At 49.9% G+C, this 71,082-nt stretch overlaps 1 protein-coding gene and 1 pseudogene across 3 annotated transcripts; both read right to left on the reverse strand.

Moving 5' to 3' along the window:
• Positions 1 to 8,770: 8,770 nt before the first annotated feature.
• Positions 8,771 to 42,934, reverse strand: TINAGL1 (tubulointerstitial nephritis antigen like 1). 3 transcript variants are annotated; one of them, XM_070046714.1, is made up of 13 exons: positions 42,913 to 42,934; positions 18,718 to 18,886; positions 17,634 to 17,945; positions 16,637 to 16,700; positions 12,858 to 12,950; positions 12,526 to 12,640; positions 11,118 to 11,241; positions 10,879 to 11,029; positions 10,561 to 10,750; positions 10,405 to 10,450; positions 10,008 to 10,131; positions 9,217 to 9,262; positions 8,771 to 9,110 (listed from the first exon to the last, which is right to left on the reverse strand). In XM_070046714.1, exons 3-13 carry the CDS (start codon positions 17,935 to 17,937, stop codon positions 8,970 to 8,972), a joined length of 1,398 nt encoding a protein of 465 aa, XP_069902815.1. In that variant the 5' UTR covers positions 17,938 to 17,945; positions 18,718 to 18,886; positions 42,913 to 42,934; the 3' UTR covers positions 8,771 to 8,969. The 3 variants fall into 3 exon arrangements, with proteins under 3 accessions (XP_069902815.1, XP_060144689.1, XP_060144690.1); XM_060288706.1 differs by lacking the exons at positions 18,718 to 18,886; positions 42,913 to 42,934 and adding an exon at positions 18,472 to 18,534; XM_060288707.2 differs by lacking the exons at positions 17,634 to 17,945; positions 18,718 to 18,886; positions 42,913 to 42,934 and adding an exon at positions 18,472 to 18,532.
• Positions 42,935 to 46,424: 3,490 nt separating this feature from the next.
• On the reverse strand, positions 46,425 to 54,815 carry LOC115857941 (antizyme inhibitor 2-like; annotated as a pseudogene).
• Between the last annotated feature and the right edge of the window lie 16,267 nt (positions 54,816 to 71,082).

Genomic DNA, 71,082 nt, shown 5'->3' on the forward strand with positions numbered 1-71,082 from the left:
AGAAATAAACTGGCCTGGGGTAAAGGCACTCCTCCTGGACCAACAGATCTCTGCGTACTGCCTTAAAAAAAAAAAAATCAGGATTGTACAGCAAAGAGCAAAAGATTTGGGGCATGTTGTTGGTCAGAAAATAGACTGTGTCTGTTATACCTGGGGTATATTTTTTCATATCTTTGCTTTCAATATTTCCATATTTTTGTTTTAAGTGTATCTCTCATGAACAGCATGTAGCTGAATTGTGTGTTTTCATTCACACTGATAATCTACTCAATGATGAAATCAGTTCATTTACATTTAGTGTGATCGCCAGCACTTAAGATTTTATTTCTATATCTTATTTTGTGTTTCCCATTTACCATGAGTATTATCAATTGTTATTGATTGCTCTGTAACAAATTACCCCAAAACTGAGCAGCTCAAAACAACAAACATTTACTATCTTACACAGTTTCTTGGGGTCAGGAGTCTGGGAACCATGTGGCTAGATGATTCTGGCTCAGGCTGTCTGGGAGGTTGCAGTCAAGCTGTCAGCCAGGGATGCAGCCATCAGAAGGGTCTGTTGAGGATCAGCTTCCAAGTTCACTCACATGGCTGGAGGCTGGAGTCTTCAGTTCCTCACCACATGGGCTTCTCCGTAGGGTAACTTATACATGTCTTCCCCAGGGTGAATGATGTGAGAAAGGTGAGAGAGATAGAGAGCTCAGAGAAAGAGCAACCAAACTGGAAGCCACCGTTCCTTTCTAATAGGGTTGCCAGATTTAGCCAATAAAAACACAGGATACCCAGTCAAATTTAAATTTCAGATCATATTTCGACATTTGTATGAGACATACTTATACTAAAAAATCATTCATGCTTATTCAAAATTGACTGGGCTTCCTGAATAACATCTGGTAACCCTTTTTATAATCTGATCTTGGAAGCAAAACTGGCTACAAAATTTGGGAGGCCCCTTATTTAAAAATTGTTAGGAATTTCAAGTCAGTGAGAGCAGAACATTAAACAGAGCATGGAGCCCTTCTGAGGAAGTTACACTGTGTGAGAGCACAGGCTGTACTCCCAGAAAGCCAGCCCTGCTTGGAAGTGACATACCATCACTTCTACCACATTCTGTTGAACAGAAACTAGTCACTAAGTCCAGCCTACACATTATGGGAGGGGATAACATGAGGGTATGGGTCCCAGGAGGCAGTGATCACTGGGGTCATCTTGGAAACTGACTACCTTTGCTTCTTCCATTTGTCATTTCCTGCCTGGGGGTGAACTGATTGGACTGTCTGCATTCCCTTTGTTTCCTCTCTGCTGGTTTAGAATACATTCTATTTCTGTTCTTTCATTAGTCATCCTTAAAATTTTAACGTGCATACTTCAGTTAATAAAGTCTAAAGTTAATCAGTTCTTCTAGAACAATCAAGGACCTTAGAATGCTTTTGAACTCTGATCATAGCTTCCTGCCTATAATTTGATTGTTTTCCAGTTTTTAGTCTACCTTGTTTATTTTATCCCCCAAGTCAGCCTTTAAAATTATTTTTTATAAAGTCCATGCTTGTTTGAATTTCCCACATTTAATCTTTTTTGGTTCTTTGCTCCCACTTCTTGTAATCTATTCCATCCTCTGGGTTTACTTCCTGAGTTTTTCATATTCTCTTAATCTGATATCTTGCCAGAACACTAGGTCCTCATGCGTTTTTTAGTGATTTTTTTAAAACCTTGGTTGCATCTCTGGTCATAGCCTTCTTTTTGTTCCCAATATTGTGTATTTTGTGCTAATAATTTATTTTATTGACTTTTAAAGAATTAGTTCAACTTTTTGTTATTTTCCGTATCATTATTTTCTGCTTTACTATTTCCTTTCTTCTACTCTCTTTGGGTTTTCTGACAGTCTCTTCCTAAAATCTTGAGTTGGATGCTGAATTCATTTGTTGCCAATCTTTCCTGTTTTTTCAAAAAATATATTTATTTATTTATTTGGTTGCACCGGGTCTTAGTTGTGTCAGGTAGGCTCCTTAGTTGTGGAGTGCCGGCTCCTTAGTTGCAGCATGTGGTTTCCTTAGTTGCGGCTCCAAGCCTCCTTAGTTGCAGCTCCCGGCCTCCTTAGTTGCGGTTCACGTGCTCCTTAGTTGTGGCATACAAACTCTTAGTTGCAGCATGCATGTGGGATCTAATTCCCTGACCAGGGATCGAACCCAGGCCCCCTGCATTGGGAGCACGGAGTCTTATCCACTGCACCACCAGGGAAGTCCCAATCTTTCCTGTTTTTTTTTTTTTTTTTTTTTTCGGTACGCGGGCCTCTCACTGTTGTGGCCTCTCCCGTTGCGGAGCACAGGAGCACAGGTTCCGGACGCGCAGGCTCAGCGGCCATGGCCCACAGGCCCAGCCGCTCTGCGGCATGTGGGATCTTCCCAGACCGGGGCACGAACCCGTGTCCCCTGCATCGGCAGGCGGACTCTCAACCACTGCGCCACCAGGGAAGCCCAAGAAACGAGTTTTTAACTTAACATATTGGATTTCCTTGGTCAACATTTTATTGTTGGTTTCTAATTTTATCATATTGGGGCTAGAGAACATGACTGAATGATATTGATTCTTTTTTTTTAAAATTAATTTATTTTATTTATTATTTATTTTTGGCTGCGTTGGGTCTTCATTGCTGCGTGAGGGCTTTCTCTAGTCGCGGTGAGCGGGGACTACTCTTCGTTGTGGTGCATGGGCTTTATTAGTTGTGGCTTGCAGGCTCCAGAGCGCAGGCTCAGTAGCTGTGGCACGTGGGCTTAGTTGCTCCACGGCATGTGGGATCTTCCTGGACCAGGGCTCGAACCCGTGTCCCCTGCATTGGCAGGCGGATTCTTAACCACTGCGCCACCAGGGAAGTCCCAATGAAACTGATCCTTTAAAAAAATTTTAGACTTCCTTTATGGCCATATATGTGGTATTTTTAAAAGTGTTCCATGTGAACTTGAAAACAATGGTTATTCTGTGTGTAAGGAGGTGTAAAGTTTATGTTTATCTAGCAGATGATGTTCTTCATTACATTGTCCTAACTTCTGTATCTTTACTAATGTTTTGCTCTTTGATCCACTGGTTTTAAGAAAGCTTAATTAGAATTTCCTACTTTGAAAAAAAAGTTCCCACTTTGTTTATAGATTCCTGCCTTTCTCCTTGTGGTTCTGACAGATTTGCTTTATATGTTTCACCAAAATACTTATAAGTTCATGACATTATATCTTCTTGGCAGATGTTTCCTTTTATGTGTGTTGGTTAGGGCTAGATTGCTGTTTCAAAGGACCCTAAAAAACAGTGGTTTAAATAAGATAGAACTTTATTTTTTGTCCATGTGAAAGTCCACAGCCACGGTTCCTGTGGGATTTGGTAAGTGAGGAGCCAGCAGGAGAGGAGAGGGAGGGGAAAGAGTGAGGTTGAGGTATTTATTCCCCTGCCCCTTCACCATGAGGTCACCTTTGCTCTACATAACTCTCCATCAGAGACTGGTCACCGCTCCCTCCCTTTGACCCTGCGGCCTAGGGGAATGAAAGCTATGCTATTGCTAGCCTCAGAGCTCTTGCGACTCCCCTATGCCCTACTTTGTCATTATTCCTTTTGACAATAAACTCTGCCCAAGTTCTCTTCATTAGAACACGCCATTTCCTGTTGGGACCCTGAGTGATGCAGGCTGGCATCATGTGTTTAAAAGTCGTTGATTCTGAGTGCCTTTAGGCAAGCGTGCACGCTCCAATACATGCTGGACGCAGGCCCCGCTATTCCCTATTCCGACACTCCTGGCTCACCTTGTATGTGCCTAGTCCCAAAGACATTTGAGGCTGAGACCCTGGGTTAATGGCCCCAGTCTAAGACCCCGCATCCAGGTCTCCAGAACACTACCCTGTCTCAGGGGAAGGAACTACTCAAAGCCCATCAATAACACCCACCTTGTCCATCGTAACACAGACTCAGCTTGGTCACTGGTCTGATGGCCAGAGCAGCCTCTCCCTGGACAAACTCAGTATCTCAGGATCACGGGGACTCACTTTTGTCTGAGGGTGCTTTATTACTTTAGATGGGTCAGTACTTTCACCTAGGACTGTCAGTTTCTGCAAGACCCAGAGTCAGCCTGGCCCTTTAAGGTGACTGCACATCTCTGCTCTGATTCATTAGGTACCAGTTTCTTCAGTCTGACTCTCCGTGGGCCCAGCTTGTTTCCCTCATTTCCTCATTCTTAGGGAAATGTTCAATCTTGGTCAGCTCCCACACAGAGACGGCAGAGATAACTGTTCCCATTTTACAGACTAGGAAACTGAGGTTCAGAGTGGAAAGTGAGCTTCGGGGAGTCCAGTGGGGCCTGGCTTTGAGCCTGGGTCTGTCTGGCTCTGAATTAGAGGCTTTCCTAGGGAGGCTGTGTGTGCTGGGGGGAGACAGGGGAGCCTGAGTGGAGGACAGAGCCACAGGTGACAGAGCCACAGGAACCTCAAAGCCCTCTCCTGGCCAGGCTGGGACACAACATCTGGGTGAGAGGTGCAGAGTGGGGGGGCCCTGGAGTCCAACAGAATGAGATGCATTCCCAGTTCTGCCCCTTTCTGTTTGTCTCCTTGGGCCGGTCTCCAGGCTTCATGGAGCAGTTATGAGGACTCACCCAGGGAGTCTGTGAAATGTACATGCGGGTAGCTGCTCAGTTCCAGGTGTCTCCCAGGTCCCTGCTCTTCGCTTCTCTGGGCTGTGGTGGGTGCGGTGCAGATTCAGCCAGCAGGGGGCGCTGCTGCCAACGTTGACCGTGCTTCTGGGCCCTGCCTGTGTGCACCCATTCATTCACTCATACCTCTGCCCTCAAAACAAACAGCTCCTGTTAAAGCATCTCATCACATCCCACGGTGGGGACCGTGCTATTCCCCTTGGAGCAGGAAGCAGGATGCTCTCCTGGAAGACCTGCTCAGACTCAGCTTTGCTTTACTTTGGGAAGACTGCCTCGGGTGTTAGTGTCAGAGCCACAGAATTTTCACAAAATGGGTGGGATTCTAGAAAAGTTATCTCCCAGCCTTCAGGAATGAGTCATCAGGGAGAAGCTGGGGGAGGAACATCTCATTCTCTGACCCACAAAGTCATCTTTCTGGGTTGATCTACAAATTCAGTGGTAGGCAGTGTGGGCTGTATCCAGCTGCACCACTTATCAGCTAAGTGACCTGACCAATCCCATGCTTCCCTGAGCCTCTATCTCCTTATCTGTCCAATGGTGGTAACAGTAGTCCCTAGCTATTATGGACCGTTTCCATCATCTGGTCAGCATCCCTCCTTTCCCCTGGAACAGCAGTCTTCCCCTTTAGGATCTTCTCCTCCAAACACTGGTTCAGCCAGGGCAGTCATGGCATCTATGATCCTGTCCCTTGGCTATAGATGGTTGGCCCACAGGTGGACACCTGATTAGAGCTGGGCCAATTGGAAGCCTTCCCTGTTCTGTTCTGTTTTGAGTCAAAACTGAGAAGATGGCTGTGAAAATGTGAGAGGCTCAGGAGTTGTCATTGGTCAAATGTCCTACCTCATGGCAGAGTTAGTCTACAGAGGGAGAGGCAGGGGAGAGAGAGACAGAGTATGTGAGTGAGTCCTGGCAGGGTTTGGATCCTTAGTTCTGGCTGTGCCTGGGTCCACTAGCCCTGCTCACAATCTGGAAGTTCACCCCTCCCTTAGATACCCAGGGTCACCTCACTTGTTGGCACTGGTTTCTAAAGATACACTTTTTCACAGGGCTGTTTGTAGGATCAAATGAGCTAAAGTGTGTGAAGTGCTCAGCCCAAGGCCTGGCCCACTGCAGACTCAGTAAGCATGGATTCCTTTCCCTTAATGGGCACCTGGCAAGGATGGGGTTTGGCAAGATCCCGGGAAGATGTGAAGCATCAGCACTAGCGAAGTGATGTAACTCAGCAGTTCTCGGGAAACGAAAGTCAGGTGCCTCGGGACCCTGCAGAGCTCCATGGGAGACCAGAATGAATGCCCAAGCAGAACATTTGGTGCATAAGAAAGGACAAGACTAAGAAAAAAACTCCTGTCCCAACCTTTTGTGGGAGGAAAAATTTTCTGTGCCAGGGATGTATGCTGGAGTCCCTGGAGGTCTAGAAGGTGGACACCAGGAAAGGCTTTCCAGAGGAGAGACATTTGAGCTGGGTTTTGAAGGATGAATAAGAGTTTGTCAAACAGGGAAAGGACTTGGAAAAAGACATTGGATGAAACAACCACTATTAGTACAAAGCTGATTGGTATGAGAAGTCAGACAGCCTGGGTTTAATCCTGCCTCAACCAACGTTCAGATTCTTCTATGCTTCTGTTCCTTATCTGCAAAATAAGGAAATAGGGGCTTATTTTTAGTATTAAATGAGATAATATATGTAAAACACTCAGAACAACGTGTTGTCAGAAGGCTGTGGTTAAGCACTAAATAAATGTTTAGCTCATTATGAAAAACATTTACATTATCAAGTCCACCCCCACCTTTAGAAGACTGGAGCTGTTACCATTTATTGAGCCCTTAATAAGCTCCAAGCATGGTGCTAAATGCTTAGCATGCTTTGTCTCTTTTAATCCTCCCAATAACTCCAGGAGGTGAGTATTATTATCCCCATTAAAGATAGAAAAACAGAGGCTCTGAGAGGTCAAGATTTCATAGCCAGTGCGGAACAAGCAGAGTAGGCGTTCAAACTCAGGTTTGTCTAAGGATGCCCTTGGCTCAGAGAGAGCAAGGGACTGGCCTCAGGACACACAGCAGGGTGCTGGGGTGTCAGGATTTCTTTCTGGACCCACTCAAGGGCAGTAATGTGGTTGGAGGTCCTTGGTTTGCCTCTCCCTTTACAACAACATGTTTATTGAGTGTTGGTTCTCATTGAGAGAACCAGGGGTGGCTGACGAGGCACCCGCTAAGCCCTCCCCAGCCCCATTCACACGCTCTCCCACTCCACGGCGGACCTTGCGGGCCTGGGGCCCCTGGCACAGGGACAGAGCTGGGCCGACCCCACTTGGGTCCACAGGGTCAGGCCTCCCAGCAGGGCTGGCAGAGCTAAGAGCCTGGAGACCCAGCCGCGCCCCTGTTCCCCTCCCTTTCCCAACCCCCATTGCTTCCGCCAAAGGTCCTTGTAGAAAATTCCAGCCGCGCCCCTGGACCGGGGTTTTTCCAGTGGGATGGGAACAGTGGGCGCGTCTGGCAGCCAAAGCCGCAGAAGGGGTAGTAATTGGGCAGCCCCCGTCACCCCTGCTCAGGACTCCCCTCCCTTCGTTGTCCCCAGGGCCCCGGGCCAGCCTTGGCTCCTTGGGGACAGGCGGGCCAGCCAGGGGAGCCAGCTCGGGACGTCCTAGCAAACAGGAAATGAAACAAAGGCAGCGGCTTATCGGTCACCCCGCATTCCTTTCAGGTGATGCCCAAGCAGCCCGGGCGACAAGGCTGGCCCTGAGGGGCTGCCTGCCAGGGGACAGACCTCCCTGCTGCCTCTGCTCAGCGACTCTGGCTCCCCTGCCTTCCTGTTCAGCTGGGGGTGGGGGCAAGGAGGATTCCTGCCATGGGAGGCCCCATCACCAGGCACAGCCTCGGTGCCTAGAGGGGTGGGCTGAGGAGGGAGTCTTGAGAAGGGAATGGGGGGGAAGAACGGGTTATATTCATTCAACCATTCCACAAACAGTAACACCACCTTATCCAGTGTACAGGTGTGGGTACCAGGACTCATCAATGAACCAGACCCAGTCGCTGCCCTCAAGGGACTTCCAGCATAAGAAGGATACGTGAAATACTGGTGAAAGGGCAAGACGCAGATGAGCTCCGGGAGGGGGTGTCTAAGCCATGCTAAGTTGGGTTGCGGTGGTTTGGGGACTCATGGGTCCCTTGCACGGCACCTGGCACATCAGTTACTCTCCACCAGTACTGTCTGATTGAAGAAACCCTGGAGTTGGCTTTGAAACAGCAGTGGGACAGGGGAGGGGGTGGAACGGAAGGGCATCTGGACTGAGAGCAGCATGTGCAAATGCCCAGTGGTCTGCGTGTGTACTGGACATTAGCGAGCAGTGAGGACTCTGGAGTCGCCTGGGCACTGGGTGAAGAAGCTGGTGAGGAGGCTGGTGGGGTGGGTCCTGATGGCCTTGAATGCCGGGCCGAGGCCTGGACTTAATTCTCCAGGCACTGGGAGCATGGGGAGGTGGGGGAGGGAGAGGGCTCAGAGAGGCAGGCCCAGCCTGGCCTAGGGGTAGGGGAAGCAGGGGGGGTCCCCTTTGCCTGGGTGGCTTGGAGAGGCTGATCTGCAGAGACAGAGGCTCCAGCTTCTGTGGGGCTGTGCCCCCCTTGCCTGCTGGGCACTGGCACCAGTTCTGCTGATTGGTGGGTTGGATTCCCCCGCCTCAGGCGGCGCTGACTCAGCGTCTGAGAAGTGGTTCCCACGGGCCCACGACTCTCTAGGGGCCAAAAGCCATGCCATCCATGCCCCACCTCCAAGTGGGTCAGTGTCCAGGGCCACTGACAATTAGGGCTGAACTGAGGCTAAGATTTCTGGTCCACCCCACCCCCCACCCCTGCCAACCAGCATGGCCTTAGGCAGTCCTTTCTGCTGTCTAACCATATGCCACCCAAACTCTGGCCTGGCTCTCCACGTCCAGAAGTTCCAAGATACATAGTTATCAATACTTTGTTTTTATTTTAAAACAGTGAGAAGAAAAATAAATATCTTTGAGAAATAGGAGTACAAGGGTGGGGTGGAGTGGTGGGGCCGGAGAAGGGGGTGTCCTAGCTTCGGTGGTCTTGCTCCTTCTCGGCCAGGCCCTACCCGGCCCCCGCTGGGAGGTCTGGGGGCTCCGCCAGCCTCGCCTGTCCGAGGCTCCCAAGTCGGGCGCTGCGTCAGCGGAACCCTCGCGCGCGAGGATTAGGCCCCTGGGGCCCGGAGCTCCGTCGGGCGGGCGGGCAGGCGGGGGCTGCTGCCCCACAGAGGGCTCTTGCCGGCGTGGTGCCCGCGGCCTCAGTGGTGACCCATGTCCTCCATTCCCACGCGGCCCCAGACGCCCAGCACGAAGCTCTCGATGTCGCACTCGTTGGCGCCGCGCACGATGCGGAAGTGGCCCCTCTCTCCCCAGGCTGGGCCCCACGAGTTGGCCGCCGTCTGGGAATGAGAAGGAGCCGTGAGGAGGGGAATTGGAGTGGGGGAAGAGGACAGGAGGCCGGGGGAAGGTGACAGCGGCCGCAGGGCACGCGGCGCAGGGACTCACCCAGTACTTGAGCGTCCTTCCGTCGGGCAGCGTCTCCTCCCCCCACCTGCGGGCAGAGCCGGAGGGGGAAGGGCGCTGATTCACCTGCTTTCAGGAGCTCCCGCCCCGCGGCCTTCCCTGCCCAGGCCCCTGTTGCCATTGGTGACTTGGGTGCACCCTCAGGACTCTCTGTCCCTCTCTGCACCTCCCTCAATCTCCACATCTCTAATTCCATGCACCTGTGCCCGGTGTGGGGACGGTCCCAAAAGGACAGCTGGAGGGGGAAGCAGAAAAGGAGGGAAACTGGGCCTCCACCCTCCAGGGATCCACATCCCAGCGACCAGTTCTCTGGGACCTCATACATCTGCCCGCCCTCCCTCCTCACCTGGTGGGGGATGGGGGGCAGGGGGCGGTGTGTATGTGCAAAGTACATTTCATTGGTTGGACTATTGAAATCAGTGACCCTAGCATTGCCTCTTATATCAGCTGGGGAAACTGAGGGCTGGGGGAGTGAGTCAGGCAGAGCTGGGACAGGTGCTGAGCTGGGGAGAGGTTGAGCAACTCTTGAATCCTTGTCTGTATTTCATTTGGAGTTAGTCTTCCCAGTGTGTAAGGAAGGAAGAGTTCTAGAACACCTTAAAAGGCCCCTAACTCTCGGTGTGACCCAGGGCAAGCACCTCCTCTTTTTGAGTCTCGGTTTCCTCCCCTATGAAATGGAGCTTTGCAGAGAGGTGGTAAGGACTCAAGGCAGACTCAGAGGCCCCAGTGCAAGCCCTGCTGCCCCCAATCCCCCTGCCCACCAAGCCCCTCACCCTGTGATCTTGACCGAATGGGTCCCATGATGGCGGTATTGCTCCGGCCTCCCAAGGCTCACTGGTGTATGGCTGTAGATGCCGCTCTGGTACAGGAAGAAGTCCTCATGCACCTCCATGAGGGCTGTGGGCAGAGGTCAAAATGGGGCTGGCTCAGCCCATCAGCACAGGCACTGATACCCAAGCCTGGAGATGCATGCCCAGGCCCCGGGGCCTCTGGTACCAAGACTCTAAGTGCCCCCTCCAGGTGCTGCTCCTGGGGAAGGGACATGGTTTTTCCCGCTCCTGGCCCCAATGGACTTGCTGCTCAATGCTGCACGGACCACCTGTGCCTCTGTGCCCAGTGTCAAGCAGGCACAAGCTTCTGGAATCAGGGGGCAGGATGAGGGGCATTTACCTTGGACAGGGCCATTCTCCATCAGCTCCTTCATGATCTCCTTCTCCTGGAGGGTGAGGGGGTGGGGAGGAGAGTATCCATCAGGCGCGAGGCTCAAGCCTTTGGCCAACCTTCCAGCTCTCCTGCCTTTGCCCCCTCACCCAAGTGCAGACTTACGTTGGCGCCGAGGCGGTAGGCAGGAGTGACCTGGTAGATGTCATTGGCATGGACATAGCTATTGGGGCAGCGGGCGGTGGCCTGCCGTTTGCCCCGACCCATGGCCCGACTGTGCATCATGCAGCGGGGTGCGGAGCCAGCCTCGTCCCACCCATGGCCCGAGAACGGGTAGCAGTGGTCAGACACAACCCTGCAGGGGCAGCAGGAGGGAGCGGGGACAGAGTGGGCATGGGGCAGCCTGGCCCAGGCCCTTCCTGCAGGCTTTCCCTTCCTAAGACCCCCACCTCATGCCCTCTTCCCTACCCCCTTGCTGCTCACCCTCGACGGCGCAGGAACCACCAGGCACCGTCAAGTCGCCCACCGCGGCAACCCTGCTGGTTGTGCGTGTCACAAGACAGCAGGTTCTGGGGTGACAGGACAGGTGTCATGTGCCCCAGAGAATGGATTGAGACTCGATCAGAGGCCACGGCTGGTGGGAGGGGAGGTAGAGGGGCTGTCAGGGGGCTCAGGCCTTTGCCCTCCTTTCCCACCTGGCCAGCCCCTGCTCTTGAACATACCTGCCGTGGAGAAGGCCCAGGAGCCTGCACAGTTGCCCTGGTCAAGAGGGTCGTGGATCAGGTTGGGCCACTTCTCAGAGGCCTCGAAGGCTCTGGGCAGCACCTCCCCTGGGCCCAGCACTGTCTGCAAGGAAAAGGTCACTCTGTCTGCCTCCTGCCTCTGCCCCAGACTTCCCCTCAGGGGCCCTAGGCATTGGAGGTCTCCCAAGAGTCCAGGGCCTCGGTGCTTTGTGACCACCTAAAGGGGTGGGATAGGGAGGGTGGGAGGGAGACGCCAGGGGGAAGAGATATGGGGATGTATGTATATGCATAGCTGACTCACTTTGTTATACAGCAGAAACTAACACACCGCTGTAAAACAATTATACTCCAATAAAGATGTTAAAAAAAAAAGTCCAGGGCCTTCTGCAGTTTAATCTTGAGCCCTCTGTTGCTGAGAGAGTCCAGCAACCTCCACGGTGACCCAGAGGAAGACCCAGGCACCATTTAGTGCCTCTCTAGTGTCAGGTGGGGGGTGACTAGTCCTGTTTTACAGGTGAGGCAATTGAAGCCAGGAATAGGGAAGCGGTCGGGCCACTTTCCATCCTCAACCCCGGCCTCTTTCCTCCTCTGTACCTTCTGATCTGCTACATCCTTCTTCCCACCAGGACCTTGGGCTTCAGGCCCCAAAGGGCAGGGGAGGGAAGAAGCAGTAAGGTCCCGTGACTGGGCAGGCTGCCAAGGCAAACAGCAGGAGGCAGAAAATAGCCAGAGGCCCAGGGGAGTAAGGGCAGGGGCAGGGTCTGGTCACCTCAGCCTTGAGCTGAGCTCCCTCTGCAGGGAGGGCCGCTCTGGCCAGTCACTGCCTCCTCCCTGCCGGCCACTGATGGAAGGAGCCTCCGGCATGTGTCCCGCTCAAGCCCCCTTCCTCGCCCTTTGACTGTTCTGGGTCTGGTTCTCATTTCTCCCTCTGGAGGGTCCCACTGGTGGGAAGGGTGAAATCCCCTCCTTCCTGGGGGTTCTGCTGAGATGGCGTTTCCGAGAATTGCTGCTCTCTGGCCAAAGCTGGAGGAGTGTCTGTCCCTCCCTTCCCAAAATACCAAGGTGACCTCCTGGCCCTTAGGGCCCTAACCCAGCCATACTGGGACCAATGACATTTTTCCCAAGCCGGAGAGGCCAGAGAAGCTAGGGAGGGTCAGACGCTGGGACCACAAAACTCAGAATCTGAGCATCAGTTCTTGCAGTGCAGCATATCTTGTTATAGGCAGAAACCTAAGGCCCAGAGAAGGGGAGTCCCTTGTCCAGGGATACACAGCCTATTGGCGGGGGACAGGCCTAGGCCCCTGGAGAAGCAGGGCACAGGGTGCCAGGGTCCCTGGGGTGGTAGGCCAAGAGGAGATGGCAGGATTGTGGGCAGGGATGGACTTACATGAATTTCATTCATATTGGTGACGGAGGAAGACGGGCGGATGGTGCCCAGGCGGTAGCGAATGCCCTCATCCAGGGTCATGCCCCAGAAGGCACTGTGGTTCCCAGCCCGCCACCTGAAAGAGAGGGGATGGAGGTCACAGACCGGCCAAGGCTGGGGGTCCTGCAGGTATGCGCACATGGGTGGGAGAGATGCCTACCAGCTAAATGTACACATGAATAAGATCTGAGTGTGGGTGTGCCTGGCAGGACATGCATCTCGGGCAGAACATACGTGTGTATGTGTGTGCACGTGCATGTGTGCCCACTCGGGGCATTTTTAGGGCCTCTCACCCATAGTTGCCTTGGTTGATGGCCTTGATCATGTTTTCGTCCACCAGGCATGGCTCCTGGTCACACTCCCACTGCCCTTTCTCCTGGCAGGTGCTGGAAGAACAGGAGGAAAGGAAGAGGTGAGGTGGTGCTGGGCATCCTTGGAAGGGAGGAGGCCTCAGAGGTCAATGTGGGCCTGAAATTCTGCATCAGCACCTATGAGAGGACAGCCAGATGATCCCATCCAGCCTGGTGGCTTTAAATGTCAATTTCAAATTTATGATTCACAAGTTTATATCTGCTTCTCAGATCTCTCCCTAAACTCCAGATTCAAGGATCTTACTGCTATACCACATCACCTCCTGGGCGTCTAACAGGTCACACTCACCACATCCCAAAGCAAATTCCTGTTCTCCCCCTACCCCCAGGCCTGCGCCTGCCACAGTCCTCGAAAATGGCACTCCGTCCTCTCCTGGAGTGCAGGCCAAAAGCCTGGGAGGCACCCTGGACCCTCTCTCACTTGCTAACCCGATTCATTCGCAAACTGTGTTGACTCTACCTTAAAAACACATCCAGAATCCAAACCATGTCTCATTCTTTTCCGTAGCCACCATGGTCCAATCACCTTTCAGTTGGATTCTGCTGTAGCCTCCTCACTGTTCTCCTCGATTCTGCCCTGTGCCCCCCTCCCCCGCTTCGGTATATTTTTAACACAGCTGCCCAAGCGATCCTGTTAAACCCAAATCATATCATGCCATTCCCCTGCCCAAAACCTGCCACTGGCTTCACATCAAGAATAAGAGCCAAAGTCCTTCCAGCGCCAACAAGGCCCTGCACGATCTGTCCTCCTGTCCCCTCTCTGACCCCCTCGTCCCCGTCCTGGTTCCTGAGGTCCCAGCCAGGCTGGTCCTGACTGTTGACACCAGCCGTGCTCCTGCCCCCGGGCCTTTGCACGGTTCTTCCTCCAACATCCTCATGGCCCCTCTCACTTCTTCTAAGTCCTTATTCAAATGTCACCTTCTCAGGGCGGCCTGCCCTGGCCACCCTAACTCAGCATCCTCCACCCTTCCTACCCTGCTTCCCTGTTTTCTTTTCTCCTCAGCCTGTCATCACTATCTGACGTATTATATCTTCAGTTATTTATATTGTCTATACCTGTTTCTTCACAGAATCTAAGGTCCTTGAGGGCAGGTACTGTTTGATACCTTCAGTGCCTAAAAGCAAAACCTAGCACATAGTAGCCACCCAATAGATATTTGTGGAATGAACGAATGAATGAATGGGGCAGTACAGTGAAGTGATTAAGAGATGGATTCTGAATTGAATCCAGGGTTCAGAGTCTAGCTGACTAGTCATGTGACCTTAGGTAAGTTATTTTAAACTCTCCCTCAATGTTGTCTGTAAAATGAGGATAATAATAGTACCACCTTCCAGGGATTAAAAGGCAAGCTTGCAAAGTACTCAGCCCAGGGCCTGGACCATGTGGTGTGCTCAAGAATTGTTATCTTCCGTGATTGTTCTCATTACAGGAACCCCAACTCCCCACCCCCTTGAGTTTCAGACTCATCTCCAGCTGGCCTCCTGACAGCTCCTCTGGGTGTGTGAAAGGCATCTCAGAATGGCCAAACTATCTTCCCCCAAACCTGTTCCTCCCTTAACATCCTCAACTCAGAAAACGGCACCTTACCTACTCAACTGTTCAAGCCAGAACTCCATGTGGTCCGTGGTGTCTCCCCTACTGCCTGCCCCTCACCCAGACCCACCTACCACCAGCCTGCCCTATGAGCCGGTCATGAAAGACTCCGAATCCACCTGCCTCTCACCCCTCCACCACCACCACCCTACTCTGGCCCCTTATCCCCTCTCACCTGGACCCCCGGCAGTGGCTTCCTAACCAGGCTCCCTGCTTCATTGTGATTCCCTCCGCCCAATACACACACCCCTCTCTTAAAGCCAGAGAGATCTTTGAACAACACAAATCAGACTGTGTGCTCCCCAAGTGGCTGTGCACGACACTTAGAGCAAAATGCAAAATCCTTGGCACAGCTCATGAGACCCACGGGACGCGGCCTGCCCCTCCTCGGGGCCTCTCTCCCCATTTCACAGCTCCAGCTGCAATGAGCTCGGTCCCACCTCCTGGCCGTTCCACAAGCCATTTCCCCCCATGTTCCCTCCTTCTGGGCCTGGGCCACTCATGCTCTCATCTCCCTGGTATCTGCATAAATATCCCTTCCTGAGTAGCCTTCCCTCGCCCCCACCCCACTCTAAACTAGGGTCCCCCAATAACCTCTTTTCCCCCATCACACCTGTAGGGTTGTAATGACAGGTTTATTATTTGTGTCACCATTAGACTAGAGGCACCAGTGCAGGGACGAGGACTGTCTGCCGCATTCTGGCTGCATCTCCTTGGCCCAGCACAGCACCTGGCACATAGTAGGTCTCTAACAGGTGTCGACTGAACAGTTGGATTCTATGAGTTCTATAGTGCTTTTACAAGCGCCTAACTCTGCTATGACAAGGTGCTAAACTGCATCCTTTCAAGCCCGCCCAAGGCTCCCGCCTCCCTTGTTGCCTTTTAAGGAGCCTCAAGGGGACGAGGACCCAGTATGGCTGGGATCTCCAGCCCCAGGAGCTGCGGGGGCACTTTCAGGGAGGCTTTCGTCCTTCCCTTCCCCCTCTGACTCTCGAAAGCATCCTCGAGGGCTCACAGAGCCTGGGAGGCCCACAGACACTGGCCCACACCCTCCCTCAGGTGTCAAGTGCAGGGAACGCAGCCAGAACTGGCCTGGGAGGGCAGTGGCTTGGTCAGTCCTTTCCTGCCACCTCCCTCTTTGCCCCCCAGGGCTGTCCAAGCAGGTCTAGGCAGGACTGGTGGCAGCAGGTCCCAGCATTCCAGAGGGGGCCTGGGTGGCCAGGCCCTAGGGAAGGGACCGAGAGAGAGTGTTAACCCCTCAATGTCCAGAGGCATCCTATCAGTAACAGCAGAATCATGCAAGCATGCTCCACCTTTTGAAACACACACACAGGTCACACACACTCAAAGCATGCACACACACACACACACACTCTGTCACCCAGACACACGCTAAAATGCACGAGTCCCCACTCTCACTGTGACCCAGGCACCCCTCACGCCAGTGAGGCAATGGAAACAGCTTATGCGTAATGCATTCCAAAAAGTTTCCTCCTCCCTGGGGCCCTCTCAGTCCCAGGGCATGGGGTGGAGTGGGTGCAGGGCCTCCTCCTCTAAGTCTTAGGGTCCCCATTATTTCCATTAAGGCATTCAAGGCTTCGCACCTCCCATCTCAGGCCTCAGATTAGGGTAGGGGGGCACCCCAACCCCTTCATCCTCCTACTGGGAATGGTGGGGAGGGTTGGGGGAGGAGGAGGGGCCACATTCCAGGGAAGGCCCTGCTACAGTCTGGCTGGCTGCCAGCTCAGCCATCCCTGACCCTCATCCGGTCCAGGGCAACGGATGCTGCAGTCAGAGGTTTCCTTCCTGGCGCCCCCTTCTTGGACTCTCCCGTGACAGGGAGAAAGGTTGGGAGGGGCGGTAGCCTAGCCCCAGGCAGGAGGGGCTGCACCTGGAGCTGGGCATCCGTGGTTGACTGCTCCTGGGGACTGCTGCTGGAATGCTGGCACAGAAGTTGACATGGTCCGTGTAAAAATTCCCATGTTACAGATGAGGAAACTGAGGCTCAGAAAAGGGAAAGGCCTTGCCCCCAGCAAGTGAGTGACAGGGATAGGGTTTGAATCAAGTCTGTTCCACAAAGCCCACAAAGCAAGCCCCCAACACTCACCAACGGTTACAGTTGTCCCAGTAGGTTCCCAGGACTGGATAGATGCGACCCCTGTGCATACATCCTGGTGGGAGGAAAGTCAGACAGAGACGTGGAGCCAAGACCAGAGACGACGGGTTGAGATGGCCAGGTCCTCAGAGGTCAGGTGTCCCGAACCCTCCCAAACACACACACGCGCACACACCCGCCCTCACTGAAACTAAAGCCAAGCTATAACTTAAGACACCTCCTACAGGGTCACACACCAACTGCTACTTGGGAAGTTCTTCAGTGACTCCGACCCGGGTCCCTCTTGCTTCTCTTGGATGCCCTCCACAACATTCCTTAGATCCTATGCCCTTTAAATGAGTAGGGGTTTGGAGATGGGGAGTGGGAGGGGTATGGGGAAGCCAAAGCCCAGAGAAGGTAAGTGACTCCCCTAAGATGACACAGCACTTTGGGGTGACAACCCAGGTATGCAGTCACACACCCGCAGCGCCATGGAATTGTGGGAAAGAATTCAAGTGACTCTCCTCTTGCATAAGGGCGAGTGGATGGTGGTGAGAGCTGAGAGCAGGAACAGACTTAGCCCACCTCCCAGGTATGACCAGCCATCTCAGGGGTAGAGAATCCTGAGCAAAGGCAGAGGAATTGTTAAGATGACGCTGACCAACCCCTGTGTGCTTTATCAGTCTGAGGGTGAGTCAGCAGGTGTGGCCAGCACCTTCTAAGTCCAGAATATGGAGACAGGCAGGACTGGGAGAAAGGGCAGGAGGCTGCCCTTCTGCTGGGCCAATTTAAAATCCCACAGACCGAGGCTCTTCTTTTTCCATCTTACTGGAGAGATTCAAGTTAGACCAGAGTGGGGACTTCCCGGAAGTGCAGAGAGAGGGGCAGGGTCTCTTTCCCAGATTCTACAAAGCCTCCCCCTGGAAATGTCAATGCATCAGCCTTGCTCCTGAGCCTGGCTGAGTTTGGGCTTGACAAAGCGACCCACCCCTGGCCGTCTGGTGCCCACCTTGGATGGGGGGAAAGGGGGGTGGCACGCCGAGGCAGAAGTCCCAGAAGTCAGGGCAGCAGTCGGAGACGGTGCGGTTGCAGAAGAGGTCACAGTAACAGGTAGCACCCAGGTAGGGCAGGGCGCAGTCATCGGCGCGGCCGCGGCAGCACAGGTCCTGCTCCTGGCAGTACCGGCCACCCGCATCCCGGATGCCCCGCAGGTGGAGAGCCGGTGCTAGCTCCCGGCGCCCACGACCCCGCTGGGCACCCAGGGCCAACTCGCCAGCCAGCAGCAGCAGCAGCCCCAGTGGACATCGCCACATGGTGCCTCCTGGGCCCAGGGAGGGCAGAATTCAGGGGTCAGAAGTGGTGGGCAACAGAGATTCCCTGGCACCCCAGGGACTGATCTCCCAGCTTCCTGGGGCTGTGAGTCCAAGGGGTTCCAGCAGGGACCCTGATTCCTGTGTCCCCACGCAGGACAGGGGCGAGGAGCCACAGTTTACGTGCCCTGGCTTACCGGGGGAAGGGGCTTAGGCAAGAAATGGAGCCCCTCCCTGACCTGCGGGGGCACCTTCAAGGACAGGAGGTGGGGATGGTGGCATCCTTGGTGCTCCCCACTCAACACCCATGCTTCGCACCCGGGGTCTCCTCCTGTTCTGGATCCCTGTGCTTCCCTCAGCCTCCGTCCTTGATGGGGGTCCCTGACTTTGTGCCCTCACGTGTCCCTCTCTCTGTGCCCCTCTGCCCCCCTCCACTCTCCCTCTCTGCCACCTGTCTTGGTCCCTCCACCTGGCCCCTCATGCTCTCTGTTCCTTCTGTCTACACCGTCTCCCCTCTGAGCAGGGGAGCGTCCCTACCTGGTGAGGGGTGTGGGCTGAGCCCGGCTGCCCTACTCGCCTCCGCCTTCCCGCTCCTGCGACCGCCGGACACTCAAAGTCAAGTGAGGAACGCGGGGCGGGATCGCTTTTTGTACCGCCCCGCCCTGCGCGCCGCCCCGGCCCCGGCGGCGGGAGGGAGGGGCCCCGGCTCTTTTGCACCTGGAATAGGCCCGCCGTAACTCCGAAATTGGGACTAGTGAGAGGGACCGTGAGCACGTGACTGACCTTGTTGGGTCTCCGGTGGAAGCCGTTCCCTTAGGGGCGGAACTCCAACCGAAGCAGAAACAACTGTGGTGTGACACTGGTAAGAACTGCCCAGTGGGCTTCGCCGTGGGGCTGAGGGCCTCGCGCGGACAAGGGAAGATAGGGGGCAGCAGAGCTCCGAGTTTGGAACCTAAGTTTGGGAAATGATGGGGAGAGTGTGGGCGGCAAAAATCTCTAAGCGCCCCGTGACCCCTCAGTAATAAAGACAGCCATGCACACCGCTCTTCACAGTGCCCCCCCCCCCGCCCCCACGGGCTTGGAGCCGCCCCAAGCCGCCTCCGTTCCCAGGAATGACTGGAATCTGGAGGAGGATGATTTAGGACCCTTGGGCTGCTCATCCTCCCGAGGGGGCGGGGTGGGTGTGGGGTGGGAGCTGCCTCCCTGCCCCGAGACCCCTCTTTGCGTCCGCCCTCCCCACTCAGTTCCGGCACCTCGCCAAACACTGCTGCCTCTATCAACCCCTCCAGGGGGCATCGTGCTCGGCACCTGTCCCCCATCCAGGGTCCAAAGGAAGAGCCCTGCCAGCTGGCGCCCCCTGCAGAGTCCCCCCTTCCTGCCCTGGTTATAAACCCTGCCTTTGCCCAGGCTGGCCTGGGCCCCAAACAATGGGGCTTCTGTCCCGCCAGGCCTGCCCATCACCTCTTACCTCCCCATCGCGCAGTCCCCTCTCTTTCAACAGTTTGGGTCCGGGCCAGAGGATTCTAACCGCGGGAGGATGAAAGAGACTCCACCTGGACCAATCCCCCCATCCCTGGCCTGAGCCTCACAGCTGCCTCTAGGTGAGGGAAGCTTCAAGTATGGGGATTCCCTTTGCCCTCTCTCTGACCTCCCTGCACCCCTACCCCAGCCTTGGGGCATCCTCAGCTGGCCAGCCCCAGGGGGAGGGGAGGGACCAGGACAATGGGCATCTGTGACTGCGTTGACTGGGTTACCCCCTGCCAGGGGGTACTGGGCAGGGAGTCAACGAGGGAATCCTGCCCTGGGTGCATGTGCGGAGGATGGAGGAGTAATGTCCTGGAGCCCCAGTGTTGGCGGGAACACTCACAGGAGCTGGCCATCTGCTCCCTGCGGGGACCCTGGAGGACAGAACCTAGATGAGACACTTGAGGCTGAGAAGGACAGAGCTGCCCAAGGGCACACAGCCAGGATGCAGGCTCCCTACCTACCACCACTCCACTCCTTTCCCCCATCACCCTTAGTCACCCACTGCAGGTCTCAACACCCTCCTGGTCGGGAAGGCCCTTTCCATGTCTAACCTCCATTCATCTTACTGCAAGGTGGGCCCCTCGTATTGGGAAGGAGATGGAGGCTGCCTTCAGAAGAGTTCATGCCCAGAGAACCCACTTTCATGAGTCAGTTTCAGTGTGGTTCTGCGGCTTGGGGCTGGCCCAGGGGCATCTGGCCTGTTCTTTGCCCCAAACCACCCCCTGTAGGCCACCCATGTTGTCAGTGTCGTACGTGTATCTGGGTCTGTGAGGTGATTCTGCTGGAGTGTGTCTGAGTCTGCTTCTCTCTCTGTTACCTGTCTTACGTGCCTGCACATCTGTCTGGATGTTGCCTCTGTGTGGTCATGGGTTTGTCTGTCATGCCCATCAGTGTGCTGTTTGCCTGTATTTGTGTGCTCGTTGGCTTGTGTGTCGCTCTGTATAGCTGTGTGACTGTCCCCGTCTGTGTCTGCCTAGCTACTCGGTGTCTGTCTTGCTAGGAGTCTGTGTGTCTGTGTAGGTGCCTGTTCGTGTCTGTTCACGGGTTTTAGCTATCTGCCTGTCCTTGCCTGCCTGTCTGTCCATGCAAAGGAGACAGGAACACAGAGTAGGGAAAGAGAGCAGAGCCAAAAGCATGGCTCCGAGGTCCCTCGTCATTACTGAGCTTGGCACTGAGCCCGCCCCAGTGGAATCTTGTGACTCACTGGGTTGCTTGGCCAAAGAGGAAAGGAAAAGGGCAGGGCTCTGGGGGAGGGGCTGGAAACCCACTTTCCTTTTCCATGGCCCCTCTCCTTCCTGGTGACTCACTCTCTGTCTTTATTCTTGTCCAAGGGCCTAGGGCAGAGCAACAGGTGAGGAGATAGCAGCAGGCCTTACCCTCTGAGCCCTTTGGCTTCCTTGGGAGGCAGGTGGCCTGGGGCTCCGAAGTGACTCTGACCTCCCTCACTTGTGACCCTGGGTAGACACTGCCTCTCTCTGGGCCTTGGTTTCCCATCTGTACTCAGATGCTCCCTAGAGGCCCTTTGATGCTCTTTTCTTTCTACAAAAGGGAGGCGAAGCTAAAAAGAGGCAGTGACATGCCCAAGGTTGCACAGCAGAACAGAGACCTGGGCCTCCTCTCCTCTCCCCGGGAGTCCAGTGCTACCCCTCCCCCACCTCCCCCTTCCCCAGCTGCTCTGGGTGCTCAGAATGGACCACTCTCCTCTGGAGGCTGAGCAGGGCCTCCTGGGAAGACAAAGACCCATTGTACTGTGCTCAACCCAGGTCTGTGGCCGACTACCCACCACCTGAGGCATGGGGGCTCAGATGTTTGGGTCCCAGTCGGCACCACAGCTAGGGCTGGGGGTCCCTTGTGGGCCCCTGTGGTCAGCTGGACACATCCAGAGCTTGGAGCAGTGATACCTGGAGCTGAGTCTGAGATCCAGGCCGGGCCTAATGTTTTCCGTGTTGGGCCCTGTCGTGACATGTCGGGCTTCCTGGGGCCTGTTGGACTGTTGTTATCAAAGCACTGCCCGCAGGGCTGTGTGGCAAAATGCGACGCTGCCGTAGCATGCTGGAGCTTGTGGGAGATGAGATTCGGGGCCATGTGGAAGTCTGTTGTACTGAGCCGTGGAATGCTTTCCTGTTTGATTTTTCTTATTTATTCCACAAGTATTTATTGAGCACTTACTATGTGCCAGGCTCTGTGCTAGATGCTGAGTGTTATGAAGCCGTGCACATGGCGTGGGAACCTGGAGTGATGTGATGGTCAAGGGGGTCTCAGAGAGGAGATGGCATTTGAGCTGAGGCTGAAGGATGAGAAGGAGGCAGCCCTTCCTAGAGGGTGTTCCAGGAAGCCGGGCCAGCATGAGCAAGAGGCCGAGCACAAATCGGTCTGTTTGAGACACAGAAGGAAACCCAGAGTGGCCACTCTACAGTGAACGAGGTGGGCAGAGGAGCAACTTGAGGCTGGGAGGTAGGCTGCGTGGCCCATCACGCAGGACCCTCAGGCTGTAATTAGGAGCTTGAATTGTCTTCTGAGCACTAAAGAGATTGCAACGTGGCAGTGAAATAATCTGATTCACACGTGCAAAAACCCACTCTGCCTGCTCTGTAGAGAACAGATGACTACAGTGTAAGGGTGGAATCAGGGGGCCCAGGTAGAAGGTGATGGTGTGACCCAGGCTAGAGATGCTGAGGCCTGAACGAGGCTGGGGGCTGTGGAGATCATGAGAAGCAGGCTTGTTGGGGACCTACTGTGGACTTGCTGGAGGGTCAGAGGTGATGGGTGAGAGAGGGGAGGAATTGAGGAGGACTTCCGGTTTTCTACCTGGTGGGTTGAGGATGGTCCCAAATTCTCTGCTGTTCCCCTTCCTGGAGTCTGGGCAGGCTTGGGGACCAGCTGGACGCACAGAGACTGTGTGACCTAGGCTGGTTTCGGGCTCAGACTGGAAAAGCGGGAGGACAGAGCCTGGGGACACTCCTATATCAGGAGCTGGGCAGAGAGGAGGAGAGGGTACAGTAGACTGAGCAGGATTGGCCAGGGAGGAAGGGGGAGCCCAGGTGAGAGAGCTGTCAGGAAGCCAGGGGAAGAGAGTGCTTCAAGACCTAGGAGGGGAGCTGCCTGTGTGGAATGCTGCGGAAAGGTCGAGTAAGCTGAGGACAGAGATGTGTCCATTAGATGTGGCAGCAAGGACCTCGGGGCAGCCTTGACGGAGCAGTCTTAGTGGAAGAATGAGGATGGAAGCTGAATGGCAGGGGTGGGACTGCAAATGGGAGCCAATGAACCAGAGAGAACAACCACTGGCAACTTTTTAGAACGTTTTAATGCAAAGGGAAGCTGAGAAATGGGGCTTTGGTTGGAAGGAAATGAGGAGGGTGAAGGGAGAGTTTTGTCCAAATATGGATACTATAACATCGTATCTCTATGCTGATGGCAAGGAGCTGGGGAGGAACTGATGATACAGAGAGAGGGGATTTCCCAGGATCAAAATCCTTGCTAAAGTAAGAGGGAGGGGACCCGGAGCACAGGAGGAGAGAGCTGGCGTTTGACGGGAGCAGGGACAATCATCTGAGAGGCAGAAGAGGAGGTGGATTTGTAGAATCAGCCGTGCAAAGCTGAGGGACCTCCTCTGATGGTTTCTATTTTGCCAATGGAGTGGAAGCAAGTTGCAGCCAAAGTGAGACAGGAAAAGAGGAGGGGACGGAGGATCAAGGATTAGATGTGAAATAGTTATCACAGTCAAGCCCACTAAAGAAACAGAGTAGGATTTCCGGCAGTGCGGAGTGACCATTCGAAGTTGCTGACCATGAATTTGGAATGACCCTGGCCGGCCAGTCTATTTGCTCGTGTGTTTTCTGCCATACACGGCAAGTGCTAAACGTGGGCCTTTTCCCAGGTAATCCTATGAAATCAGGGCAGATGGGAAAGTCAAGACTCAGAAAGACTTTCTGGCTTGCCCAAGGTCACACAGCTGGTAGGGGCAGAGCAGGACCTTGAGCCCACTCCCTGAAGCCTCTGCAGATGCCAAAACTGTCCAAGGACTAAGTTGACTCTCACAGCCGGTAGTGTACATGGTCGTCAGCTATGGGTGCAAGTGGGGAAATGCAGAAAAGAGAAACAGAGCTTTCCTTTTTCTGTTATATTTCTGTTTATTGGTGCTGGGGCCAGTTGAGTACAAAGCGGCCCGAGTGCTGCTTCCTTGCAAGGTCTATTTGGTGAGTAACGACACCATTTCTTCATCTCTATCTTTATCTAAATGACTAGCTTCTTTCAACCCTGGGCCAGGAGTGTGGAGATTTTTGGGGGGCTTTAACGGCTCCCCCTCATCTCTTAATTATCTGCCCTCCTTCGATTCAGCATTACTTTCACTAAAGAGAGCTCCCCAGGGAACAGTAAGCTTGGTGTTATCATCAGCAAACATCTTAGAAAGTGGGTTCTGTCTTCCGGTGCCTATTTACAGAAACATTTCCACACCTTGCTTGGTGTTTCCAGGAATTCCTGATTTTCCCGGCCAGGAATATTAATAAATGGGTCTTGAAAAGTACAAGAGGTTCTTCCGTGGCTGCAAGCACATTGAACACTTTTGCCTTTTAATCCCTAAGCAGAAAGTAATAAAGCCCTAAAGGTTGGGTAAAAACCCAATCTGATAGAAAGAGTCACTTTTAAGAGCTAGGTTCTCAGGGGGAAATGCTGTGATGTGACCCTAGTTGGTTGTAATAGGTTGAATGGAGCCCCCCCAAAAGATATGTCCAAGTCCTAATTCCTAAAACCTGTGGCTGTAACCTTATTTGGAAACAGAGTCTTTGCAGATAAAGATCTTGAGATGAGATCATCCTGAATATCTGGGGTGGGGGTGGGTTGGAGGTGTGCTAAATCCACTGACAAATGTCCTTATAAGAGACACACAGAGGAAGAGGAGGAAGCCATGTGACCATGGATGCAGAGATTGGAGTGATGCGGCCACAAGCCAAGGAACACGTGGAGCCACCAAAAGCTGGAGGAGGCAAGAAGCAGATTCTCCCCTTGAGTCTCCAGAGAGAGAATGGCCCTGCTGACACCTTGGTTTTGAACTGCTGGCCTCCAGACCGTGAGAAAATACATTTCCTTTTTTTTTTTTGCAGTACGCGGGCCTCTCACTGTTGTGGCCTCTCCCGTTGTGGAGCACAGGCTCCGGACGCGCAGGCTCAGCAGCCACGGCTCACGGGCCCAGCCGCTCCGCGGCATGTGGGATCTTCCCGGTCTGGGGCATGAACCCGTGTCCCCTGCATCGGCAGGTGGACTCTCAACCACTGCGCCACCAGGGAAGCCCCACGTTTCCATTTTAAGCAGTCAAATCTGTGGCCATTTGTTCCAGCAGCCCCAAGAAACTAATATAGTGGTCTTCCCTTTCTAGGCTCTGTGAGGCCTGAGATCTGTGGGTCAATCAGAATGGGCCAAATTCAAGTCTGTTTGCAGACAGAACCAGCACCAAGCAGCTCGTACTGGCAAAAGCAGAACAAACGGGCTCAGACAGAATTGACTTATCAAGAAGTGGTTCAAAGACTCATCGGCAGTGATAGAGCCTAACATCAAGGTCCAGAGCACAGACTTGGCAGCCAGATGGAGTAGGTTCAAATCCCGGCTCCACTTCTCAGGGACCAGGAATCCCGGGGCAGTTTTCTGAAGCTCTCTGTGCCTCAGTTTATCCACGTGTAAAATGAAGACACTAATAGCAGTCCCCACCTGCAGGGTAGTCGCAAGAATTATATGACTTAGCGTAAAGCCCTTGGAACTGACCGTGCCGACATATCACAGGTGCAATATGAGTGTCTGCTATTATTACAATAACCCAAATCACAACAGCCACAAATGAGCTCAGAATAGTCAAATAGATGCAGATGTGCTTACGCCTACACACAGTGAGTCAAACCAGTTAAAACTAGCTGAAACTAAAAAAAAAAAACTAGCTGAAACTAATGTAAACCTGCTCAAACCTCTTGGGTCAACCTTACAAAAACCAGATTAAGGCGGTCAAATAGGATTAGAGCAGGTCTAGAATCTGTACATGCGTTTGCACATGCGAAGGGTCTCTGTTCTCTGTGTGTGTCAGTTTGGACGGTAACAAACAGCCCCACACATCTCCCAGGGGTGAGAGTGATGCATAGGCAGAGGCCATGGAAGTAAGTCCACATCTAAGAGAGACCAAGACGTATTTCCCTGTCGGAAGCACAACCAACATCTGCTGAAAGAAACACTCAAATTACTTATCCTAGGTCAAGCCTCAAATGTTCGGAACCAGCCTCACGTTAATTAGACAGAAGATGGGGTATCTTGACCCAGGATCCCTAAGAATCTCCTGAAACTCAGGGGCAAAAAGTATAGTCAGAGTCCATGGAGATCTAGAAGGTTGTCAGAACCCAAGGCCACTCTCTCTTTGGCCCAGGGAGGGGAGGCAACTCCCTCAAGGCCAGTAGCTCAGTGAGCAGTAGGATGAGGGGCAGGAGACCCTCGGGAGGTTGGGAGTCTCGGGTGAGAGATCAAGTTAGAGGCCTTTGTGGGGCAGCTCACTCCAGTGGTCACAGGCGCTCCCCTGGCCCTTTACTGGCTCCATGCCTCCCCAGGGGTGTTCCCTCCAGGGCATTTGTGGCACTCTGTGTCTCCTGCTGGAGGGGACAGATGCTGGGGACGGGCTGGGGGAGACACCTGGCTGGGGCTCAGGGCCTGCAGGGGAGCTGGAGCCTCTAAACTCAAGGCTGGGTGGGCAGCAGCCCTTCTGTAGTAACAACCAGAAGCTGGGGAGATAAGGAGAGGTCCAGGGGAGAGTCTCTATGTGATGACATAGCTGCTCGGGCACAGATGAGCTTGGGCAGAGAGAGGTCAAGGGCCTGGCTCTGCCTCGGACATGCTGTGTGACATTGAACAAGTCGTCGCTCCGTCTGGGCCTCACTAACCCATATCTGAAATGAGAGAGAGCTCTCCATGGTCACCGAGGGCCCCAAACTCATACACAAGATGGAGAGCTCATTCAGTCCAAACTTCTCATTTGCAACTGAAGGAATGGAGACTAGACAGAGGGAGGAGTTGGGCCATGGTCACATAGTGAGTGAGAGGGAAATGGAGGAAACTGTCATTTGTGGTCCACCTACTATGTGCTCAGTAAACTCCCTCCACGAGGACTGCCCTTGCTTCCATCCCAGCCAGCACGAATGCCAGGAGCACCTTCTACAGGCGGGTCACTTGACGTGGATTATCTCATTTAATCCGCCAACAATCCTCAGAGGTATTATCATCCCCATTTCACAGACGGGAAAACTGAGTTCCAGAGACATGACGCGCTCAGACACAGCTATTTGAATCGTCTCTCCAGTTCCCCTAGGGCAGAAGGGAGAATGAGAATGGAATGCCAGAGGTCAAGGGTGCCATGGAGGACATGCCCCAGGATCAGCTTCTGCGGGAAAAACAAGGGAGCAGGCTCAGGCCCAGAAAGAATCTAGGGAGGTAGCGCCCATTGACTCATTTTTTTTTTTTTTTTTTGCGGTACGCGGGCCTCTCACCGCTGTGGCCTCTCCCGTTGTGGAGCACAGGCTCTGGACTCACAGGCTCAGTGGCCATGGCTCACGGGCCCAGCTGCTCCGCGGCATGTGGGATCTTCCCGGACCGGGACACGAACCCACGTCCCATGCATCGGCAGGCGGACTCTCAACCACTGCACCACGAGGGAAGCCCCCATTGACTCATTTTATTTTTATTTTTTTTGGCCGCATCACCCATCTTGTGGGATCTTAGTTCCCCAACCAGGGATTGAACCTGGGCCCTCGGCAGTGAGAGTGTGGAGTCCTAAGCACTGGGCAGCCAGGGAATTCCCCCATTGACTCATTTTTTTTTTTTTTAAACAATTAGTTTAATTTGATTTTTCATTAATTAATACATTCTCATTGTTCCAAAAAAATGTATAAAAAGCATACAATAAAAAAAATAAAAAAAACAATTAAAAAAAAAAAGCATACAATAAAAAGTCTCACTCGGATGCATGTGCCTCATTTGCCCTGTTCTGCCTCCTTGTCCCCACTGCCTACAGGTCACCAGTTTTTATTCGTATCTGAGGTTTTCTTGCAGAGTTGCTTTATGCCCGTACAAAAATGAATAAATGTTCATAACACCCTTTTTACATAAAATGTAACAAACTATATATACTGTGCCGTACCTTTTCCCATTAGCCACACATCTTAGAGATTTTAATCAGCCAATAGAGCTTCTTGTTCTTTTATATCACTGCCTAATATTCTATTGTAGACTGAAATGATTCATTTAACCAATTCCCTATTGATGGACATTTGAGTCCTTTCTAGTTCTTCTTGTTCTTTTTGGTGTTACGATAATGCTGCCATAAAGAATCACATACATACTTTGTTTAATACATGTTAAAGGTATACTCGCAGAATTAATTCCCAGCAGTGGGTGGCTGGGTTGAAGGTACTGTGTTTGTTTTCTGTGGCTGCATAACAGTATCACAAACTCAGCAGCTTAAAATAACACCCTGAGAGTCTATAGGTCAGTCCTGCATGGTGTAGCTGGGTTCTCTGCTCAGGATGGAATCAAGGTGTTGGTGAGGCTTAGTCCTCCTCTGGAGCGTCAGGGGGAAAATCGATTTCCAAGCTCACTCCTGTTGTTGGTAGAAATGGCTTCCTTGTGGTCTCTGGTTTCTTGCTGGCGATCAGCTGAGGGCCTCCCTCAGCTTCTGGAGGACACCTACATACTCTACCATGTGGCTTCCTCCAAACGGCACAATGAATCCTTCTCATGCTTCAAATCTCTGACTTATCCTGAGACCAGCTGGAGAAAATTCTCTGTATTTAACGGGCTCAGCTGATCAGGTCCAGCCCCCTCAGGGTAATCTCTCTTCCTTAAAATCCACTGATTTGGGACCTTATTTACATCTCTTTTGCCATATAATGGAACATAATCATTGAGCCCCTATTTTCATCATCTTTACTGATTCTGCCCACATGCAAAGGATCACACAAAGTTGAAAGCCAAGGAGGGTCACCTTAGAATCCAGTCTAACACAGGGGTATTTGTAAATTGGATAGATATTGCCATCTGGTCCCCCATGGGATCTCCCCTTCCCCAGCAATGCTGAACATGCCTGCTTTTCCACAGTGTCACCTAAAGAACGATATCAAACTTCTGGATTTCTGCCAATCTGATAGGTGAAAATGGAATCTCAATGTATTTTTTTAAGTACATTGCTTTTTTAAAATAATTTTTTAAAATTTATTTTATCTTATCTATTTATTTTGGCTGCATTGGGTCTTTGTTGCTGTGCGGGCTTTCTCTAGTTGCGGCGAGGGAGGCTGCTCTTCGTTGCGGTGCGTGGGCTTCTCGTTGCGGTGGCTTCTGTTGTTCTAGAGCACGGGCTCTAGGCGCCTGGGCTTCAGTAGTTGTGGCACGCAGCTCAGTAGTTGTGACTCGTGAGCTCTAGAGAGCAGACTCAGGAGTTGTGGCACACGGGCTTAGTTGCTCTGCGGCATGTGGGATCTTCCCAGACCAGGGCTCGAACCCATGTCCCCTGCATCGGCAGGCAGATTCTTAACCTTAAGCCACCAGGGAAGCCCTCAATGTATTTTTAATCTGTGGTTATCTTCTTACAAATAAGGCTGAGGATTTCTTCAGGGTTTCCCTGGTGGCGCAGTGGTTGAGAGTCCGCCTGCCGATGCAGGGGACACGGGTTCGTGCCCTGGTCCGGGAAGATCCCACATGCTGCGGAGCGGCTGGGCCCGTGAGCCATGGCCGCTGAGCCTGCGCGTCTGGAGCCTGTGCTCCGCAACGGGAGAAGCCACGACAGTGAGAGGCCTGCGTACCGCAAAAAAAAAAAAAAAAAAAAAAGCTGAGGATTTCTTCAAAAGTTTAAAAGCCATTTATATTTCTTATTTGTTAATGGCTTCTGGTTTTGAGTCATAGAAAGGTCTTTCTAACTCCAAAGTTAATCAGAAACCCTTCTATGTTTTCTTCTGCTGTTTTTATGATTTCATTATGTATTCACTGGTTCTTGGAACTAGAAGCTGTTCTTGTCATTTCCTTAGCAGTGAGTGCAAAGCTGGATCCCAAAAAGGCTTGGGGTTTGGGGTAGAGAAATGAGCCTCCACGGTGGAGCCCTCTCAGTGCTGGGCTCCAATCCACTGCAGCTCTGCCAGAAATCCCATCCAGCAGACCTTCCACCTCCTTCCCTCCAGCACTCATGGTGTCCTGGGCTGGCACAGGGGGCCCAGAGCTGAGGGGGACACTGAGGAATGAGACAAGGACATGGCCAGACCAGGATTCGAAATATAGAGCCAGGGCTGTGAGCACAGGGAGGGGAGAGGGGGATTATGATGGGAGTGTTTTAGGAGGCTCCAGGGAGGAGTTGGCATCTAAGCTGAGCATTAAGAATGAGGAGAAATGGCAGCGATGGGGGAAGGAGAACAGCAGGAGCAAAAACAGGGAGGTGGAAAAATCAGCCTGAAATCTAGCCTGGAGAGAAGGATTTAGTGGACCATGAAGTCCTCAAGGGTAGAGGCAGGGGATGACTTATCTCTGTGCACCAGCCAGAGTCTGTCAAATGAAATGAAGCAGAAGGGACAGGGGGCTTTGGATCCCAGGCAAAATCATTTTCCCCTTTACTCTGACAGTGAGAAGCAAAGACCTCCAAGAAGAAGCCCTTGGCTCAGCCATCATCTCAGAACCTGGGCGATCTCTGCACACCACTGCCCCCTTGTGGCTGATGTGGGAATTATCTGTGACTAACCTCAGGGGTCGGATCTAAGAAGAGCCAATCCAGAACTGAAGGTTGGGGAGGAGGCTGGGTGGGTCTCAGAGGATTGAAAAACTATGAAATTCTGTTCTGAGCCCAGTGGGCCTTCAAAGATCGTCTAGTCTGACTTCTTCATTATATATGGAGAAACCAAGTCTCAAAGAGGGTACTGCCAGGGAATGAGTGGAGAGATCACCAGACTTGGTGTAGGACAGTCCTCAGTCTGCAGGCTGGTGCCCCTTCTTACTGGTTCTGAGACCCTGGGAAAGTGGCCTCACCCCCCACTGATCCACAGTTTCCATATCTGTTAAATGGAGTCTGGGGTCTGGTAGACTTCTCTTTTCTGGTAATGTCAGGCTAAGTTACTCAGATCAATTCTCCCTTTGAAAACAACGAAAAATGCTGGTAAACTGGTGTAACCACAGGGTACAGAATTACCAGAACAAAATGGAAGGAAAACAGAAAGTCTGACAGATAAACCAAGCAAGAAAGTCATTTTTTCTGATTCTGGCCAATTGGAACTGTTGTTTTGCTGAATCCCCTGCGCAAGGGGCACAGATAAAGTTAGAGTACATAGTGAATGATCATATAGAAAACCTTCCCCACAGTAAGCCAGGAATCCCAGAAGCCATGCTTCCAGAAGCCAGCCCTAGTATGGACTTGCAGCCCCAGCTTATATCGGTTGGATGGTCTGTAAACTTAAGTCTTGAACTTAGATTGACGTGCCCCCAGACTGTGTGCCTCCAGCCTCCTGGAAAAAGCAAGTGAAAATCTTCTTTGGAGGGAGGGTTGATTAACTCTACATTTGAAGAAGTTAAGTGTGTAGATTATAACCTCTAGGATAAACATTAACACAATAAAAACAGTATAATTCCCAAGTCAGTTAAAGGAAGTGGAAGTCCCCTCTGGGTGAGGTTACTAACCAAATACCTATGCATATTAACATCAGACAGAGTGGGCTTTAAGGCAAGAAGAACTATTAGGATACAACTCAATATCGAAAAAAACAACCCAAGCAAAAAATGGGCAGAAGACCGAAATAGACATTTCTCCAAAGAAGACATCCAGATGGTCAACAGGCACATGAAAAGATAATTAATAATTAGGTCAACATTAGCTAATTATTAGAGAAATGCAAATCAAAACTATAGTGAGGTATCACCTCATACCAGTCAAAATGGCCATCATCAAAAAGTCTACAAATGATAAATGCTGGAGAGGATGTGGAGAAAAAGGAACCCCCCTACACTATTGGTGGGAATGTAAATTGGTACAGTCACTATGGAGAACACTATGGAAGTTCCTTAAAAAACTAAAAATAGAGTATAATCCTGCAATTCCACTCCTGGGCATATATCCAGAGAAGACTATAATTTGAAAAGATACATGCATCCCAATGTTCATTGCAGCACTATTTACAATAGCCAAGACATGGAAGCAACATAAATGCCCATTGACAGATGAATGGATAAAGAAGATGTGGTATATATATACAAAGGAATATTACTCAGCCATAAAAAAGAATGAAATAATGCCATTTACAGCAACATGGATGGACCTAGAGATTATCATACTAAGTGAAGTAAGCCAGACAGAGAAAGACAAATATCATATGATATAGCTTAAAAGCTATTTATATTTATTTGTTAATGGCTTCTGGTATATATATAGCTTATATATGAGTCAAAAAAAAATACAAATGAACTTATTTACAAGACAGAAATAGACCTACAGACATAGTAAACAAGCTTATGGTAACCAAAGGAGAAAGTGAGGTTGGGATTAACATATACACACTATTATATATACACTATTATATATAAAATAGATAACCAACAAAGACCTACTGTATAGCACAGGGAACTATACTCAATATTTTTAATAACAAATAAGGGAAAAGAATCTGAAAAAGAATATATCTGAATATAAAAGAATATATCTGAATCACTGTGATGTACACCTGAAACTAACACAACATCGTAAATCAACTATACTTCAATAAAAAAGAAGTACTATTAGGAATAGAGGGGACCACTGTATAAATAATAAATAATAAGTTGAACAGGCCCTCCACAAAAGAGGAAAACCAAATGATTGATAAACATATGAAAAAGAGCTCAACCTTACATGTAATCAGAAAAATGCAAATTAAGACCACAGTAAGATGCTACTACACACATCATTTGGGGATAATTTACAATTTGAACAATATCATGTATTGGAGATTACTAGACATGCAAAGAGGCAGGAAAACATGACTGGTAGACAAGAGAAAAAAATAGAAGATAGTGTCAGAACCACAATGATCTACATGCTGGAGTTAACAGACAAGAACTTTAAAATAACTCTGATAATATGTTAAAGAACATAGAAGAAAAAAAGATTGACAAGGTAGATATAAAATAGAGATTGTCAATAGAGAAGTGGAATAAATTTTTTAAAATAATCAAATATTCTAAAACTGGCAAATACAACACCTGAAATCAAGAACTTATTGGAGATATATATTATGTATGTATGTATATATATATACATATATTTTTTAATGCTATGGGATTGGAAACTTTATTTATTTTAATTTATTTTTTTTTGTGTGGTACACGGGCCTCTCACCGCTGTGGCCTCTCCCGTTGCGGAGCACAGGCTCCGGACATGCAGGCTCAGCGGCCATGGCTCACGAGCCCAGCCACTCCGTGGCATGTGGGATCTTCCCGGACCGGGGCATGAACCCATGTCCCCTGCATCGGCAGGTGGGCCCTCAACCACTGCACCACCAAGGAAGCACTATTTTTATTTTTTAATTTATTTTTGGCTGTGTTGGGTCTTCGTTTCTGTGCGTGGGCTTTCTCTAGTGGTGGTGAGGAGGGGCTGCTCTTCGTTGTGGTGCACGGGCTTCTCACTGCAGTGGCTTCTCTTGTTGCGGGGCATGGGCTCTAGGTGCACGGGCTTCCATAGTTGTGGTGTGTGGGCTCAGTAGTTGTGACTCACGGGCTCTAGAGCACAGGCTCAGTAGTTGTGGCACAAGGGCTTAGTTGCTCCACGGCATGTGGGATTTTCTTGGACCAGGGGTCGAACCCACTGCACTGACAGGTGGATTCTTAACCACTGCGCCACCAGGGAAGTCCCAGAACTTATTGGATATATTTAACAACAATGACAACAACAACAAAAGGGTATAGCAGAAAGACAAAAGACAGGATTAGCAAACTTGAAGACAGTTCAACAGAAAATATCCAAGTTGAAACAGAGAAAAATATAGCAGGAACAGAGCATAATGAGTTCTAACATTTGTGTAATTAGAATCCCAGAAGGGGAGAAAAGAGATTTGGGACAGAAGCAATATTTGAGGATTACTTCAAATGACATAATTTTCCAAAACTGTTGAAAGATATCAACCCACAAATTCAAGAAGCTTAGTAAAACCCAAACAGGTTTCACTAAAGAAAACCACACTTAGACATATTGTCAACAGCTGAAAACTGAGACAAAGAGAAAATCTTAAAAGCAGCTAGATAAACGAAGACACATTATCTTTAAAGGAACAGTAATAAGACTGATGCCTACATTTCAACAGAAACTATAAATCCAGAAGAAAATGGAATGACATTTTAAAAGGTCAGAAATGAAAACAAAAAACAAAAAAATCCCAACCCTGCTAATCTAGAATTCTATACAGAGGAGGGACAATCTTTTAAGAATTAAGGTGAAACAAAGACATTTTTGTACAAAGAAAAGTTGAGAAAATCTATTGCTGGCCAACCTATACCACAAGAAACATTAAAGGAAATTCTTCAGGCTGAAGTAAAATGATCCCAGATGAAAGCACAGACCTTCAGAAAGTAATACAGGGCACTGGCAAGGACAAATGTGTGGGTAAACATTAAAAATTGACAAGTATGGGCTTCCCTGGTGGCGCAGTGGTTGAGAATCTGCCTGCCAATGCAGGGGACATGGGTTCGGGCCCTGGTCTGGGAAGATCCCACATGCCGCGGAGCAACTAGGCCCATGAGCCACAACTACTGAGCCTGCGCATCTGGAGCTTGTGCTCTGCAACAAGAGAGGCCGCGACAGTGAGAGGCCCGCGCACCGTGATGAAGAGTGGCCCCCGCTCGCCGCAACTAGAGAAAGCCCTCACACAGAAACGAAGACCCAGCACAGCCAAAAATAAATAAATAAATAGTGTTCCCTTAAAAAAAAAATTGACAAGTAAAACAATAATAGAAATGTCTTGTAGGGTTTATAACATATATAGAAGTAAAATATAATAAAGAAATAAAGAATAATAGCACAAAAGGTGGAAGGGAGTGAAAGGAGCTGAACTGTTGTAAGGTTCTTACATTGTTAAAACAGTGGTAAACATATTAATTTAATACTGCAATGAGTCTGTAATACTGTGATATGGACTGAATATCTGTGTCTCTCCCTCCTCACCCCACCTCCCGATTCATACACTGAAACTCTAATCTCTAATGTGATGGTATTTGGAGATGGGGCCTTTAGGAATTAATTAAGTTATGAGGATAGAGTCCTCATGGGATTAATGCCCTTATAAGAAGAGGGGCAGTCTTCCCTGGTGGTGCGGTGGTTAAGAATCCACCTGCCAATGCAGGGGACACGGGTTTGAGCCCTGGTCCAGGAAGTTCCCACATGCCGCGGAGCAATGAAGCCCGTGCACCAAAACTACTGAGCCTGCGCTCTAGAGCCCACAAGCCACAACTACTGAAGCCTGTGTGCCTAGAGCCCATGCTCCACAACAAGAGAAGCCACTGCAATGAGAAGCCTGTGCACTGCAACGAAGAGTGGCCCCTGCTCACCACAACGAGAGAAAGCCTGCGTGCAGCAACAAAGACCCAACACAGCCAAAAATAAATGAATTAAATAAATCAATTAATTTAAAAAAAAAAGAAGAAGAGGGGCAAGGGAGCTTGCTTCCTCTCTCTGCCATGCTAGGACACAGCAAGAAGACAGCTGTCTGCAAACCAGGAAGAGGACTCTCACCAGAACCCAATCATGCTGGTGCCCTGATTTTGGACTTCCCAGCCACCCAAACTGTGAGAAATAAATTTCTGTTGTTTAAGCCAATCAGTTTATGGTATTTTGTTATAGCAGCTTGAAGTAAGACATACAGTAATAGGTCCAAGATGCATATTTAAATCTCTATAGTAACTACTGAAAGAATTTTATAAAAATGTATAACTAGAACCTAATAAAGGAAAAAAAATGAAATAATAAAAATGACTTGATTATCCAAAAGAAGAAAACAGTGGGTGAATAAATGAACAAAGAACAGATGAAACAGAAAAACAAGTAGCAAATGGTAGACCTTAATCCAACTCTATCAGTAATTACATTAAATACACATGGTTTAAACAAACTGACTAAAAGACAGATATCATTAAAATGGATTTCTTAAAAGCCCAATTATATTCATTTATAAGAAACACTTTAAAAATGTAAAAACACAGGGCTTCCCTGGTGGCACAGTGGTTGGGGGTCCGCCTGCCAATGCAGGGGGCGCAGGTTCATGCCCTGGTCCGGGAGGATCCCACGTGCCGCGGAGCGGCTGGGCCCGTGAGTCATGGCCGCTGGGCCTATGCGTCCAGAGCCTGTGCTCTGCAGTGGGGGAGGCCACAGCAGTGAGAGGCCCGTGTACAGCAAAAAAAAAAAATATATATATATATATATATGTATATATATATATATACACACAGAAACAAAAGGATGAAAAAAGGTATACCATTCAAACTACTTTAAAGAAAAACTAGTGTCACTATAATAATACCAGACAAAATAAGCTTAAGACAGAAAGTATTACTAGAAATAAAGACAGATGTTTTATAACAATAAAAGTCCAGTTCAGTGGGAAGATGTTATAATTCTAAATTTGTATGCACCAAGTAACACAGCTTAAAAATACATAAAGCAAAAGTTGTTGAGACTAAAAGAGAAATAGACAAACATACCACCACAGCTGGAGATTTTAACACACTTTTTTCAGAAACTCAATCAAACAAATAAACAAACAAAATCGGTAAAGGTATAGATGATTCGGACAAAGTAGTTAACCAGTTTGACTCAATTGACACATATAGAATATATACGCAGAACACGTTTCACAAAAGAAGATATACAAATGGCCAATAAGCACATGAAAAGGTGTTCGACATCGTTGGTTGTTAGGAAACTCCAAACTGAATCCACAATGAAATAACATTTCATACCACTAGAATGGCTAAAATAAGATTCACATACTAAATCCTGGTGAGGATTTAGAGCAGCTAGAGCTTTCATACGTTGCTAATGGGAGTGTAAATAAGTACACCACCCGAGAAGACTAACAGCTTCTTAGAAAGTTAAACATTTTTCTGGCATATGAACTAACAATTCTGCTCCTAGGTATTTACCCCAGATATCGGGGCTGATTTCAGATCTGGGGTGGGAAATGTACAAGATGAGAAAGTGAAAACATAGTCATGAGCCCCTGATGATGAACACACATCACCTATAATAGTAGGCTTGTCAGAAAAAGAAAAAGAAATATGAATCTGATTAAGTCTCTGGATCCAGTTACCAATTAACAGGAAATTCAGAGAGAGAGGAATATGCTACCTTCACCATGGGGATGCAATTAGCAATGACTGTGGGAAACTCTGTAAGACAAATGATCTGGTTTCATTAGCAAATGAATCACAAGAAGGAAAAAAAAAAAGATGGAAAGAGAACCAAGGATTAAACAAAATTTAATGACATTAAAATAGGCAAAAAACAGGCAAAGTGAAAGTCAGGCTGCTGGTTGCTCTTGGGGGTGGAGGTGGGAAGGGGTTATTAGGGAGGGGGCATGCGGAGAGTTTCTGCGGTGGGGGGGCAAGGATTTGCCTTCAGACAGGGGTGGTGGTTATAAGGGAGTTTGCCTAGTTATGGTTCACTAATCTGTACCTTTGTTTTATGTGGCTTCTGTATTCATGTTGTATTTCACCATAAAAGGGATTTAAAGAAATCATTCAGAAGATGTGGATGAAGATTTTTAGGCTTCAACTCCCAGAGATTCTGAATCTCTGAATGAAGCTACCTAAACCACCACTTATTAGAAACTGCCAGATGTTTTTATGTAACCACTGTCCCAAGATGCATTTTGAAAAACACTGGTGAAGGAATTGGGGGGCCAGGGTTGGATTTCACAGCCGAATGACGGGCTGAGTTTTTGCCTCAGAAAGATCCCTCTGCAGCGTGGAGGATGGGCTGGAGGAGTCTGGAGTCTGACTCACAAGGTCGGAAGAGATGACAAAGGTCTGATGATCAGAGCAGCGGCCTTGGGAATGGGATGGGATGCAGAGTCGAGAGATGTTACAGAGGTAAAACTTCAAAGAGCATTTCCAAATTCCCAACAGGTATTCTTTGGGATTTGGGTATGAGATGTCAGAATCCCAGGAAATTCTCAGGAATTCCTGAAATCATACATTATTCTGTATTTTCCCCAACACTTTATGGGTTTTGGAAAAATAATGATTGACCATAATAATAAACAATGAAAATTTTTCTGTAAGAGGGTTATACTAAACATTTCAGAGGTTTCCTGTTTAAAAAATCAGGATTATAGATGCATGGTTTATTATTATTACGAGCCATTATATGACAGGATGGTATATAGTAATCCCCCAACCCCCACATATCCATGGTTTTGCTTCCCACAGTTTCAGTTACCCACAGTCAACCATGGTCCAAAAATATTAAATGGAAAATTCCAGAAACAATTCATAAGTTTCAAATTGAGCGCCATTCTGAGTAGCGTGATGAAATCTCTAGCTGTCCCACTCCATCCCACAGGAAACGTGAATCACCCCTTTGTCAGTGTAATCCTGCCCATGAGTCATTGAGTATCCATCAGTTATCAGATTGACTGTAGTATCTTGGTGCTTGCGTTCAAATAACCCTTATTCTTACTTAATAAGGGCCACAAAGCCCAAGAGTAGTGATACTGGCAATTCAGATATGCCAAACAGAAGCTGTAAAGTCCTTCCTTTAAGCGAAAGTCCTAACTTATAGGGAATGAAAAAATGCTGAGGTTGCTAAGATCTATGGTAAGAATAAATTTTCTATCCCTGAAATGGTGAAGAAGAAAAAAGAAATTCATACTAGTTTGAATGTCACACCTCAAAGTGCAAAAGTTATGGCCACAGTGCAAGATAAGCGCTTAGTTAAGATGGAAAAGGCATGAAATTTGAGCAATAAGATATTTTGAGAAAGAGAGAGACCACATTCACATAACTTTCATTACAGTATATTATAATTGTTCTATTTAGTTGGTGTTAATCTACTGTGCCTACCTTATAAATTAAACTTTATCATAGGTATGTATGGATAGGGAAAACATAGTACGTACAGGGCTCAGTACTCTCCGCAATTTCAGGCATCCACTGGGGGTCTAGGAACATATCGCCCTTGAATAAGGGGGGACTACTGTATTTCAGTAACATGTAACAATGACCTCTACCTCGTATAGATGCTTGATCATTCAAAAAAAATTAGGGGGCTTCCCTGGTGGTGCAGTGGTTAAGAATCCGTCTGCCAATGCAGGGAACACAGGTTCGATCCCTGGTCCAGGAAGATCCCACGTGCCGCGAAGCAACTAAGCCCCTGCGCTACAACTACTGAGCCCACGTACCACAACTACTGAAGCCTGCGCACTTTAGGGCCTGCATGCTTCAACTACTGAGCTTGCACGCCTAGAGCCCGTGATCTGCAACAAGAGAAGCCACCGCAATGAGAAGCCCGCGCACCGCAACGAAGAGTAGCCCCTGCTCACTGCAACTAGAGAAAGCCCACGCACAGCAATGAAGACCCAGTGCAGCCAAAAATAAATAAAATATTTTTTTAAATTAAAAAGGGGAAACATTAACTTAACATAAATGCCAAATAAAAGTCATTAAAAAAATTGATATCATAAATGCTTACTACTTAAAAGAGTCTTGAAATGAAAATTTAAAACACAAAGTATTAATTGCCCTTGATCTTTTGTTTTTATGATAAATATTTCTGGTGTGGAGGAACTGATTTCATTTTGCACTGATGCTGGTTGAACTGAGTGTGTTCAAACACATCTTCAAGCTGGGTATTAGGTACATGTTACTTCATATAACTTTCCTCTTTTTTTTTTTTTTCGCGGTACGCGGGCCTCTCGCTGTCGTGGCCTCTCCTGTTGCGGAGCACAGGCTCCGGACGTGCAGGCTCAGCGGCCATGGCTCACGGGCCCAGCTGCTCCGCAGCACGTGGGATCTTCCCGGACCGGGGCACGAACCCGTAGCCCCTGCATCGGCAGGCGGACTCTCAACCACTGTGCCACCAGGGAAACCCACTTTCCTCTTTTTAGTAATGAACAATTTTGCTTTACAGAGAACTATAGCCTAGAGCAAACATTCAAACACTGGAAAATACCAGCTAACATAATTGGGTAGTATTCGAGTAACATGGTGAAATTACCAAATTAGGGACTTGTTTTGCTTCCAAAACTTATTATTTCTTGGAACACCACTCATAGGATTTGAGTAAAGCTTACTCATATTATATATATAAGCTTATAAATATTCATATTTTTTTTGCCAAGAATGGCTCACAAATTAGCAGCAAACAGATCCACAAACACACTTATAACACGGCAACAGCTACGAGCAAGACTGATTACATCTCCACCAATTCTCCTCTACATGCTCCTGTCCCAGAGCCCAGAAATGTCGACCTTGACCTTTGACTCCACATGCCAGTATTTCCTGCTCTAGCTTTTGACATGGCAGTGGCTTCCTTCAAACCAGAAACTTCTCTATGTTGATCATTAAGCTTTAATTTTCACAGGAGAATAATCATAGCTTTTCCTACCACCAGAGGTTGGTATCATACAAACCAAGAGAAGAGAGAGTTTCCAGGAGAGAGTGGTCAACTGTGTGAGTGAGATGGGTGCTGATCAAGGCTGTGGACTGATTGAGTGAAGGTCAATGGCATGACCCTCCTTCTAGAAAGTTCTGCTCCCACTTCTACTCGTTCTACAGAGACAGCCGTGGGCTGGGGTGTTGGTGGGCTCCACCCATTCTGGAACCTGCCCACACCTTTCACAGCCTCAGAACCTTTGCAGTGCTGTTCCCTCCTCCTGGAGCATCTTTCCCAAACCCTCCCAGTCATCAGGTCTCTCCTCAAATGTCACCTCCCACCACCCTCTCCAGTCACTCTAATTCCTTCACATCACCCATCACAATCTAGCATTACCTGGTTTATTTACCTGATTGGTACCTGTCCTCCCTGTCCCCCCCATGGAATGTCAGCTCTACAACAGCAATGATCTCTGCTGAATCCCAGCGCCTAGAACAGGGTCTGGCACAGAGGTGTTCAATGAATATTTATTGAATGAATGAGCAACTGAGTGGATGGAGTAGGCGGGTGCAGATGGCTTTTTAAAGTCATCTCTCTGGACTTCTCTCTCCTCATTTGTCAAAGGGGGAAGAGAACTCCTCTACAGCCCTTTTCAACAGGGCACTTTTTTTAAGACACTTTTTTAAAAAATCAATTAATTAATTAATTAATTTATGGCTGTGTTGGGTCTTCGTTGCGGCAAGCTGGGGCCACTCTTGTGGCCTCTCTTGTTGTGGAGCATAGGCTCCAGACGTGCAGGCTCAGTAGTTGTGGTTCATGGGCCTAGTTGCTCCGCGGCAAGATCAGGGCTCGAGCCCGTGTTCCCTGCATTGGCAGGCAGATTCTCAACCACTGCGCCACCAGGGAAGCCCCAACAAGGGCATTTTTGGACCCAGACACTGAATCCTTAGCTGAGCAAATGCGATGCAGGTTCTGCTTGGATGCAATACTGATAGTGGCCAATGGGTGGCAGCAAGTCACTATGGTTGAACCATGACAAAGCCTGGGCCACTGCACGGAACACCTGAAGTTCAACCTCCCAACAGCCAAGCTTGGTTTTTTTCACCATCTGGGTGAAAGCAAGACTTTCTTTTTCTCTCTCTCTCTTTTTTTTATACAGAAGGCTTTTATTAGTCATCCATTTTATACATATTAGTGTATATATGTCAATCCCAATCTCCCAATTCATTCCCCCCGCCCCACTTTCCCCCCTTGGTGTCCATGCGTTTGTTCTCTACATCTGGGTCTCTATTTCTGCCTTGCAAGCCGGTTCATCTGTACCCTTTTTCTAGATTACACATATATATGTTAATATATGATATTTGTTTTTCCCTTTCTGACTTACTTCACTCTGTATGACAGTCTCTAGGTCCATCCATGTCTCTACTAATGACCCAATTTCATTCCTTTTTAAGGCTGAGTAATACTCCATTGTATATATGTACCACACCTTCTTTATCCACTCGTCTGTCAGTGGACATTTAGGTTGCTTCCATAACCTGGCTATTGTAAATAGTGCTGCAGTGAATACTGGGGTGCATGTGTCTTTCTGAATTATGGTTTTCTCTGGGTATATGCCCAGTAGTGGGATTGCTGAGTCATATGGCATTACTAGTTTTAGTTTTTTAAGGAACCTCCATAGTGGCTGTATCAATTTACATTCCCACCAACAGTGCAAGAGGGTTCCCTTGTCTCCACACCCTCTCCAGCATTTGTTGTTTGTAGATTTTCTGATGATGCCCATTCTAACTGGTGTGAGGTGATACCTCATTGTAGTTTTTATTTGCATTTCTCTAACAGTGATGTTGAGCAGCTTTTCATATGCCTCTGAAAGCAAGACTTTCTTAAACACAGTGTGCATACCCCTGCTGCCCTAAAGGGAGAAGACTGAACTACGTTTAAAGTCAAATCCCAGCTCTGCCACTTACTGGCTAGGTGACCGCAGGGTTTGCTTCTCTAACGTGGGGGCATTATAAGCTCACTGGGTCACTATGAGTCTCCAGCAGGTAAAGGCTGTGGAAGGACAGCATGTGCTCTCAGGAGAAGGCTCTGAGGACTGCGTATGGAGCCTGGACCTGCAGAGACCCCCCGGGAGCACTCATTCTCCAAGATGTCTCCACCTCCCTTGGCTCACCCCTCCCCCTCCCCCTCCCCACCCCACCCCCCATTCTGCACCTGCACTGGTAGCACAGGTGCCCACTGTGGCTGAAGACAAAACACAACGGATGACAGGCTTCATTCTAAATGGATCCCCACAAAACTCGAGTGGGCACCTGTGCTGGCAATCCCACCCATTTCATTGGTCCATTCACCCTTCCACGCGCGTTGTGACGTTTCCACTCGGCCCTCTCCTAAAAACACCAGGACCCTCTCCTGCCTCCTTGCTCTCCACTATGATTTTGCTTCTTACTCCACTAAGAAAGAAACAATCAGTAGAGAGCTCTGCGTTCTCCCAGCGACCTGCTTGTCCCCGCGGAGGTGCGGCACGAGCTCCCATCTGGGCGCACCTTCCCCCAGCCCCCGCCCCCAGGACGCCAGCCCCTCCCACCCACCCAAGGACTTTGCTCTGCCGCTGTCGCTTCTCTCTTCTGCATCTTATCTTCCCCTCTGTCGGTCATCCCTGTGAGCCTACAAACAAGCCATAATATCTCTCATCTTAAAACAAACCCCTCCTTGACTCTACGGGGCGCCTCTTCCAGCTACCCTCCCGTTTCCTGTTCCCCTTACCGCACAACTAACTCCCCGGAAGAGGTGACCACGCCCCACCCTCTCCACCATCCTCTCTGGACTCCACTTCCACCAACCTTCCTTGGCTTTGAAACCCGCTGGTTAAAATCACCAATGACCTCCGTTTTCCCGATGCCGTTCTCAGCCCTCACCTCACCCACCTCTGGGCAGTATTTGACACAGCCGAGGGCTCCCGCCTTCTTGGAATGTTTCTCCTCTCAGTTCCCGTGCCTTGTGTCCTCTCTCTGTATGTTCACTTCCTGGCAGGGCTGGGCGGCCCCAGGAATGTAAATTCCATCCAGTGTGGACCACGCCCCATCCACGTTCATATCTGCCGTCCTGACCTCTGTCCTGAAGTCCAGTGCTTGTATCTGACTCCATTGGGAGATTGAATAGGCGTCTCAAACCTGACCTTTCCGAAACTCAACTCTCCATTTTAACCCCTCCTAACCTGTTTCTCCTCCCCTGCATCTCCCTTTGTGTACCGGCAGCTTCAGCCTAAAGCCCTGGATTTGTCCTTGACTCTTCTCTTTGCCTCTTACCCTGCATCTGACCCCTCAAAAATTCTCTCGACTTGACCTTTGCAGCCTGTGCTGAACCTGGCACCTCTCACCACCTGTACTGTGACCACCGTCATTTCCCAGGACGGGCAGGAACCCCTCAAGTTCTCTCTTCATCCTCTCACCGCATTCACCTGCTCAAACTTGCCAGGGCCTCCCCCTCCCCCTTCGCCGCCTTACCCCGCCTCAGAAGAAAGTCCAATCCCTGACTTATCTGAGAATTGACAAGATCAGCCCCTGACCCTCCTCCTGCCTCATTTCCCAACACCTCCCCTCACTCACTCTGCTCACCCACACAGCTTCTTGCCTTTGGGGAAACACTCCATCCCTGGCTTTGGACTTGCTGCTTCCAGTGCCTGGAACTCTCTAACTCAGCTAACCACACGGTCCCTTCAGGTGTCTGCTCACCTGCTACATCCTCCGAGAGGCCTCCCAGGCCCCTCTGCCTAAATTAGCACTGTCTTCCGTCACTCACTGTCCCTTGCTTGCTTTATTTTTCTTCACAGCACTTACTGCTCCCGCTTCATTTTATCATTGATTTATGTGTTTGCTTATACTCTTTTTCCACCTGGAAGTTTAGCTCCATGAACTTGGATTTTTGTCCATCTTGTTCATCACGTGTCACCTGTGCCAGACACAGTCTAGGCCCTCGCATTTTATTTTATGGATGGATGGATGGATGGATGGATGGATGGATGGATGGGTGGATAGATGGATGGATGGATGGGTGGATGGATGGATGGATAGATGGATGGATGGATGGGTAGATGGATGGATGGATGGATGGATGGATGGATGGACAGATGGGTGGACGGATGGATGAATATCCACAGTCACACAGTACAGCACCCAGAAGGCAAAACACAAAACACGCCAACGTCTCTTGCAACTGAATACAACTTCATTTTTTCCCTAAAGTGCACTCATAGTTGTACTTCCAGGTATCTCTGGGGAGGTAAGGGTAGACGTTTCCACTCCCAATTTTCAGCTCTTGGAGGAGACAAATGGATAACACGTAATCCAAAGGCTGCATGAACCCTCTGGATTCTTTGGGTGGCGTGTGCAGATACCCTTCCCTTCTCCTCAGATGTCTGGAGGGGAATCTCTGTAGCCCAAAGATGCCAGAAGATTCCTCTGGTCTTGGCCGGGCTGGGGAGGCAGCAGCAAGGTTGGTAAGGCTGATTCTGGTGGATGGGGAGGACCCTTTGCAGAAGCTGGAGATCAGAGAATGTCTTGTCTTATCAGGCGAAGCTTAAAAAAGGACACAGGACACAGGAGGTGGGTGACTTTGGCCTCTGGGGCCCTCTCTCCCCTTCCCTCGCTGCAGCAAGGTGACTGGTCATCCCGATGTGTCCCAACCCCTACCTCTGTCATCATCCTTCCCTGTAGGATACATTGTCTTTTTGAGCTCACAACTCCCCAAATGTTGTTGTTTTTAAAGTTTTAGTGTGCCCGGGGGACATGTAGTAGCATCTGCCCCGCTTCGGAGTCGGCTATATCCACACCTTGTCCATCCAACCTCCCAACTTGGGCGTTTCTTAAGGCCAAGGTCAGGTCTGAGGCACCCACATGGCGCATTAGCTGTGTGGCCAGATGCTGTGTGCATGCTCCCTGAGGATGGCCAGACCGTGGGGGCAGGGGTGGCCTCTGAGCAGGCCAGGGCCAGGATCAGGGCAGCCAGAGGCAGGTGAACATGAACTGACCTTGAATGAGGATTTGCATTATCTGGCTTCATCCTCTCAACAGCCCTGCCAGGGGAATGCTAATCTCACCCTCACTTCACAGATGGGGAGACTGAGGCTCTGACCACACTGCCAGGATGTGGTGGAGCCTGGATCCCCTCCAGACCTGTCTGACTCCAATGCCCCTGCTCTCTCCACTAGGGTGAGTGCCTATGGTTCACGTAAACCTTTCTGGAACAACGCAGGGGTCACTAACTGGAGGAAAGGAAGGACCAAAGCGTCGCAAGGTGCTGGTCAATGCAGGTTGCCTCACATTCCAGGGCATGGCCTCCAGGGGGCACTCTTGTAATAGCGCAGGTTCCTCTCCCTGCCCCACCCCAGGGTCTAGCGGGTTAGGAGCAGGCAGGGCAGGATCAGCCTCCCGGAAGAGCTACCCTAGGCTTCAGGCCCGCTTAGGGAGAAGACAGGTTTTTGTTTGTTTGTTTGTTTGCGTTACGCGGGCCTCTCACCGCTGTGGCCTCTCCTGTTGCGGAGCACAGGCTCCGGACGCGCAGGCCCGGAGGCCATGGCCCACGGGCCCAGCCGCGCCGCGGCACGCGGGATCCCCCCGGACCGGGGCACGAACCCGTGTCCCCCGCATCGGCAGGTGGACTCTCAACCACTGCGCCACCAGGGAAGCCCAGAAGACAGTTTTGAACCTTAGGTTGCCCATCATTTCAGAGGCACCCAAACCTCTGTTTCCTCCACGCTACTCCTCACCCCAGATCCCTGCCCCCAAGCGTCCCCCCGTGGGCGCACCGAGGTGTCTGAAGCCCCTCCATTCTGGCCTTGTCTCAGCCTACAGTGCAGTCTCCAGCAGGCTCCTGTGGAAGGAATGTGCCTGTAAAGGGGTGTTCTAGGGCCCCCTCTACTACCTAAGGAGGCAAACCCTAGGTTGGGCCCAGAGGGGATCCTGGGGCGGGGCTGTGAGGGAGCCTGGAGCTGGTGGGGAAGGGACACCTGAGGAGGGAGCCCGGAGGGCAGCTGCAGATGGTCAGAGCCAAGCGGGGTGGGGGCACCTCAGCGAAGGGGCTGAGGGTCATCTGGGGACACAGGGCTGCCTGATTCTGCCCACAAAGGCATCTACGCATCAGGGCTGTCAGAACTGCCCAGGTGGGCTACCTTGGACTTACCTGTGGAGAGGCTGTAACAGGGTCAACCCCACAGGCAGAGGCCAGTGTCAAAGGTCAGCCAGACATCTTGGGCTTTGCTGGGGCCAGTCGGGGGAGTAGGGTATTTCCAGGGCCTGGGACCCCAGAGCTCAGCCACCAGCTGCCCTTGCCAAGTTCAGATGCTGGTGAGAGCCCCTCACTGCCCAGCCCCTTTCCACCTCCCTCCAGACATGTGAGTTCGGGTCCCGTGGCGCAGCAGATGGGAGGGGAGAGGGAAGCCACTGAAGGCGGAGCTCATGGTGGACATGTAGGCGCCCATGGAGGGGAAGACCAGCCAGTCGCCCACGTCCAGCTCAGGCAGCTGCACCTCCTTCAAGAAGAGCTTGTCAAAGGCATTGCACGTGGGGCTGTAGAGGGTGCAAGAGAAGAGGGGCAGCTTGGGGCGGAGGTCCTGCAGGGACATGGTGGCGGGGGGGTGGGGATCAGAGAAGGAAGACACCCCCCCTTCACTCCCCAGCCTGCAGGGCATGCCCCCAGGGCACCAGAGGGAAGGTACCAGCAAAGACTCTGTCATTCACTCCCTCTGACCAATTCCTGAGTGGTCCCTATGTGCCAGGCACTGTTCTTGGCCCTGCCCTCATGGAGCTTCTGCTCTAGAGACACACTCCTGCCCTGCCAGTTCACAAGTGCAGACACAGATGGGACCTCAGTTTTCCCATTTATAAAGTGGGAAGATTTTATTTAATGATCACTCAAAATACCGGGACTCAAACCTGGCTGCACTGCAAACGCCTGAGGATCACGTCAGGGTCCCAACCCATGAGAAGTTCCGATATCAATGGTCTGTGGCATGGTCTGGGCATAGGGGTATTTTAAAGTTTCCCAGATGATTCTAATGTGAAGCAAAGTTTGAGAATCTCTACTTCCTAAGTCTCCTGCATCTCCAAGATTCAAGGACTCTGGAACCACAAACATAGCGACACAGAGAAATGCACAGGGAAACACAAACAGCCAAACAGCTGCACACACACCCCTCCACAGACCCATGGACCTGGACACCCACCTTCCTGCACAGGTGTGAATCGACAGGCCCACACAGAGAAAGGCACACACACAGAAGTGCACCTGCCAATACACATAGACACACGTACACATCCTGGTACATGCACGAGGTGTGACAACCTGTCAAGCCACCGATCATCTGAGATCTCTCGCCTCTCCCCCTGGCAGCAGGGAGCCCTGCCCAAAGAGGGCTGGACTAGGGGGTCTCAGAGTCTGGGAGGTTCCAGAGCCACAAAAAGTTCTCCTTACCTTCACCACAATGGGCATCCTGGGTTCAGGCTCCCTGGAAAAATGCAGAATGCGCCGTAGTGGCCGTTGTTGAGATAGAACAGCGGCTTCCAGTAGCCTCCTGAGAGCAGACAGATGGCAGGACCGAGCTGTGCTCAGCTAGGTCTCACTGCTGACCCTCAACACCTGAGCCCAGCACCCTTGGGGGAGGCCTGACCCTCTGACCAGCGCTGGATAACCCCTGTTCCCTGCTCCAGGAGCCTTCTCTGAACCCATGCATGGTTGGGGCCTGTCCTCTGCTCTCCCACTGCCCCTCTGCTCCCCGCATCAGGGTGTTGCCCCTTTTCCTCCTCTCCTCATAAGAATAATCTAACTAACATGCCATGAGCTATAGCCCAGGCATTGTTCCAAGCTCTCTACATGTATTAAGCTATTTAACCTGTAACTACACCCTGAGCAGGTACAATGAGCCCTGGTTTACAGCTGAGAAAACTGAGTCTCGTCAGAAGTCACACAGGAGACTGTGGCAGGTCTGAGATTTGTCCCCAGGCCGCAGGTCTCAGGTACTCTGCCCTCACCTTAGACCAGGTTCCCTGAGCCCCTGCTGCATGAGTCAAAACTGGGGGCAGGGTTTCCCCGGTGGCGCAGTGGTTGAGAGTCCGCCTGCCGATGCAGGGGACACGGGTTCGTGCCCCGGTCCGGGAAGATCCCACATGCCACGGAGCGGCTGGGCCCGTGAGCCATGGCCGCTGAGCCTGCGCGTCTGGAGTCTGTGCTCCGCGACGGGAGAGGCCACAACAGTGAGAGGCCCGCATATCGCAAAAGAAAACAAAACAAAAAAAACTGGGGGCAAACGGCCTCTTCACGACCTAATTCCATCATGGTTGCTCCTCAGTGATGTGCTAATTTGTCAGTTTCCTTCCTCAAAGGGGTGCCTGTGTAAACTACATGTTCTCCATGCTTTGGCATCTGGGGCCTTGCTGACCTTGGAGAGACTGCTCCTCCCCGGGCTGGTTAATTCCTAGAGATAGCAAACGACTGCCTTACAAGAGCGCCTTTCCTGTGCAAGCCAACCAATTCAGCGTCCATACCGCAAACTGCCTCCTAGATGGAGCTCCCAGAACTTGAGGCACTACCTCTGGCTAGCGGCCCCAGGGCAGTCCTTACCCCCACAACCCGCTGAAATTGCTCAAACTAGCCAGTCCCACACCTGCCAATCCAGCTCACCCTGCCTCACCCACTCCTATCCTTGAAAACTACAGTAGAGGCTCTGGCCTGGCTTTCCCCTTTGTCCTTCTGCCCGCTGAACCACTCCGGTCCTTCCCCTTGTGGCCCTGTGTGGCCTGCCATGCCTCTGGTTTCTCCAGAGGAAACTTGTGAGTCATAACCTCTCCTTCGTGACAGTTATTTCCATGTCTTACATAATCTGATTAGAACAAAAACAGTGCCCAACTCTGACAAGCACAGGGTACAGCACAATTGTCACCTCCCTCCATCTAAACTTTCTGCCTCTATTGATGTTACCGAAGTAAGCGTGTGGCAGCTCTCTCCAGCTCCATCATACTCCTGATGCATGCTGAGCTGGTGGTCACCTATGACCCCCAGATCCTTTGGACAGGACCTACTACCAAGCCAGTTTCTTCACAACCACTCTTCATCTGTTCTTAGAACACTGCTTTCTTGAATCTAAACTCAGGATTTTGTGCTGATCTCTTTTAACATTTGGAGCATTTCATAACATTTGGGCATTTATATGCCCAGATCTTTCTGAATATTGTTTTTTCTGCCCCCTCCTCGGTGTACTTCCCACCATCCCCCCCCTGCTTTCTTAGCTGCCGTCACCGATCCCATCTCCTGTAGCCACAGCCCCAGTTGTCCCTAAACTAGTTGGTCACGAGAGGTAGTCAAGACATCCCTAAGGTCAAGAGCCCAACTCTGCTTGGCATGTAGTACAAATCCAAGTGCACCAGTGTTTGAATCAGACAGACCCAGGTCCAGCTGCACCACTAGCTAGCTGTGCTGCCTCAGACAAGTTACTTCCTCTCTCTGAGCCTCACTATCTCTCCCTGTAAAATGGGAATGCCCCTAAATTATTTCACAGGGTTGTGGAGCAGAAATGAGAGAAAATATGTTTTTCACACATAACAGATACTTAATAATTGGCATCTCTTGTTATTGTGGAAATAAAAATAACAGGCCCCTAGGGACTTCCCTGGCGGATCAGTGGTTAAGACTCCGCGCTTCCACTGCAGGGGGCATGGGTTCAATCCCTGATCCGGTAACTAAGATCCCGTATGCCATGTGGGTCAGCCAAAACACACACACACACACACACACACACACACATATACACACACACATGTTACCCCTTACCATAATAAAGATATAAATTTTAAAAATAATAATTATAAGCCCCTAATACTTAGACTTTTGTTAAATGACGGCTTGAAATCAAATGCTTCCTATCACAATAATCTTTAATGAGACATTTTGTGAAGAAATGGCAACCGGCTGACACAAGTGCCTCAGGGATTACAAAGCTGTGGGCCGATCATTTGTCAGAAAGGATAAGGGAGGAGACTAAAGCAGGTTATAAATATTTACATGTCCATTATCATACAGCCACAGAGAATAAAAGCACTAAGCCAGCAGGAGACATCTATTCTCCATCTCATCATGAAATGGAGTTTCTGGTTAGCTCACTGTGAGAAAAGCAAACCCACCCACCCTGCTGCAAAAATAACAATCAAAAACCTCCCCTGTGGTGCTTAACCTCAATTGTCAAAGGTTTACCATTACCCTATAGATGTCACCCTTAACCTTCAGGCCATGACAACAACGAGAGTGCCTTCTTATATTTGTCATAAGAATTTGTATTTACTCACTATATTTTTGGTATAAGAATTTGCACCTGTTAGAAAAATGTCTGCTGGATGAATTTAAGATGCACACCAGCACGATGGTGTCTGTGAACCTCATGGGCTGTGTTTTGTAACTTTACCCCCATAAACACAATATAAATCCATTGGCTACTTAGGAATAATGAAGACCCTTTGTCTTGGTTCTCACCTCCCAGTCTATTTCAGAACAACGAAATAGTGATACTAACAGGTTCATTCCTAGACCCAGTTTGAAGCTTGTTTCCTGCTAATTAACCGCCCAGAGTTGGAGCCCAGACTCCCTGCCCATCCTCTCCCCTGAGGGCCGGGGAACGCCTGGATGGTGCCCTGCCCACCCACCGGGCTCCAGCACAGCCTTCCTGGCAATCACGTTGACAGCGATCATGCAGACAGGTGCTGCGTAGAAGCAGCCGGGCTCTGCGATGAGCTCGACGCCTCTCCCCTAGGGAAAGTCCTGGGCCAGGGCTGTGTTGATCACTCCCACCATCTGCAGGGGTGGACCCAGAGCCTAATGTGGCCTGTCCCTCTGTGGGAGCTTTACCTGTGTCGTCTCCCTTCATTCCCATGACAGCTGTGTGAGAGCTGTGTGCCATTTTACTAGGGAGGAAACAGGTAGAAACTGTGGCCCAGAGTGGGGAAGTAACTTGTCCAAGGGCACATAGCACATAGCACCCTGAGATGTCTGAATCTGGAACCATTTAAATTAATACACAGTCAGTGAAGATGAAATGTTCCCTGGGTCTCAGGGATAGCAAATTTCTACCTGACTGTAGCTTAACCGGGGATAGCAACTAACATGTCTAAAGAAAGACACGGAGCCAGATATGCACGTGCTCATATATGCACACAGGCTGTGTAAGTATAGTCAGACAAATCCCAGCTATATACGCACATACGACTCACAGTTCCACGAGCTCCCCAAACACACACACTCTGTCCCCTAAACCCAGGCTGGGACACCTGGCTCCCTCTCACACTCCCCTCTCACCTCCTCAAACTTAGAGTCAGAGCCCTCCTCTCCAGGGAAGCCCCCTCCGGTGTCCAGGAGACTCATGTCATGCCTGACCCCGCAGCCCATCTCAAACATGCGCCGGCAGTTGGTGATGGCCTGCGTGAAGCTATGGGGTGCCTGGCATCTTGAGCCCTCGTGGAAGCTGAACACACGTCGAGTGACATGTAGAGAAACACATGTGAAAAAGCAAGGGTCAGTAGGAAGACAGACAGGGTCAGAAACACTGACACATGGTCATCCTTGAGTTGGGGCGCTCACGTTTGGGTGGCGGTCACCTCTCTTAGCAGGCCCCTCCCAGTGCCTCATTGCAGGGGCTCCCTTTCTCTTCCACCTTGGAAGGAGTGTGCTCAGAACCCCGAATCCCCATGCTGGAGGGCAGGGCGGGCTGAGGAACCAATCAGGGCTGGGTAGGGTGAGGCCAGTGCAAAAGTCCAGGGGGTGCCACAACACTAAGGAATCCAGATAAAGAACATTTAACGCGATCGTTGTAAAGAGCAACATTGATTCAGAAACATCACTAATGAATAAAACATTAAAAATGTAAATAGGGACTTCCCTGGTGGTCCAGTGGGTAAGACTCTGTGCTCCCAAAGCAGGGGGCCCGGGATTGATCCCTGGTTGGGGAACTAGATCCTGCATGCATACTGCAACTAAGAAGCCCACATGCTGCAGCTAAAGATCTGCGTGCTGCAACGAAGATCCCGCATGCCACAGCAAAGACCTGGTGCAGCCAAAATAAATACGTACATACACACATACATAAATATTAAATGAATAAATAAATAATGTAAATAAAGACAAGATTGGTAATAGTAATTGAACCCTGAAGCAAAAGGAAAAATCAGAAATGCCAGTCCTGTCTTCAGTTAAAATTTTGATATTTTCCTCATTATGAATTTCTTTGCATTATTTTTTATTTTTTCAAATATTGTATTAAAATGTTATTTATCTAGAGTACTAAGTGTTTTAACGTCCCCTTAAATTTTGCACCCAGGGCCTGTGCCTCCTTTGCCCCCCCCAATCCCAGATAAGATCCAGGTTCTTCGCTGAGCACAGATGGAGCATCACAAGGTCCAGAGGGGCCTCAGCTGACCGGAGGGTGTCCAATAAGCTGGAGATCGACAGTGGAAGCCAGGACTCCTGCCTCCCAGGCAGGGAAAGCCAGTGCGTTCACCTGGTTCCAGCCACCGCCAACCCCAGGTCTCTGGCGGACTTCAGCATATGTTCACACACCTCCAGGTTGGCCCCAAACTTGGCGCTCAGGGCAAGATGCTCTCACTGTCCTGGGTCCACAGCCGGAGGACCAGCCTGGGAGAGGGGTGCAAAGGATGCCAGGGGTTCTTAGGCACATGAGCCCCGATGCCCCCGACCCAACCTCCCTCCAGCCTCCCACCCACCCCCGCCTAGTTCCTCTGGACTGTCCAGCCATGGAGTCCCAAGGAGTGGACACACTCACTACTTACAGACTTCTGCCCAGGCAAGAAAAAGCAGGAAAAGGATAAAATTATAAATACACCTTCCATAGGTCTCCATGTTACAGGATCAGAGATGTTAAATAACTTTCCCAAGATCACACAGCATGTGACAAATGAAACTGAAATGTGAGCCCTGGTCTCCCCAACTCCGTGCCTTTTCCAGGATGTCGCCTAATGCCAGACCGCCTAATGCTAGGCTCTGCCTAGTGTCTATGCAGACACAGGCAACGTTTATTTAGCACCAATGTGCACCAGGGAAGGCATCGGGCCACTGACCCAAATTCTTGTACTTTGCTGCTTGGGTCTGTGCCAGTCACCGTATGGGACCACCTTCATCTGGTTCCTGCAGCCCAACTCCATCTGTTGGGGTCCCAGGCTTGAGGTCTCTTGCTCTACCTGTCTCCACCTGTTTGCACCGCCCCTCCTTCACTGGTCTCACCTAGCCCCAGGGTGGTGCTGGGCCACCTTGATTAGCTCCCCCTCACTGTTGAAGGTCAGGAACCGCACCCCATGGCGGGCAGCATACTAGATGTGCGAGACAGGCTTGCAGGGGTTGGCATAGATGATACGAGAGGGGGCCACGCCCAGGCCCAGCCCCTGCTCCAGCTCCACCTGGCATGGGTAACAGCCAGAGCAGGGGGCTGCCTCACTGCCCTTTACTCTTTGGGGACAGGAAGCCTGGGCATGAGTAAAAGGGGTTGCCCTTGACTGAACCCCTACTATGCAGTGCGCTGAGCACAAATTGTGCTCTTTAAGCTTCTAGACTCTTCTAAGGAAAGTAGAGTTGGTGCCATTTTCAAGAGGAAGGAACTGAGGCTCAGGTGAAATGGCTGTGCCAAGACAGGAATGGGTTCTGTGGCTTCAAGCTTGTGCTTCCACTCATTGGCTCAGGCTGTCTGCCTTAGTCACGCGGACCAGGAGGAGGTTGACCACACCCATATTTCATTCATTTATTCCTTCCCAAACAATTGAGGATTATAAGTGTCCTCCCCTGTTCAAGGTGCTGCAGTCCCCACTCCAGGACCCCTGGCAACTGGCCTTTTCTTCCCAGGAAGTGTCAGGCCCGTGAATGAGACAATTGGCCTTGGGCCCAGGCTCACCTGGCTGGCACAGTCGAAGCCAGTGCCCAGGGTGGCCAGGTCACGCAGCACCCAGGGGCTGCTGTTGCATTTCACCACATAGAAGGGTGAGACCCGAGGCAGGGCCTGGCGGATGACCTGACGGCGGCGGACCAGCATGCCCAGGTCAATCACCATGAAGGGGTCTTGGCGATCCTGCCAACACAGGGAAAGAGGAAGAGAAGGCTGGGTAGTGGGTTATCTCATCTAATCCTCAGAACAACTCTGTGCAGTAAGTACTATTGCTGTTGCCATTTCAGAGATCGGGAAACAAAGGCTCAGACAGAGGAAGTCGCTGGCTCAAGGTCACAGAGCAAGTACACGGCAAAGATAGGATTTGACGCCAGGCCTTCTAACTCTTAAAATAGGGGGACAAGAGGGCAACAATCTTTGTAGATCAGAGCTCCAACCCTCAACCAGACAGCTTGGCACTGGGTAAAACTCCAAGTGGTGGGGTGGGGAGAGAGCTAGAAGGGGACAGAAATATTCCATCACCCCCAGCAGAACAGAGCCTTGGCATAAGACCTAGGAGACTGACATAAGACAGTAAAACAGAAAGTCTTATTTCTTGCCCACCAAGTAGAGACTGAGACACCCTCTTCCCTCCCTACTCGCCCCCTTCCCTCCCTCCTCTTTCCTCCCCTCCCCCTCCCTCCCTACCAAATCGGAGAGCTCCCTGATCTTCAGGACCTGCCAGGCAGTTTCCCCAGCCTCCAGATTGATGAGATCCTTTGGCCACATGCTTCCAGGGCTTTCTTCACTCTCCTTTGGGTTCCCGACGGGGGTGCTCATCCCCGACACTCCAACTAAGTCCTTAGCCAGGCGCAGTTCCAACATCCTGGAAAGGGCTTGCACTGAGGATGGGGCCTCTTCCCTCCTCCCAGCTCCCTGAGGGCCCCAGAGCCAGAGTTCCTAGGCCATAATTTCTCAGCCCTCCCCTTCAGCCACAAGAGCTCCACAGAGCCCTCGTGAATTTTCCCATCTGTAAAATGGGCCACTGACCCGGTCCAGCCTGCTTCAGAGACCTGGTGGGGGACCAAGCCAGATACATAGGCTGTGCACACAGAAGAGAGGGTTGGCATCCTCTTCTGGGCTCCTCCACACACGTGTTCCCATTCACGGATGAGAAAACTGAGGCCAGAAAAGATAAGTGCAGAATCCAGGATCTTCAGATTTTAGGGCTCAGAGCCAGGGCCCAGGAGATGATCTAGGTCCAAGGTTCCCATTCTACGCACAGGGATGAGAGGCCCAGATACACGAAGGGACTTGATCGAGGTCACCAAATGGTCAGTGGCAGAGCTGGGCCTGGCACCTGGGCTCCCTAGAGCAGCCACTGGACCTGCCGCTGGCCACACTTCCCTGAGACCGAAGTGAGGGTGGCCTGCAGCCAGAGGCCCTCTGCTTCCGCAGCTGGGACTGCACCCATGCCCCCCACGCCACAAGCAGACTCACCTGCTGCCTATTGTGACCTGCTTCCCCAGCCACAACCCAGGCGGCCAGGATCTGTGGCGACTGGGCTTCGGGTAAATCCCACAGGAAGAGCAGAACTCAGCCCAGATCTCAGGGGCCAGGGCAAATACCACCCCAGGCTGTCCTTCCAAACCTCGGCCAGCCCTGCCTGCTCAGCCCAGACCTCCCAGGCCCCGAGAACGAACCCTCCTTTGTCACCCACACGACAGGATCACAGGTGAAGTCAGACTCCAATTATACGTGAACATCAGAGACAATCAGACTAGAGGGACCCTGGGAACCGGCGTCCACCCTTCCCACTTCACAGATGGAAACACCGAGGGGCCCAGCGGTCTCCGGAAGACTCAGCAAACCTGGAGGGGGTAGAATCAGGACCTCAGACTCTAATGACGGGCCGGTTCCACTGCCTCAGAGCAAGAGCTGGTCTCTCCTGGTGCTGTCCCTCCACGGCACATTTAAATACCTCGCTGGAAGTTTCTCCAAACGGAAAAGTGAGCCTATCTGCATCACTCAGTGTCCAGTCACGTCCCTCCTCCCTGGGCCTGCCCTCCCTCTCCATGTGGGCTGCTGAGGTCTCTGTGACCCCTTGTCCCTCCCAGGCTGAAGCCATCACCTTGGGGCCGCCCACCCTCTAGCATGTCAGCCGTCACTTCCTGCAGGCTCACACCCTGCCTCTGTGCTGTGACCAGAGCCTCCTTGCTGTTCCAGGAAGGCAGTTCAGCAAGGAGCCGGCTCCTGCCCTGACTCTTCTTTTCTGCCAGCCCTGCCTGGCCTTCTGCTCACTTGCGGCCTCCAACCCTTTTCCCTCCCACCAGGGGTCAATGCCCCCTGCCTCCCATCCCCCTTAGGCTCTGGGAGCTTAAACATCTAGGAAGGGGCTACAGGTAGAGCCTGGATTGGAGGGAGGAACTTGCTGCAGGACCAGGACAAATCCCTTAACTTCTAGAGCCTCATGAATCCCATCTGGATTCCAAACAAGATAGTAAAGTCCAGGCTTTTACAGAGACCCCCACCTACTCTCACCCCAGACTGATTCCGCTGGAACTGACTTCTAGCTCTGCTTCTTAGATGCTGTAAGTTCTTGGGCAGATGACCTCACTTCTGGGGGCCTCAAGATGGGGATAAACCAGCAGGTGGTCGTGAGGATTAAATGAGATGAAAAGAGTTTAGCCAGGTGCCAGCATATACCAGTAATCATGATAATAGCAACAAGAATGGCCAATGTTACTAAGCCCTAAATAAGTGTCAGGCATTACGCTGAGTACTTTATGTGGGTCAGTCATGGAGTCTTCACAGCAGCTTATGAGGCAAATTCCACCCAGAGCCAGCTGCACATTTGTGGGACCCTGGACAAAGCGAATCTGTGACGGATGGGTGACCCCCATGGGGTTGCAACCTCAGCACCAGGACGAGCTCAGTACCTGGATTAATGGTGGACAAGGCGCTCCTGGTGCGTTGCCTACCCAACGTGCGGGGTGTCGCCAGCCTGGGGTGAGGGCAGCTGCCACCTTGCCCTGCACTGAGACCCGTGAGGCCATGTGCCTGACCCCAACTTCTTGGCTCTAGGCAAATCCATATGGATAGAGCTGGCCCCGACCAGATCCCCGCAAAGCAGTGGAGCCCAGCCGGAAACTGTTCCCCCCCAAGCCATGGTAACTCTCCTACCCCTGCTCTGCCCACAGTGACGGGTACATGGGTGAAGTTCAGACTCCTGCTAATGTGTGACCATCAGAGCCCCGTCAGAACCAGAAGGGACCTAGGCTCCTTCTCCACCTCCTCTCCCATCCTGTACATGGGAAATCCTAGAGGCCAGAAGGAGAAAAGGGCCAAAACTCCCCTGGCGAGCTGGTGGTGGACTTGGTCTTCAGGCCGCCTCCGCACGCTGCAGATCCTGGGTGGGATCTGATTCCGGGTCCACTGCCCTGGAGGATGTATTGGCCTCTGCTTATGTGCAGATTCTTGCCTTTCTCTGTGGGTTTAAATATTTCTTTGAAAATCTCTCTAAATGGGAAAGTCAATCACACCCCATCAGGCCATGGGGCTGGGCCACATGCCCCTCCTCCCATGCCCTTCCCACCCACCACCTGGGCGCCTCGTCTCCTTGTCTCTCTACCTTCCCATGCAGGCTGCCAGGGCTCACTCTGTCACCTGCTTGTCTCTCCCAACTGCCTCCACCAACCCAGGCAGCCCCTCCTCCTTCAGGCTGGACCCACCTGTGTGGTCCCTGGGCCTCTCTTGACTGCTGCTCAGTCCAGACCTGGGTGGCAGAGGTACTGAGCATCTCAGGGATACAGAATCTGGGCCCTCAGTCCTACCCCTGCAGCAGCTTGAGGAGGAAGGCCCTGTGTCCCTTGAACTCAAGAAGACAGTTGGGGACACACGTTAGCTTGGAGGGAGAGTAGTTAGGGTCTAAGCAGAAAAATAAAGCCACTTCAGCTATTCACAACAGAGACAATTTAATGCAGAGGATTGTTTCCACAGGTGGTGGAGCAGCTGAGGGCCAAACAGGGAACAGTGAAGCAACCTGGATCCTGGCAGGAAGTTATTCCCATGCCTGGACTGGAGGGGCAAAGGGAAAAGTGATGTTCCCCAAACCGGAGTCAGAGGTCACTTCGAGGAAGTTGGAACCACAGAGACACAGCCACTGCCTAGGAAGCTACCTGGGACAGAGAGGTGGAGGAGACACAGCCTGGTTTCTCTTGTGGCCTCCCAGCCTCATGACAGTGCCCCCCAGTGGCTGACCCCTGCTGGAAGCCAGTCCCCCTGGGAGATGGGACAGAGTCAGGGAGGGACAGAGAATGGATGGGGAGGGGGGCAAGCAGACCCAGGATGATCACAGGTGGTTGGAGGCTCCTTACAGGTAGAGACATTTACCTGAGCCCTCGAGGGTGAGAAGGTGCCAGCCAGGCCAATACTGGGCAGAGCATTCCAGGTGTCTGTAACTGCTGGTGCAAAGGCTCAGAGGTGGGAACAAGCTTGGGCCCCAGGAGTAGAAAGGAATGTAGCGGTGGAAGAAAGGAGGTGGGAATTTGCTGGGCTTCAAAGTCGATGTATAATACAAGCCAAGTATTAGCCTGATATTACAGATGTGAAAATGGGGAGGAGGGTGCAAATTGTGGCATCCAGCATACAAAGAACCCTTCTAATAAGATGATCTCAAATCCGGACCTGATCTCGAGCGAGCTAGACACTTGCAGATGGAGAGCCTTTCAGTTCTGAACCAGCTCCCCCTTTCCTCCTAAATGCACAATCCCGAGGGATGCTCCTTGTCCATTTCCCAGCCTCGCCAGCTATATACACCACCCTGGTGATGTCTGTGCTCTCTCTCCAGAGCTGCAGTGCTTGCTTTCTTGGCTTGTGTGTTCCCTTTGCTGGGAACGCTCTTCCATCACATGTTCAAATCATGCTTTCTTTTGCTTACGGGAATCATTTGTTCAGGGTTAAATTCAAGAGTGGGTCAGCTCAGTTGCTGAGGCACCAAAACACCCAGGAAATGAAGGGAGAGAAGAAAAGCCAGAGAAGAAAACTGAATGTCACCAAAACTCAGTAAGAGATTGGAAGTCAAACTTTGGTAGGTCACACGGGGTGAGGGGACACTCACCCTGGCTTCAGGAGCGAGTGGGTGTGGTAAACTGCAGGGCTTTTGCTTTGTAAGAAAGGCTGCAAGTTTGGGCAGAGCTGAATTGCTTAAGACAGAAGGGAGAGGTGGGGTCACCAGCAGGGCCTCCTGTTACCAGCAAGCCCATACTTCTACCCTCTCTCTGTACACCTTCCTCTGAATGAATGTTAAACAGATATTCAAGGAACATTTATTTAATGCTGGAACCATGGGGTATCCACATGTAAAAGAATGAAGTGGACTGCTACTTCATACCATACATAAACGTTAACTCAAAATGGATGAAAGACCCAAATATAAGAGCTAAAACTATAAAACTCTTAGAAGACAAGATAGGAGTATATTCATGATGTTGGATTAGGCAATGGTTTCTTAGATATGGGGAGAGACTGTTAATGTATACGGGATTTCTTTCTGGGGTGACAAAAACATATAAACATTAGATTGTGGCAATGGTTGCACAACACTGTGAAGATACAAAAAAAATAGAGAATTGTACACTTTAAATGGGTGAAATGTGTGGTATGTGAATATCTCAAAATATATTTTAAAAAAGAATATTCAGGGCTTCCCTGGTGGCGCAGTGGTTGAGAGTCTACCTGTCGATGCAGGCGACGAGGGTTCGTGCCCCGGTCTGGGAGGATCCCGCATGCCACGGAGCAGCTGGGCCCGTAACCCATGGCCGCTGAGCCTGCGCATCCGGAGCCTATGCTCCGCAACGGGAGGGGCCGCAGCAGTGAGAGGCCCGCGTACGGCAAAAAAAAAAAAAAAAAAAAAAAAAAAAAGAATATTCATACCATGTTCTTGGATTGGAAGAATCAATACTGTGAAAATGACTATACTACCCAAAGCAATCTACAGATTCAATGTAATCCCTATCAAACTACCAATGGCATTCTTCACAGAATTAGAACAAAAATTTTTACAATTTGTATGGAAACACAAAAGACCCTGAATAGCCAAAGCAATCTTGAGAAAGAAAAACGGAGCTGGAGGAATCAGGCTCCCTGACTTCAAACTATACTACAAAGCTACAGTAATCAAGGCAGTATGGTACTGGCACAAAAACAGAAATATAGATCAATGGTACAGGATAGAAAGCCCAGAGATTAAACCCATGCACATATGGTCACCTTATCTTTGACAAAGGAGGCAAGAACATACAATGGAGAAAAGATAGCCTCTTCAATAAGTGATGCTGGGAAAACTGTACAGCTACACGTAAAAGAATGAAATTAGAATACTCCCTAACAACATACACAAAGATAAACTCCAAATGGATTAAAGACCTAAATGTAAGACCAGACACTATAACTCTTAGAGGAAAACACAGGAAAAACACTCTTTGACATAAACCACAGCAAGATCATTTTTTTTTTTTTTTTGCGGTACGCGGGCCTCTCACTGTTGCGGCCTCTCCCGTTGCGGAGCACAGGCTCCGGACGCGCAGGCTCAGCGGCCATGGCTCACGGGCCCAGCCGCTCCGCGGCATGTGGGATCTTCCCGGACCGGGGCACGAACCCGTGTCCCCTGCATCGGCAGGCGGACTCTCAACCACTGCGCCACCAGGGAAGCCCTGCAAGATCATTTTTGACCCACCTCCTAGAGTAATGGAAACAAAAACAAAAATAAACAAATGGGACCTAATGAAACTTCAAAGCTTTTGCACAGCAAAGGAAACCATAAACAAGATGAAAAGACAACCCTCAGAATAGGAGAAAATATTTGCAAATGAAACAATGGACAAAAGATTAATCTCCAAAATATATAAACAGCTCATGGAGCTCAATATCAAAAAAACAAACAATTCAATTAAAAAATCGGCAGAAGACCTAAATAGACATTTCACCAAAGAAGATATACAGATGGCCAAGAGGCACATGAAAAGATGCTCAACATCACTAATTATTAGAGAAATGCAAATCAAAACTACAATGAGGTATCACCTCACACTGGTCAGAATGGCCATTATTAAAACATCCAGAAACAATAAATGCTGGAAAGGGTGTGGTGAAAAAGGAACCCTCCTGCACTGTTGGTGGGAACGTAAATTGATACAACCACTATGGAGAACAGTATGGAGGTTCCTTAAAAAACTAAAAATAGACCTACCATATGACCCAGCAATCCCACTAATGGGCTTATACCCTGAGAAAACCATAATTCAAAAAGAGACATGTTGGGCTTCCCTGGTGGCGCAATGGTTGAGAGTCCGCCTGCCAATGCAGGGGACACAGGTTCGTGCTCCGGTCCGGTGAGCCATGGCCGCTGAGCCTGTGCATCTGGAGCCTGTGCACTGCAACGGGAGAGGCCACAACAGTGAGAGGCCTGCGTATCGCAAAAAAAAAAAACAAGAGACATGTACCACAATGTTCATTGCAGCACTATTTACAATAGCCAGGACATGGAACCAACCTAAATGTCCATCACAGATGAATGGATAAAGAAATGCGGCACATATATCCAATGGAATATTACTCAGCCATAAAAAGAAACGAAATTGAGTTACTTGTGATGAGGTAGATGGCCCTAGAGTCTGTCCTACAGAGTGAAGTAAGTCAGAAAGAGAAAAACAAATACTGTATACTAACACACATATGGAATCTAAAACAAAATGGTACTGATGAACCTAGTGGCAGGGCAGGAATAAAGACGTAGACATAGAGAATGGACTTGAGGACACGGGGTGGGGAGGGAGAAGCTGGGATGAAGTGAGAGTAACATCGACATATATACACTACCGAATGTAGAATAGTTAGGTAGTGGGAAGCAGCAGCATAGAACAGGGGTATCAGCTCAGAGCTTTGTGATGACCTAGAGGGGTGGAATAGAGAGGGTGAGATGGAGGATCAAGAGGGAGGGGAGATGGGGGTATATGTATGCATATGGCTGATTCACTTTGTTGTACAACAGAAACTAATACAGTATTGTGAAGCAATTATACTCCAATAAAGATCTATTTTAAAAAAAGTAAGAAAAATCAGATATTAGCACCATTAAAAAGAAAAAAGAATATTCACTTAAAGAGACACCACAGGGGCTTCCCTGGTGGCGCAGTGTTTGGGAGTCCACCTGCCGATGCAGGGGACACGGGTTCGTGCCCCAGTCCGGGAAGATTCCACATGCCGCGGAGCGGCTGGGCCCGTGAGCCATGGCCGCTGAGCCTGCGCGTCCGGAGCCTGTGCTCCGCAGCGGGAGAGGCCACAACAGTGAGAGGCCCGCGTACCGCAAAAAAAAAAAAAAAAAAGAGAGACACCACAATATTACTAACCTACAAAGTGGCTCTCAGTCCAGTCCTGGGTAAAACAGACAGAACATAGATCTTGCAAACCTGCCAGTCTGAGTTTGAATCAAATCTAGAAACCTAGAAAGCGATTTATCTACTCTAAGCGTCAGGATTCTCACCCATGGAAAGGGTATGATAAGAAGCACCTACAAGGTAGATTCTTAAATGCACACACTTAGATTGTCAGAATCTCTGAACCAAACATCTTAGACCTGAAAAGATATGTGGTCGAACCTCCCTGTCTCTTGGTATATAAATCCTCTTTTCAACTTCCTAAATAGGTCATCATCCCACTAGGTTGCTTGCGTACCCCCCAGGGACAGGGAGCTCATCCCACTTCCTGAGGCAGCCAGCCTTATTCTTGAACAGCTCTGATTGATGACGAGGTCTTTCTTTAAACTCTGTCTCTTCCTGGTTGACTCTTTTTTATTTTATTTTAGTTTAGTTTTTATTTTTGGCTGTGTTGGGTCTTCGTTGCTGCACGCAAGCTTTCTCTAGTTGCAGTGAGCGGGGGCTACTCTTCATTGTGGTGCGTGGGCTCCTCATTGCAGTGGCTTCTCTTGTGGAGCACGGGCTCTAGGCGCGCGGGCTTCAGTAGTTGCAGCACACAGGCTCAGTAGTTGTGGTTTGCAGGCTCTAGAGCACAGACTCAGTAGTTGTGGTGCACAGGCTTAGTTGCTCTGTGGCATGTGGGATCTTCCCGGACCAGGGCTCGAACCCGTGTCCCCTGCATTGGCAGGCGGATTCTTAACCACTGCGCCACCAGGGAAGCCCCTAGTTGACTCTTATAGGTCCTGCCTCCTCCCTTGCAGGCCCCCACAGAACCCCTTCAGTGACCTGAAATTTGTATCAATATGTCCCTGAGTCTGTCCTTTTCTGGGTCAAAAACTCCTTCTCTGATTTCCATCTAGTATAACTCCGTGGTTTTCCCAGTGCAGAAGCAAAGTTCCAGAGAGATTCACCACAGGTAACACAGAGGCTGAGAGATCACATGGTGAGTTGGGGGACCAGCCCGTCTACCCAGAGCTCCTATGACAGACAGCAGAATGTCAGCACTAGGTCTTCCCCGGGGCTTTGACTAAGTTCCATATGTTGGCTCCTAGCTGGGGATGAGTGCAGGATTGATCAGAGAGACATCATGACTGACACAGCACCCAGCACCAAGGACCCCTCTCCAAGCTGAACCTCCACCTCACTCAGCCTGCCTGGTCGGGCTTGTGTCCTGAGTCTCTTTGAAGCATGACTGGAATGACTCACCAACATCCAACGATTATGCCAGTCCCGGCAAGAGCAGAAAGATGGGTAAACAGGCTCCCTTTTCGCAAGTTATCCCCAGTTTTGTTATCCCCACCAGAGACCAGAGAGGAGGACTTAGTATTCCCATTGTATTTAGACTAAAAGATGAAGAGATTTGCTCAGGGTCATACAGCTGGTAAGACAGAGCAGGAATTTGAACCCAGCTCTGTTGACCTCAGAGCCTCTGTTCCCGGGAATGAAAAGGCAGCATAACTCAGTGATTAAACACATCGAATTTAATGTGCCCAATGGAGATGATGATGATGGGGGAGGTGAAGATAATATAATTATTTATCGAGTGCTTACTACCACACACCCTTCCAGGTATCAACTCATTCAATACTCACAAAATCTTACGGATGTAGTTACAGTTATTATCCCCATTTTATAGGTGATGAAACCAAGGCAGGGAAAGGCAGGATAATAATAAAATCTACTTAATAGGACCATGGAGAGTAAATGAGATAATGCATGGAAAGCCCATAGTTTAGTGCCTTCATGACACTGGTTAAGTACTTAAACTGTAGTTAACGATAATGATAATAATGTTGGCAAGATAAGGGCCTTAGAGATCATCTAAACCAGAGACCTTAAACTTTTTGTCTTAAAAATTAAATATGGACCCTATAGGGGATATTTGTCGTGTCTTATGGATGCCCAGCATCTCTGAACACCGCTCCTGGAAGTCCCATCTCTCCAATGTGGAAGCAAGAAACCAACTTTGCCAAGTTCGCTTGCAGCGAGGATGTGTGAAAACATGAACCTGGGCTCTATCAGGTTGATCTGAAGGCAATGAGGACTGGCTAGTATTACAAAAGTGACTGTAGCCACCGCCACGGTGTGTGATGGTGAAGCGGTGGTTAATTAAATTGTTGCCTGTTGTCAGTTGGAATGAAGTTCCCATTGAAAGTAAGGCTTTAAGGACCAAATGTCTAGCGCCATAAAATGGCACAAAAGGCAGAAGGAATACCAGTATTTGGGGTGGAGTAACTTCTGCCTGTCCTAGAGAATTTAGGGAAATAATATGGCAAGCTCAGAGGCATAATTTATTGGCACAAGACATGGCCAGAGAATCAGGAACTTTCTATGACTAAACTGTAAAGAATCTCTCATCTCTTGCTGCTGAAGAGACGAATGAGCCAATAACGGAAATAAAAGTTTGAGAATGCAAGTTGCCATATCACAACATCAGTTAATTTATAGCCTTACCTCACGGGCGCGCATGCACGCACACACACGTGCATCTACTAAAGTTAAACATACACCCATCCTATGACTCAGCAATTCCATTTCTGAGTATACACTCAAAAGAAATAAGAAATACTCAACAGAAATATGTCCACCAAAAGACGTGTACAAAATCATATCAAGTTATAATATCGCCAAACTGGCTACAATCTAAAAGTCAATCAATCATAGAACTGACAAATAAATTCATATATATCTCATGGAATACTACACAGCAATGAAAAAGAACAAACTAATGCTAATTGTAAAACCATGAGTAAATCTCACAGACATCTGTAGAGCAAAAAAAAAAGGCAGACCCAAAATAACAATACATACATACTTCATGATTTTACTTATATGAAGTTCAAAAACAAGTAAAATTAATCTACTCTGACAGTAGTCAGAAGAGTCATTACCTCTGGGTAGGAGGCTACTGGCAGGAAGAGAGTGTGAGAGAGCCTTCTGGGTTCCTGGAAATGTCCTATATCTTATATCTTGTTCTACCAGTGGTAATACAGAATATACTTACAGATCCTCCCCTACTAACAATGGGGTTATGTCCCAATAAACCCATTACAAGTTGAAAATATCTTAAGTTGAAAATGCATCCAATACACTCAGCTACTGAACATCATAGCTTAGCCCATCCTACCTTAAACATGCTCAGAACACTGACATTAGCCTACAGTTGGGCAAAACCATCTAGCACAAAGCCTATTTTATAATAAAGTGTTGAATACCTCATGTAATGTATTGAGAACTGCGCTGAAAGTGAAAAACAGAATAGTTGTGTGGGTACAGAATGGTTGTAAATGTATCAGCTGTTTATCCTGGTGACCTCGTGGGAGGGAGCTGCGGTCAGTTGCTGCCACGCTCAGCATCACAAGGGAGTATGGAACCAAATATGCTAGTCCAGGAAAAGATCAAAATTCAAAATCGGAAATATGGTTTCTACTGAATGTGTACCACTTTCACACCATCATAAAGTCAAAAAATTGTAAGTCGAACCCTCACAAGCTGGGGATCCTTGGCATATATATTCACCTTTTTATATATGCATATACACATACATATATATTCACGTATATATTGTGTATATACATTCATTCAGCTGTACACTTAAGATTCACATTTTCATAGCTATAGCAGGCCTCTGGTGACATAGGAAAGTTGAAGGATTGACTTAGAAAACATGCATCCTAAGAACTGTAATAAAGACGTATGTGGAGCTTTCGATGTCTCAAAGTGCTTCAAACCCACAGAATACGTCAAGCCTCCCTTGTCAGCACAGTTAACCCTTTTCCTGGCACTGATGAGGCTGTTTCTGACTCTCTAAAGGTCCCTGTTATGACCTTGCGGGAGGGTTGTAAATGACAGTAATCTCTTCATGCACCCCCCACACCCCTCAGTGCTTCAAATTCTTTAACAGCACACCCCAAGGGCACCCCAGTAATGTCAAACCCTAGAGGGGAACACTGCCATACCAAAATAATCTAAAGGTTTAATCAATTTACATTAACAAAAACCTGTAGAATCTGTGTGGGAATGGACGCTGAGGGTGTTAGACACAGAAGGGAGGAACATAACTTTAGATCAGATCAGTTTATCCATATGGTTCACTTACCTGCAGTCACCATCCAGGTGCTCGCTCAAACCTCTGGGAGTGGTTGATTAGCTAAACCTGAACTCCATGGTGGCCTGCAGTAAGTGAGGTTGAATGCCATAAATTCCCTGGTTTCATACAGAGGAAGGAATCCAGAGATTTAAGGAGAGCATCCAAGCAGCTCATACACCATTTAACTACGTTTCCTGTGGAGGTTCAGGAGAACATGACTTCTCCAAGGACTGAGAAATGCATTGAGAGTCACATCAGCAAAAAGAGTAGTAGTTTCTTTGAAAATCACTCTCTAAGCCAGAGATAAAGGACGGAAATTCTGCCATTGAAATGGACTTTCTTATTTCAAAGGGAAAGATGAGATGAGGTCCTGGAGGATAGTACAGGCCAAGTAACAGCACTTGGCCGCAGAGGCAACATGGTTACCATCGTGGACAGCAGGGCCCCAGTGGGATCAGAATGGTTAGGTCTGCAGGGATCTTTGGTGTGGTCAGTTGACCGTGGGCTCTGCAGGACAAAAGTAGGTGTTCAGACTACTGAGATCCCATTGGATCTGTTTAACCCAATAAGAAACTCTAGGTATACCCAATAATTTTAAAAACAATAGGCAAAAAAATGATAAACAATATTTTGTATAGTCAGGATAAAGTAAGTGTTGGTAACTGATTTAAATAAAATTGTGATAAAATATATTGGGAAGACTGAAGAGAAGTGAGGAGATATAGAAGAACCTCATAAAAGATAAGTATAGATATTTAACTCCTTAAGTCATGAAATAGCATCATAAGCTCGTTATCTGGAAATACTGAGGTCAACAGCAGAAGAAATGTCTGACAGGGTTCAAAGTGACGGCCTCTGGGGGCAAAACCAGTAAGGGGGAGGGGGGGTGTGCTCGGGAGTTTGTGCCAGGCACCGTTTAGATTTGAAACTTTTGAAAAGTTAAAGTTTTGAAAAAAAAGTAAATGTCTTGAAGAGCTACATTCTCCTCACAAACCCCTTCTTCTGGCAACCCTTCAGCCATCTGCAGACAGGGCTCATGTCACCCAAGGTAGCTCTTCCCTAGGCCAAACACCCCCAGTTCCCATTGGTCTGGCCTCTTCCTTCCTCCCTGGGAGGTTATGTAACCTGCTCAAGGTCACAAAGAGAGTAGGTGTCACAGTCCAGAGTGACATTTGGGGCTCCTTTGACAGACAGCAGAATAGGAACCTCTGAGGGCAGGCCCTTGAGTTCCCCGGTGCCGTGACTCAGTTCCCCGGGTGACTCTGCAGGTAGGCTGGACAGAGAGTCATCCCTGAGGAATCATCCCACACTGACTCCTGCCTGAGGATGCCCCATGGGAGCAGAGACTGCCCGCCCAGCCCCACCTGAAGCAGGACTTCTGATCTGGCTTTTCTGGGGCATGTTCCTACATATGTCAATAAGCAGCAAATAGGTACAAGAAATCTCCTGCATACGAACCTTCAAGTTTTGAACTTTCAGAGATTCGAACATGCATTCACATGTCCGATCACGTAAGTTAGTTCATGTGTCTGGTGTACATTGTCACGTGCGTGCATCCGCTACAAGTGGTTGTGCTTTTGTGTACTTCACTGTACAGGACTGTTGCTGTGCAACTCAAGGAGCTTACTAATGAAGACCTGATGGAACTGGAGGCCCAGAGAAAGGATGAAGAGACACAAGAGGAAGAAGAAGTAACTGAAGAACCGAAGAGATTCACGACGCAGGAAATGGCAAGGGGATCTTCTTTATTTGAGGAGGCACCGTTAGTTTTTGAGGCACAGCACCTGAAAGTAGAATGGTACACGAAGGTTGCAGCAGCCGTTCAGAATGCAATCCAGAGGTACTGTACCATCTATGACGAGAAAAAAAGAGGTACTACCCAGACATCACTGGATCATTTTTTCAAGAGGGTAGATAGAGTTGAATCCAGCAAGGAACCAGAACCTGTGCCATCGACGTCAGGCGTGAGTGAAACTGCAGCTCGCCCTCCATCTCCTATAGCTGACGATCCTTCAGCTCTACCATCTCCCACCTCCTCTCCCTCCTGCAGTCAGTAACTCTTCTTGCCTGTTCACTTGATGCCAGCCCCTGTATGCCAGCTGTTGTACTGTACCACTGTATTTTTCAAGGTACTGTACTGTAAGATTAAAAATGTTTATTTTTTAAAATTAATTTATTTATTTACTTATTTTTGGCTGTGTTGGGTCTTTGTTGCTAAGCGTGGGCTTTCTCTAGTTGCAGTGAGTGGGGGCTACTCTTCGTTGCGGTGTTCGGACTTCTCATTGCAGTGGCTTCTCTTGTTGTGGAGCACGGGTTCTAGGTGCGCGGCATCAGTAGTTGTGGCGCACGGGCTCAGTAGTTGTGGCACGTGGGCTTAGTTGCTCTGCAGCATGTGGGATCTTCCTGGACCAGGGATTGATCCTGTGTCCCCTGCATTGACAGGCGGATTCTTAACCACTGCGCCACCAGGGAAGTCCCAAAATGTTTTTGTTATTTTTGTGTTTTTTTTTGCGGTACGTGGGCCTCTCACTGTTGTGGCCTCTCCCGTTGCGGAGCACAGGCTCTGGACGCGCAGGCTCAGCGGCCATGGCTCACGGGCCTAGCTGCTCCGCGGCATGTGGGATCTTCCAGGACCGGGGCACAAACCCGTGTCCCCTGCATCGGCAGGCGGACTCTCAACCACTGCGCCACCAGGGAAGCCCCAAAATGTTTAATTTTTGTGTTTGTTTTTTATGTATTATTTGTGTGAGAAGTATTATAAACCTATTACAGTACAATACTATATAGCCAATTGTGTTAGTTGGGTAGTTAGACTAACTTTGTTTGACTTACAAACAAATTGGACTTACAAATGCACTCTCAGAACGTAACTCGTTCATATGTAGGGGACTTACTGTACTTTCATGAATACAGCCAATGTGGCAGAGGGGAGGTTAATGCCCCATTTCGTAGATGAAGAAATTGAGTTTAAGGGAATAAATGACTTATTCAAGACACACCATGGATACAATGCACATTTGGAGCCAGGCCCGATGCTACTGCCTCTGTGCCCTTACCTTTCTGGGGTGTGTTCCTGCATACTGCGATATCAGCAAACACGAGATATTCCAACTCTGAGCCAGGCCCTGGGGTGCAGGTTCAGGTGGAGAGGAACGAAGGGGACTGGGTCAAGGAGACCCAAGTCTATGTGCTGAGTCAAGGATGTACACACTCCCTGGGCGGCGGAGGGCAGGGTATTCATCTCTACTTTATAGATGAGGAAACTGAAGGTCAACAATTCAGATGAGTTGTCCATGGTCCCACAGCTACTGTGGAGAGCGGTAGTAGTGAAGGTCATGGACCCTACGGCCAGACCCCTAAGGTTTGAGCCGGCTCTGGGGCTGCTCTGGGTAAGTACTTGACCTTCCTGTGCCTCTGTTCCTTCTCTGTCAAATGTGGATACTAACAGATGTCACTTCTCAGGGTTGCTGAGCCAGTGTACGTAGAGGACCAAGGGCAGGGCCTGGCTGTGCTGCCTTCTCCCTGTCACTCACTCCCTGTTTGGGAAGGTCAACGGATGCCTCTGAAATGAATGTTCAGAGACAGCGTGAGCTGCCTCAGAAATCAGGAAGCAGGAGGGATCCCTGGCTTACACTCTGGAAAGAACAGAGCAGATGCCTGACCCCTGCATGCTCTGCCTGTACACAGCAAGATGAAATCAGCTCTGTGAGCACAGAGGAGACAGGATGTAAACCCCAGACCACTCTGTCTTGAAACAGTTTGGACTGAAACCGCCTGAAACAGTTTGTGGAGACACCTTCCACACGAGGGCCACTTAGCTTGACAGGCAGGTCACAGGCAGGCGGGGCCTAGGGTCAGGAAGGAGCAAGTCTGGCTGCTGCCAGCACTTTTATGACACAGCCATGAATCCAGGCCATGGAGAGACACAGTGGTTCTATTAATTCACTGGGCAAAATTATGAGGCAGGTCCTTGCTCAGAGACAGCGATGGCCGGCCTGCTGTGACAGCTGCGAATGGCACTGGTTTGTCTGATTCCAGAACTTACATTATTGGGAGGCAGAAGGCAGAGAGTGGGTGTGGCCTGGACTTCAGTGTTGGACCTTGGGCTTGAGTCCCCCCACCTCTTTCAGTTGTGTGATCTTGGACCTCCAAACTCTTGCTCACCCAGCTGTGAAACAGAGATGCAGGGGACACGGGTTCGTGTCCCGGTGCGGGAGGATCCCACATGCCGCGGAGCGGCTGGGCCCGTGAGCCATGGCCGCTGAGCCTGTGCGTCCGGAGCCTGTGCTTCACAACGGGAGAGGCCACAACAGCGAGAGGCCCGCGTACCGCCAAAAAAAATAAAAAACCCTTGCAGAGAGTCTTTGAAGACTACGGTATCTCTTTTCCTTTTTCTTCCACAATAAAAATAGCTCTTTATTTTTTGGCTTATGTAAATAGTACCTGCTTATGGTGATCAACTTACATAATACAGAAAGTTAAAGAAAAGCAAGTAAAAACCACTTGAAAGTCCATTTCCCCAATGAAAACCCTTAATGTTTTC

Source organism: Globicephala melas, chromosome 1, assembly GCF_963455315.2.
Source record: "Globicephala melas chromosome 1, mGloMel1.2, whole genome shotgun sequence".
NCBI classification, from domain to species: Eukaryota; Metazoa; Chordata; class Mammalia; order Artiodactyla; family Delphinidae; genus Globicephala; species Globicephala melas.

Excerpts from the sequence above, each read along its gene's own strand:
- TINAGL1 (XM_070046714.1), bottom strand. The coding sequence starts at position 17,937 with ATGTGGCGATGTCCACTGGGGCTGCTGCTGCTGCTGGCTGGCGAGTTG. Across the intron at positions 12,641-12,857 it reads ATCAACCAAGGCAACTATGG|GTGGCGGGCTGGGAACCACA; the intron begins GTGAGAGGCCCT and ends CCTCTCTTTCAG. Across the intron at positions 9,263-10,007 it reads CATTCGGTCAAGATCACAGG|GTGGGGGGAGGAGACGCTGC; the intron begins GTGAGGGGCTTG and ends CTCTGCCCGCAG.